General features: G+C 32.1%; 3 protein-coding genes and 1 pseudogene across 3 annotated transcripts; all 4 read right to left on the bottom strand.

Moving 5' to 3' along the window:
• Positions 1-11,844: 11,844 nt before the first annotated feature.
• Positions 11,845-13,347, bottom strand: LOC114740940 (zingipain-1-like; annotated as a pseudogene).
• Positions 13,348-17,054: 3,707 nt separating this feature from the next.
• LOC114740931 (ervatamin-B-like) lies at positions 17,055-29,782 on the bottom strand. The gene is made up of 4 exons (XM_028929187.1): positions 29,302-29,782; positions 17,767-17,996; positions 17,540-17,674; positions 17,055-17,276 (listed from the first exon to the last, which is right to left on the bottom strand). The coding sequence occupies exons 1-4, from the start codon at positions 29,780-29,782 to the stop codon at positions 17,055-17,057; spliced, it is 1,068 nt and encodes a 355-aa protein (XP_028785020.1).
• A 7,210-nt stretch (positions 29,783-36,992) lies between these two features.
• Positions 36,993-38,404, bottom strand: LOC114740920 (ervatamin-B-like). Its single transcript, XM_028929178.1, has 5 exons — positions 38,200-38,404; positions 37,920-38,093; positions 37,600-37,829; positions 37,358-37,501; positions 36,993-37,262 (listed from the first exon to the last, which is right to left on the bottom strand). Exons 1-5 carry the CDS (start codon positions 38,402-38,404, stop codon positions 36,993-36,995), a joined length of 1,023 nt encoding a protein of 340 aa, XP_028785011.1.
• A 16,852-nt stretch (positions 38,405-55,256) lies between these two features.
• On the bottom strand, positions 55,257-57,079 carry LOC114740959 (ervatamin-B-like). The gene is made up of 4 exons (XM_028929217.1): positions 56,572-57,079; positions 56,252-56,481; positions 56,010-56,153; positions 55,257-55,914 (listed from the first exon to the last, which is right to left on the bottom strand). Exons 1-4 carry the CDS (start codon positions 57,056-57,058, stop codon positions 55,645-55,647), a joined length of 1,131 nt encoding a protein of 376 aa, XP_028785050.1. The 5' UTR covers positions 57,059-57,079; the 3' UTR covers positions 55,257-55,644.
• Between the last annotated feature and the right edge of the window lie 15,010 nt (positions 57,080-72,089).

The raw sequence follows: 72,089 nt of genomic DNA, 5'->3' as shown, positions 1-72,089 counted from the left end.
CTATCCTAAGACCTAGGAATTGTTAAACAATTATTGAGTAGGAAATTAAAGCAACTAAAACTCCCCCTTAAAGATCCAAGCTCCTGCCATTATTGTTGAATTGAAGGATCATGAATTAGCCACGGTTTGCCATCAAATTCGCTGCCACCAGCAATTCTCTATTGCAAGCTTCCATGGAGGAGATGACGCCGTCGAGCTTCCTTTGGTCCTCTGATTCTGTCGCAACACGGAGAGGGAAAAGATGATCGCCGTCGCTGGTCTCACTGGTTCTGTTGACGCCGAGAATAACTCACGGAGAAGACAGAGGAAGGTGATGAGGTCGCTCCAGCTCGTGTCTGCTCGTTCAGTCCGCCGCACCTCAGCTCTGTTTTCAGCGCCGCTTGTGTCCTCTCCGTCTCTGTCACTCTCGCCGTCTTCTCTCTGCCACCAGTGAGAAGACGTAGAGAAGATGAATGGAGAGATTGCGGTCAACGGTCTCGCCGCCTGGTTCGCCCTTCTGCTCCCGTCCAGCTCTCTCTCCGTCTCGCGTCTTGCTCTTTTTCCAGGTTCCCTGCGCCGTCTAGCTCCGCCCTCCAGCTCTGTCTCGTCCAAGGAATGGGATTGAAGAACACAGTGACTTCTGTTGAGCTCACGCCGTCGAACACCTCCAGTCCTCACTCTCTCCTCTCTGCCGCCGTCCGTGCTCTGTTGCGTTTCGTGCGCCTCCCTTGCGTGTCTCCCCTCCTCCGCTGAAGAAGATGATTGAATTATAGTATATTAGGTTGGGGGAGCAAAACACAACGTTTTGCTCCCTCTTTTTATTATATTATATATTTATTTTTGAATTATATTTTTTTCTTTTTTATTTTTTTTTATTTTTTATTTTAAATCTTTCAAAAACCCTGAAACAAAATTCAAAAATAAGGTAGCATTAATTGTCCTCAAAAATCAATTAATCACAATTAAACCAAAATATGACAATTTTGCCCTTATAAAATAATAATTCGAAATAAAATAAATTAAATCAATTAAGGCAAAAAGGGACCAATTAAGCTGACAAAACTCATATAAAAGATAGTAAAATATATAAAAATAATTGAGTTTGTCAACTCCCCCACACTTAGCCTTTTGCACTCCTGAGCAAAACAACATTAAAAAAGAATCCAATAGAGACACTCAATGCAAGTAAACATAAAACTAACTAAGTATGAATGTGCAATTAACTCAAGTAACCTTTATTCCTAATCAATCAGCAATCATAGAATACTTCAGTGCAAAGAAATTAACATAAGAAACATAGCAGGATAAAAGAAGAGAAACATAATGGAGCTCACATATGGTACAAGTGTTTCACTCATCTCTCAAATGGGAAAAATTTCACTCAATCCACCTAGATTAGTACCTACCATAAGCTTGTAGAAATTCTAATATCTCCACCACTAACATACCTTAGACTCATGATCAAGGGGACTTAAAGGGTTGTAATGTTGGAAACTATGGCCAAGTGAATGAAATGGACTAACAAGTGAAATGCATGAGTAGTAAATAATCAACTCAAAGTGAGCTAAAGTACAATCATGAAACAACACCAATGTGCAGATTTTAACCTTTTGAGACAGAAATCATTGCTCTTCAAACCACCATGGAATGCCTTATTTCAAATTTATTCTTTTGTTGCAACTTATTTTCTCTCTTTTTTTTTTATAACTTTCTTTCTTTGGCTTTTTCTAAACATTTTCTTCTCTTTCTTGCCTTTTTCTGTCTCTTTTTTTTTTTGCTTTTTTTTTGTTTGGCATCCAAACCCAAGAAGGCAAAGATATAGACATTAGTGATGTACTTTTCAAAATGAAAAACCAAATGTAACTCATGCAAAACATTTGCTAAAAAGCAATGAATAGAATGAAAGTGAAGGCTCAAAGGGGTGAACAAAGGTTAAATGAAGTGGTTTGTGTTTGGGTAAGGGTTTAGAAATGAATGCCCCTATCATCTTCACAAACCCAAGTATTAATGCAGCTTTGAAAAAGAATCTAGACAAGTTCTAGAGGTTAACCAAAACTAGGTGAAAATCACACAAGATGAGAAAGAATACATGGCTCAAAAATCCTTCCATCAAGGCTTTCTCCAAGATGTTTCTTCCTTATGGATCAAGCTATGAAAGAAGATTAATAACACTGCACCAAAGGCATTCTACTATACTAATCAACTAAGAACAAAAACCACTCAAATCAAATGCAATCAAACTCAGCCGTACAACATTCACAAGCATTGTGCAAAAGGATTTTAAAAGAGATGCCCAAGGATTACAAAAGTCAAGTTAACAACAGAGAGAACAGCAACTCGCCCATACAGCAGTGCAGAACACTGAGGCGAATGAAAGCAAGAGGACATAGAAACCACCAGCAAAAATTCCTAAGCAAGAATTACTCTCCAATCATGCGATGCAATTCAGAAATCAACCAATAAGGTAGAGAAGAGAGCAATTATAGCAGCAATACTTAGGAAACATAATCAATTCCAAAGGCAAATTTTTTTGTTTTCAAAACAGCTCAACAACTCAACAATAATCCCTCCCCCACACTTAAATTTTGCATTGTCCTCAATGCAAAATCCAAGGACAAGGTAATGACAAGAGAAAAAGAGGATCAATAAGGGAGTAAACAAAAACAAGGTTACTTTTCTACTAGAATAGCTCCCCCACACTTATCCTCTTCAATAATTCAGTTAAGCACAATTAATCGATGCAAAGTTAAGAGAAAATAAGTGAGGAAAGAGACAACCTTGTGCTTAAAGCGCCTTAGACTCTTAAAAGAGAAATTCTCATCAATAATGAGAAACATGAAACTTAGCAAAAAGAATTGCTCTTGATGATTGCACTTTCTTGGTGGTGGCTCAGGGTCAATTGAAAGAGGTCCAAGAGCATATGGTGGAGTTTGGTGTTGAGGAGATCCCTTCCAATTATGTGCCTGCACAGAAAACAAGCCAGCAGCAGCACCAGATCTAACAATGTAGACCTCGAGATATTTCAAATAAAGTAAAGACATTTTATGATTTAGACTCTTCAAATAGCTACAGCATCCAAGAAAGTCAATGATACTCCCATCAGTAGGAGTCAAACAATCATTTAAAGTTTTGAAACACTTAGGTTCATGTGACGTGGAAACTGAAGAATCCAACTGACAGTTATTGGAGTACAGCACATCACTATCACATTCACAAGAGTTGGGAGGTAAAAACATGAAAGCAGAAGAAGATTCATGCAGAATACTACTATTGACACAGCTAACTAAATCAGGAGACAAATCACAAGACAAAACTTGTTGAAAAGACTCATCTACATGCATAATTTTGTCATTCAAAATTTCAGAGTCTTTCTCAACAACACTAAAAGCCACTAACTCAAAGGAATTATCATGCAATTGGTTCTCAAGGCAATGATCATTCTCACATTTGTCATCAATAATTGCACTCAAACAAGATTTAGCAACCTTAATGTTCTCATACTTATCAATAACAACACTTTCAACACTAGGAAGAGAAACATGGTTGGCATGTGAATCATCACACAAAACAACATCTTCATCCAAATCACTACCACTAAGAGCAACAACATGAGTATTAGCATGTTCAAAAATATGAGGGGATTCACAGACAATTTCTTCATCCACCTCAATATCACTCATATTATCAAAAGCTTCAACAGGAATAGTAGTTATAGCACAAGGGTCAATCTCCTCAAGAAGAGGAGCAATATTACCTGATGTAAGGCACGAGTCCTTGTGAGTTTGTGGATGTTCTTGCTTCATCTCAGTCTCTTGCATAAGTGAATTTGGATACTTTGATTCATCCTTCCCCATCCCAGATTCGATTTGCGCTATATCACTCAAGAACTTTCTCAATGCACTTTGACATTCTTCTAACTCTTCCTCTGATTCCTTAGAAATTCCAGATATTTCTACCTCTTCAAGTAATCCATGGTAATATGAATTTAAGCGGTCGTAAGCTTCTCTTAAAAATTGTATCTGTTCATTCTTAGGAATAGTGAGAAATGGGTCAGGTTCACTGAATTCATGTTCATAAGATTGGGGAAGGGGTTGGTATATGGATTGGGACAAGGGTTGGTGGTGGTATTCATATGGAAAAGGAGGTGGTTCTTGGTGGTGTGCATACGGTGGAGATATATAATTAGAGTATGGTTGGTGAGGTGGGAGTGATAGGTTAGGTGATTGATGTAGAGGATGGTTCATCCAAGAGGTGTCATGAGCATAGATGTGATTAGGTGTTTGAGACTCTAGCTGAGCTTGGAAGGAGTCCAACTGTTGTAACAACTCTTCAATCTCTTGAGAATATGTTGAATTAGAAGGTGCTTCATTCCACGTACTATTTCCTGTAAAAAATTGAGAATGTGAGAGTAGATCATGATTGCTATTAAACCAAGCCATGAAAAACAAAAAACAAAAAACAAATGCAAACTACTAAAAAAAAACTAACAAAAATGAAAACTAAAAAAGCTCAACAAATGAACCCCAATCAAGGCTACTTGACACTTAATTACTAGGGAACCAATTTCTTGGCTCCCCGGCAATGGCGCCACTTGAAGTTGAACTTCCCTTAATTGTCGCTTTGGGGTTACTTCAAAAATTAACCGAATTAATGCAATATAGTGCACAACTCGGGTCGTTTCACTTTGAGGAGCCGAAAACGAAATTAAACCCTAGTAAATGAATGCAAGTAACCTAAACTATAAAAAGAGATTTTTGATTTTGAAAAGCTGTTAATTAAATACTACGAATTAAATTGAAATTAAAATACTTTTTTTTTGTTTTTATATAAAAGTGATTAAAATGAATGGAGATTAAAGAAATGAAAATGAGACACACAAATAACACTGATAAAAATCAATCCTCCAATTCAACAACGCAGGCAATCATCACTCTAAAAGATGTGGGAGTTAAAAACAATGAATTAAGAATTATAATTAAGCTTTTGATCCAACAACCGAGCCACCTCGAGTTGCCACAAAATATTTTCCTAAAATCCCAACTTACTAACTGCAACCAGAATAGTAAAATGGGATTAAGGATGCTAAAAACCAATGCTTAATTAGAACTCTTAAATCCAAAATAACAGAATTAAAGCTAGCAAGAGACTATATGATCCAAAATTCTAAGCCACCTTAGAAAACCACAATATATTAATTCCAAAATCAATACAAATGTCATAACCACAACATTATAATTGAGATCAAAACTATAAACAGCCCAATGTCAAATACTAAGCAATAATTCAGTCACAATAATCCCCAAATAATAAACAGATTAAGCAATACAATTATCCCAATAATCAGAAAAACTATCCTAAGACCTAGGAATTGTTAAACAATTATTGAGTAGGAAATTAAAGCAACTAAAACTCCCCCTTAAAGATCCAAGCTCCTGCCATTATTGTTGAATTGAAGGATCATGAATTAGCCACGGTTTGCCATCAAATTCGCTGCCACCAGCAATTCTCTATTGCAAGCTTCCATGGAGGAGATGACGCCGTCGAGCTTCCTTTGGTCCTCTGATTCTGTCGCAACACGGAGAGGGAAAAGATGATCGCCGTCGCTGGTCTCACTGGTTCTGTTGACGCCGAGAATAACTCACGGAGAAGACAGAGGAAGGTGATGAGGTCGCTCCAGCTCGTGTCTGCTCGTTCAGTCCGCCGCACCTCAGCTCTGTTTTCAGCGCCGCTTGTGTCCTCTCCGTCTCTGTCACTCTCGCCGTCTTCTCTCTGCCACCAGTGAGAAGACGTAGAGAAGATGAATGGAGAGATTGCGGTCAACGGTCTCGCCGCCTGGTTCGCCCTTCTGCTCCCGTCCAGCTCTCTCTCCGTCTCGCGTCTTGCTCTGTTTTTCCAGGTTCCCTGCGCCGTCTAGCTCCGCCCTCCAGCTCTGTCTCGTCCAAGGAATGGGATTGAAGAACACAGTGACTTCTGTTGAGCTCACGCCGTCGAACACCTCCAGTCCTCACTCTCTCCTCTCTGCCGCCGTCCGTGCTCTGTTGCGTTTCGTGCGCCTCCCTTGCGTGTCTCCCCTCCTCCGCTGAAGAAGATGATTGAATTATAGTATATTAGGTTGGGGGAGCAAAACACAACGTTTTGCTCCCTCTTTTTATTATATTATATATTTATTTTTTGAATTATATTTTTTTTCTTTTTTATTTTTTTTTATTTTTTTATTTTTAAATCTTTCAAAAACCCTGAAACAAAATTCAAAAATAAGGTAGCATTAATTGTCCTCAAAAATCAATTAATCACAATTAAACCAAAATATGACAATTTTGCCCTTATAAAATAATAATTCGAAATAAAATAAATTAAATCAATTAAGGCAAAAAGGGACCAATTAAGCTGACAAAACTCATATAAAAGATAGTAAAATATATAAAAATAATTGAGTTTGTCACTGTCTCATGTAAGTAGGTTTTACTGAATTCTTCATAGCTCATATCTGAAAATTTGTTCAAACCTAGACGATACTCGTAGGGTGACTTTCTTTTTGCATTTTCCTCGTTGATATTTTTCAAATTGCTTTTGAAAATATGAAATCTCATCACCTCCTCTTCTAGGGTTCGGTATTCTCGTTCAGTCTCCTCCTTCCACATTTGGAATAGGTGGAAGACTTCTTTTTCAGAATTGAATTTGTCAAGATCTTGGTTCAGAATGGAATAATCATTAGGAACACCAAAAGAGAGACAAATAAGAGAATAGCAGAGAAAGAGAAAGAGAAACAATTTAATAGCCAGTGAACTCATTGTGCACTAGAAGGAGACAGTTATCAAGCATCTGGATTGTGATTCTTGCATAGCATTGTTTCACACACACACACACTGAAGTTAACTTGGCCTTAATTTGTCGCTTTGGGGTTACTCCAAAAATTAACCGAATTAATGCAATATAGTGCACAATCCGGGTCGTATTCACTTTGAGGAGCCGATAATAAAATTAAATCCTAGTAAATAAATGCAAGTAACCTAAACTATAAAAAGGATTTTTAATTTGATAATTGCTAAGTAAACACCTTGAATTAAATTGAAATTAAAATACTTTTTTTTTGTTTTTATATAAAAATGATTAAAATGAATGAAGATTAAAGAAATGAAAACGAGACACACAAGTAACAATGATAATAATTAATCCTCCAATTCAACAACGCAGACAATCCTCCAAAAGATACAGGAGTTAAAATAATGAATTTAGAATTATAATTAAGCTTTTAATCCAACAACCAAGCCACCTCGAATTGCCACAAAATATTTTCCTAAAATCCCAACTTACTAACTGCAACCAGAATAATAAAAAGGAATTAAGGATGCTAAAAACCAATGCCTAATTAGAACTCTTAAATCCAAAACAACAGAATTAAAGCTAGCAAGAGACAATATGATCCAAGATTCCAAACCACCTCAGAAAATCACAATATATTAACTCCAAAATTAATACAAATGTCATAACCACAACATTATAATTGAAATGAAAGTTATAAACAGCCCAATGTCAAATGCTAAGCAATAATTCAGTCACAATAATCTCTAAATATAACTAGATTAAGCAATACAATTATCTCAACAATCAGAAAAACTATCCTAAGACTTAGGAATTGTTAAACAATTATTGAGTAAGAAATTAAAGCAACTAAAACTCCCCTTTGATGATCCGAGCTCTTGCCATTATTGTTGAATTAGAGAATTATGAAGCTAGCCACGGTTTGCCATAAAAAATGCCATATTCAGAACTCTATTACGGTCTACCATGGAGGAGATGATGATGGTGATGGTGTATATGGATTGGGTTGAAGGAAGAAGAGATGGATGATTTCGAATTGATGGAAGTAAATAAATGGAGTCAGACGAATGGGATTGAAGAACACAGTGACTTCCGTTGAGCTCACGCTGTCGAACACCTCCAGTCCTCACTCTCTCCTCTCTGCCACCGTCCGTGCTGGTCCTTGTGTTGCTGTGTTTGTCTCCGTCACACGCCCCCTGCCACCAGGAAGGTTCAACGGAGAAGGAGCTTAATAGAGACAAATTGAGCTCCTCTCCTCATGGTTCACCGCCTCCAGCTCGTGGGTCTCTGCTCTGTTGCGTATTAGCTCTGGTCCCTTGTGTTTTTCAGCCGCCCCAGCTCGTTCTCGCCCTCTCCCCTTCCAGCTGATGATGATGAATGGAATTATTAGGGTGGAGCAAAACGTTGTTATTTTTTTTCTTTTTTTTTTTTAAATTTATTTTTCTTTTCTTTTTCTTTTTCTTTTTTTTTTTAAATCTTCCAAGAACCTGCAAGCAAAATTTAAGGATAAGGTAGCATTAATTGTCCTCAAAAATCAATTAGTTACAATTAAACCAAAATATAACAATTTTGCCCCTATAAAATAATAATTCAAAATAAAACAAATTAAATCAATGAACACTCAATTAAGGCAAAAAGGGACCAATTAAGTTGACAAAACCTATATAAAAGATACCAAAATCAATGACCAATTAAGTTATCAAGCATCTGGATTGTGATTCTTGCATAGCATTGTTTCACACACACACACACACAGAGTCCCCTAGTCATAGTTGACACTATTAAATGCAAATTGAGTTTAATTAATACAAAGAAATAAAAAACCGAACATCCGTATATTGATTGAACGCGTACAACAAATATATATAAAACGTTCATATGTATTATATCCAACATCTTATAGCTAGGTTCTCAAACGTTAGATAAATTACATATCCAGTGTACTCAATCTCTGAATCCAGGGTAGAATGGATATTCCAAGAAATTGGTGGACCCTGAAAAATAATTAATTTTTACTCATGGGATATTAACAATTAAGTATTTTGCCACATGCATTATATTTTTACTTTTTAAGATTGTCCACTTACAAGTCCTAAACCAGCGAACAGTCCACCCGTCAGTTTTTAGGTTTATGGGATTTAGATTCTCTTAATAAATGCTACTCCCTCCGTTCCTTATTATAAGAGACGAATAACTGAATTACGTTGATCAAAAAAGCAGTTAAAAGTAGTTAAGAACAATCAATGTGTAAAAAATATAATTTTTTTTCCAAAAATACCCTCATTAATAAGGAGAGAGAGTATGAGAGAGAACAATTAAATTGTTGAAAGAAAGAGAAATGAGAGGGAGAGAGTGTGTGTATTGGAGACAATAAATATGGGTACAATAGGAAATCAACACAAAAAAGTAGAGACAACTTTTAAGTGTCTCTTATATATAGGAACATGCCATAAACACCAAATGTCTCTTATAATAAGGAACGGAGGGAGTAATTAATTAATTTTCACGATTAGGTTATTCGAGCAACTGCATTCTTGTTCTTGACGAAGAGATCAATGCAAAAAAAATTCTAATTGTTAAAAGCTTCATCGTTACAGATTTAAGAAATCTGTTAGTATTAGTTGAAAGTACTAAATATATAAAAAAATGTATTTTTTTTTTCAAATATGCCCTTGTTGATAAGAAGATAAGCGTGAGAGAGAAATAGTGAAGAAAAAATATGAAAGAGAATGTATGGGAAAAGTATAATGCAAATAATTAAGAGTAAAATTGGTAAAAATATATTTAATATTTAGACAACCGCAAATTGTATCTTATAAAAAAGACTGGACCAATTAAAAAATTTGGATGTTATAAAAAGTAGTGGAGTATAAAACTACGAAATCATGATAAGTAATTAACATTTATTGAGAAAACCCAAATGCCATTAAACGTAAAACAAGCAAACGCGTTCTACACTTCTACTCTAAAGTAATCCCATGCAGTGGACTGTTCCGTCAGTTTTGGACTTTTAAGTCGACAACAATCTTAAAGTAAACATATCAAGCACGTGGAAAATACGTAATTGTTAATATCCAATAAGCGAGTTTTTGTTTAATCCGTAGTGTATTATTGATAGCAAAAAAAAAAAAAGCTAGTTTTTTTTCCTAGTAACTCCTTTTTTTTTGGGTGAACTATTTTGGATCTGTAACTATTATATTTATGATTAAATCGAAAGTCAAACTAGTTTTTATATTAAGGACTGAAAATAGTTTTTTTTTCCATCTTTTATTTGCTCCGGATATAATAATTATGCTATATGCTGTGGACTGATTCCTTGGGTTCGGCGTTCGGACTTATGGGGACCAGATTATTTTATTATCTACTTCCTCTTATCACAATATAAGTCACTTTAATTAATTTATTTTTTTTCCAACCACTTTGTCTAATTTATCAGAATTAATAAATGATAGTTAACTTATTAAATCTATTTCAAATTAATTTTTTTAATTTTATCCATATAAATGAGGTTGTGAAGGAAAGAAAAAAAATATAATGAACATTAATTGCAGAAACAAAATTAACAATTTTTGAAGTGACTTATATTCTGGACCAATCTATTTTTTAGAAGCGACTTGTATTGGGGATGGAAGGGAGTATTAATCTTCAAAGTTTTTTCATGTGGGAAATACATGAAATTAATATCCAACCCGTCACCAAAAGATGCTGTGAACTGGTCCGTCGGTTTGGGACTCTGAGCATTTTATAATTGTTTCCTTACATATTACTTCTTTTTTTTGCCATGAATATTTGTTTGAAAAGGATCTTAATAATTACTACTCCTTCTGTCCTTAATATAAGACCCATTTAACTAATTTGATTAGATTAAGGAAGTAAGGTAAGTTAGTTAATTATAAGGAAAGTGACACATTTTTCCTAAAACACCATAATCATCTTTCTTAATACTCCCTCTCCCTCTTCTACTTGATTATGGTTGAGAGAATATCCATAGGGGTAATTTAGAGAAAATTGATAAATATGAGAAATGGGTCTTATATTTAGGACCAAAATCAACTCAAGAATTGAGTCCTATATTAAAGACCGGAGGAGTATTTCAAGTAACTCATTGAGATTTGTTTGGGCTTTATTAATTTTTACTTTCATGTGTTCTCTTGTACCAATTCATAAATATGATGTTTATTAAGTATTGTTATAACAATAAATGATGTGTGAAACATATCGATGTAGCCCAAATAATCCACCAAACATTTTTTTTTGGTTCATTACTTCACAAAATCCAATAATTGACGATGGACTAGTCCTAAAACCTAAGGAATTATATGAATAAATTCAAAGGGAATGTCTATTGTTGATTTAAGAGCCGCGGGTAGGAAAATTAGAGTACTTATAGGCTATCATTAGGAGCATGATAAAGAGAGGCCATTAATCCTAAACTTAATTGATTTCTAATACTACCTCTGATACTTAACATAAAAGCTAGTTGACTAATTTGAGTAGATTAAAAAAGGTTGTTAAGTTAGCTACTTACAATAAGTGGATGTTATCTTTCTTAAAATATCCTTGTTAATTAAGTGTAATAGCTAGAACTATCATTTGATAAAATTGTTAACATGTGCAACTACTACAAGGACTACTTTCAAAAAAATGAATAAATATGAAAGACAGAGCAGATTGGAGTCTTATATTTATAACCAAATAGAGAGTCAAGCTAGTTCTTATATTAAGAACCAGAGGTAGTATAACTCAAAATGGTGTTTCTCCATAATTTGGTTTGTCACTTTTATTTTTTTTATTTTGATTGATTTCCAGCTCACTTTTGGTTTGCCTTAATTAAGATTAATTATGGCCCCAATTTTGCATTAAGAAAACTATTTCAGTGATAGCTTTCATCCGAATAATACAATATCTTCCATTTTGAAGATAAAAGGTTGAGCCACATAGAAACTTTTATTCATACTAGGGCTTACATAAGTTTCATTTAAAAGAAAATCATTTTCCATTTATTCATGCCCAATCCTTGGCTTTATTTACTACTACGGGTCTTCATATAGGGGATGCAAGCTTCAAAGCTTCTTTACTTGCTTTCATTGGGAAAGAACCAGAGCAATTTATGTTACATACTCCTTGAGTAGTCCCAGTGTTTCTTTTCACCAAGATGTAACCACATTCTCCCCAAGAAGGTCCCCATGAGTTTTTGACAATCCAATAATCTTGATTTGTACCCGATGAACCATATCCCACGATTAATACCGCACGATTATGATAACATGATGAAATGTTCGCGCAATCATCCCCACTAAAAATTCCCTGCCCAAAAAAATTAAGAAATTAAACAACCACTTGTCAAATATATCACAACGAATTAAAGGTCATGCAACACACACACACACACACACACATATATATGTAGCTTGTTTTAATGATTGAGTTTGGGTAATCAGTTCGATGCATAGATAATGTCATAATTAAGATCGATATGTCTAATAACTTACACTGTCGTAAGACATAAAATTTGGACTTGCATATATGGAAACACTAATAGGTTGCTTAAAAACATAACAAAAGAGAGAATCTTCTGAGATAGCTGTCTTCCACCAATAACCATGGCCATCAATAGTGGCAAATGTCATTTGTTCCTGAATTATATAAATAATAAGAAGGAAAAGATGATTAAACCAGAATTAGATCATACAAGACTTTAATTACCCAATCGACACAAGCAAAGAAATCAAAGGAAAGAATAAAAACTAACCAGTGTAGAATTGCATGTGCTATCGCTAGCTGTATAAGGATAATCACTTTCAGTGGTAATGCCCTTATTCATGACATATTCTAATGCCCTAAAGTGCCACCCTCCTTTGCAACCATGGGTTATTCGTATCACAAGACATGAGTTGTTGTTCAGAAATAGATGGAAGATTTTGTGTGATTATTTGAGTTATTCCTTCTATGGCTCCAGTCGCTGAGAACGCCCAACACGAACCTATATATGAATGAATTTTTGATTTACCATTATGCTTTTTACATATGGGTTGTGAGAAAAAAGAGACTTGGTTAATATTTAAACTTACCACGTGAGCCTTGGTCTTTAACATAAGTTACAGCTGCAGACAACCTCTAATCCAAGGAAGAAGGTGCATCGGGACAGTATTCACTGTTTGACACCATTTTGCCTTTGTTACTTTCAATTATGGGCTCTTTCATCTCATGTAAGTGGATTCTGCTAAACTCTTCGTAAGTCGTATCTGAAAACTTGTTCAAACCCAGACTATAATCGGTGGATGACTTTCTTTTTGCATTTCTCTCTTTGATATGCTTCAAGTTGTTTTTGAAAATCTCAAATCTCTTTGCCTCCTCATTTAGGGTTTTGTATTCTCATTCTGTCTCCTACTTCCACTCTTGGAATAGATGGAAGACTTCTTTCTCAGAATTGAATTTATCAAGATCTTGGTTCAAAATGGAATAATCATTAGAAGCACCAGAAGATAGACAAATGAGAGAATACCAGAGAAAGAGAAGGAGCAACCTAGTGATGAGAGAAGCCATTGTTGACTTAAAGGTGATATTAAGCTTTTGGATTGCTCTTCTTCTATAGCATCGTCCCAAAAATATAGAGCCACATTTAGGGGTGGAAATAGGGCAGGCTAGGCCAGGCTTCGCCTTTAACAAGCTAGGCCTGTGTTGAAGCCTGCCGGCCTTAGCCTGGCTTGTGGCGTGTGATAGGCCTTATGTTCAGCCTAAGCCTGGCCTGTACAAAAACCTGGCTTGGCCTGGAGCCTGTTAAAAAGCCTGAAAGTTTTGAAAATTTTAAACATACATAAATTAATTCAAAATTATAATAACTCAATCTAAATATCTAATATTCAAATTATAATAATAGGCTGATTTTAAAACTGGTTTTTTGAGGAGAAGATCCGGTCAAATAAGCCATAGATTCTAGACGAAACAACTTGTAATGGTTAGCTAAAAAAATCAATCAATAATAACATAATCCATTGATGCGTTCTGATCAGTTTGTGAAAAAAATATTTGCGAAACTAGCAAAATGAATTAAGGTAAATCATTTTAAACTTAACAACGTCATTTTATTATTTAAAAGTCACTAATCGTTTTTACAGGCAATTATTTGTCATACTTTTTATCGTATTATAGGATATTTCATGATGCAATTATTGCAAGTAATAATAATATTATTCCATGACCCTAATCAACATAAGATTTTCATTTTTCTATACAACAACGGAGCAACTAGCTAGATTCACAATGATAACAATAGGAGTGCTATAAAATACAACCATTAGAAACTGGGAACTTAATGAGAATTAATTAAGAATTTGTTAAGAGAATCCAAATGTCACGAAACTTAAAAACCTGACAACAAACGCGTAGATGTAATAAACTCTCACACTACTCGGTGGACTATTTCGTTGGTTTCGGACTAGGATTTCCTTAGTAAATTATTTTAATATAAAATAAATTGAAATCTGTCAAAATTTTAACAGATTGGCTATGATAATAAACATGAAAACTAGAAGCTTAAAATTTTGGGAGAATTACAATGAGGTCCCAATCAAGGAAAACAATTAAAAAACAAGTCCCAAAGGTTATCATTCTCACTATAGGACTTGTTATTATAGGCTGCTGGGGTTGTTATTGGGACCTTTCAGTAATTATTTCTCTTCTGTGGGTCTTGGTTGTAATTCCCCCTAAAATTTTTGCCGGGAACTAATTCTCTGCATTGAGACTCTGGACATTTTATACTTGTTATACTATCTCCGCTGCTTAATATAAGAGTTAATTGAGAATTAAATTTGGTCATAAATATAAGACCTCAATTCACTTTGTTTCTCCAAATTTGTAATTTATTCTGTAAAGTTAAAAGGGGTACTGGAGGAAGATTAACTCATATTTGTTACAAATAACTAACTTAACTAATTTTCTTAATCTACTCAAATTAGTTAAGTAGCTCTTATACTAGAGGTAGTGTGTGTGTGTAAAAAAATACATGTGTTTGCTCTAGTTGATTGCATTAAAAAATTTCACTTAAATGACTTTTTATGAGATTATTCAAAAATCTCGGATGTAATCTGGGAGTTATTAGGATAGTATGGAATATGAAACAATGTGTTCGTGGATTAAAAATATAGTGGAATTGAAATAGTACATGGTAGGATCCAGCATTCTGATGTTATTTTTCAGTAATATTTAGTATCATAATATTATTTATGGTACATTCAACACCTTAATGTTATTTTCCTAGTACATCAAGCACCCTCTCATATTGCTTTCTATTTGCATCCAACACCATAATCTTATTTATAGTATATTACATTAGATGCACTATAAATAAAATTAGGATGTTGGATGCAACTGAAAAATAAGATCGAGATGTTGAATGTTATTTTGCCCTATGAAATATGATGGACTGATAAGTTGTGTTTTAATTCATTATTTATGACTTTCCCTAATTTGGGTGTAGAGAAAACAAGGGGAAAAAAAACCGGACCAACCAGTTGAACTAGAAAACCGGTCAATCGGCCAAATGTGCGGTCTTGTTTAGCTTAAAAACTGGCTTCCAATCAAACCGAAACAAACCAGAATGAACTAGTAAAAACCGTGCAAACCGTTCGCTTCGGTGGGGTTGGCCAGTTGTTGTTTTTCACTTCCTTCTTGTTCCTACTGTTTGTCGGACATGGATGACTTGCCGGCTGGAGACCATGAACACTGCAATGGCAGAAGCAGAGGAGATCACAAAGAGGAAGATGAAACTTTGTTTGGAAGTCTGTTGTTTGCCACTCTAAAACATCAAACATGTTTTGCTTGTAGAGGATTAGAAGGGCAGGAGAAAGATAACAGACAGAGTAAGATGGATGAATGAGAAGTGAGGAACACACAAACCGGTTTGATAGAAAACGAAGAGAGTGATGCGCGTTCAAGCTTCAAAGAGATACAAGTCTGCTACTATTGCTCTACTTGTTCATTGTCCAAGGAAGAAAGAGAAAAGAAAAGGCTGCTTTGCGCATTACAAAGAAAGGCTCTTAGTTGGGTCACGTGGGAGAGAAGAAAGAGAGAGCAAAAAAAAGAATAAGAAAATTAAAAGCAAACAAAAAAAAAAGAATTTTTATTCGATTATGGGAGAAAAGAAGGGAAGAAGAAAGGGAAAAAATTCATATATATATATAAAAATTATTTAAAACGTGACTACCAATTCAAAAATTAAATACTCCTCCAGTCCTAAATATAAGACCCATTTTGTAGTGTAATTTACACTACAAAATAGCTACTATATTTAGGACTGGAGGAATGTTATTTGTTATCATTAAAATATGAATATTTGCTCCTATTTTAACTAAATTATATTATTTTAATTACTATCGATCTGACCATAGTTTGATCCTGATCTAACTCATTGATCCCTGAACCAATATCCAAACCAATTCAGTGCTCGATCTGGCTTTTTGTTCCTTGAGAGAAAATGAGGGAGGAAAGAAAATTAGAAAGAAAAAAAGAAAGAAAAGTGAGTTTTTTCTTGTTTGGATAGAAGGTTAAAAAAAAAAAAGAGGAAAGAAAAGTGAGAGAAAAAAATAGGGTTTCAGACTTGTCCTATTTTCTCTCCAACCTTTCTCTCCATGTGTGAAGAGAAAATGAAGCGAAAACTCATTTTACCCTCATGCCCTCCATCTTTTATTTTTATATTATATTTTTAACATTTATTAATAATGTTAAATAATGTATTAATAATTTATTAATAATTTATTTTCTGTTGCTATATCTAATTTTAAAAATTTATCCACTTTTTATTTTGTTTACCTTGAAAAAAAACATTTTTCTCTAAATTATATGGTTTCAAAATGCAGTAACATGAAAATATATATTAGGACTAGTAAGTCCATTAACTATAACAAATATGACATGTTTTTCTAAAATAACCATATGTAACATCAAATTTTACATAAGTTTATAAATTAGATAAATTAATTTGATGAAAAATGATAAATAAGAAAAACAAAATAAACTGAGATATTATAACTAATATATTAGGCACTGAATCGAGTATATAGTTTGTTTTTCACACGATCACTAATTTGGTACAGGAGTCCGTGGACGGAGCTAGTCCACGTGCGTGCAAAGATTTTTACTATAGTAATAATTCATGACTTCTTATTTAAGATTTATAGTGGCCATGAGTTCATAACAACGTGGAATCAGAAGTTTACTATAGATATGCTAGTCAGTGCTCTAGTCTCTATAATCTACATGGTGGGAAAGGAAGCCCAGGAATTAATAGCACACACCCCATTTGGCCAATTTTTATTCCTCTCTATCAGGAAGTATCCATTCTTTCCCCAGTCTCCTCCCCAGGAATTCTTCACAATCCAATAATCTTTTCCATCTTTTGAACCATATCCAACAATCAAAACCGCGTGGTTTGCATAAGTTGAACGCCTCTTACAATTCCCTCCATCGAAAATTCCCTGACAACATAAAAAAAGGAGTAGTTAGGAGAAATTTCAAAACCATATGATCGATATTTGGTAGTTAAAAGAAATATCACATAGTCATAACGTTATGCGGTACTTTTCAAAAAGCTTGAATTGTACACATAACTTTCTGGAGATAAAAATTAAAGAAAGATTTTATATATACTTGAAAGCCCCAGAAGATTAATTCAATAAAATAATAAAGTAGGATAATAAAAACGCATTAAAGATTGGATGAAGACTGAGAAAAGACTTACATCCTCGTAGAATTGAAGATAATTTGCATCGAACGCCACGGTAATTGGCTGCCTAGCAGTGGCACATAAAAGAGCAGCATCTGATTTGGGTACTTTTGCATAGCTATTAATTTTCACGACTCTTCCTCCATTTTTCTTTACAAACACATATAAGAAACCTCAAATTAGACACACATAAAAGATATCATTATTATAGTTTCAGAGAGACAGAGGGGGAGGAAACAAACCTTAGCTTTGCAAACACCATCTCGAGCTGTATAAGGATAATTAGCTTCTTCACTAATGCCCCCATTTTTTATGACCCATTCAAAGGCACTTTCGGTATATCCACCTGAACAACCAACGCTTGCAGAGTCACAATCTACGAGTTCTTGTTCTGAAAGGGAAACAAGTTTTCCTGTGCTTATTGCATTTATTGATTCAATAGCTCCAACGGTTCCAAATGCCCAGCAACTTCCTATGAACCATGAAAATATTAATCCATTAGTCCACTGAGGCTGCAGAAAATTTTGACTAATATACGCGTACGATGTAAATGACAGTAATATGCGTGTACTATGCATGCGTCAAGTATAAAGATTTGGTTGTGGATATATTTAATTCTGGTAAGCGCAATGCTTTAATCCTTGCTAAAGAGGAAGGTTAACATATATAGGAACTCACCTCATGTACTACTGCAAAATTTTTGGGTAAATCACTCACTAGAACGTTGTTCTCTTATAATCGTTAATTCTTTGGTTAATAAGATGGTTTTATATCATTATTGTTTGCATTGCACCAATTAATTTGAACAGAAGCAACTTACCACATTGCTCTTGGTCTTTAACGGAAGTCACCACTCCTTTCTGTCTCCAATCCACAGAAGCAGGTGGTGCGCAATCTTTCTTCTGCACATAACCGGACCTCGCGGCGGCGGCAGAGTTGTTGGTGGTCGGTGTCGGTAGCTGACGGAGGTACACTTTCCTAAACTCACCAGCACTCATATCAGCAAACTTGTTGAGTCCCAAACGATAGCCAGATCTCTTGGAATTCGTCTCAGTAATATACTTGAGATTCTTTCGAAATATCTGGTATCTGGTTTCAGTTGTTTGAGAGTTTGGGTATTTTTTCCCATGCTCCTTCATCCATTGTCGGAATATTCCAAACTCTTGTTCTCCTTTTGAAGGGAGAACGGATTCTTCAGTGGGGAGTCCTGAAGAGAGATATATGAGAATGGAACAAAAGATCAAGAGATGAAGGAACAGTGTTTTAGAAGAAATGGAGAAAGCCATGCTTGTTTTAGAGTTCCAATACTGAGAGATGAAACTTCAAATAAGCTTGCATGGAAGTGAGACCATCGATGAGGTATTTATAGCGTGACTCATGTTAGCTGCGAAGGAAAAAGACAAAATATAGATACCTTTGTATTTCATGTAAATATATCTTCCCAGCAACACCATAGAATTTATTTTGGGTTAATAACATTGGTAGTTCTTATAATTTAATCGAATTTTGATTTTGATCCATGTAGGTTCAAATCGTTGGTTTTGGTCCTTATAAGTTTGTAAAGATTTGGTCTGAATTCAAAATCACAATAATAATATTAACCCATTTGTTTTTGACCGGAATGATTCATATTTTGACCATATATTTTATATTGATAATTTCAGCCAACTGATGCTAAGGCTTGGGAAAAGTGAATTTTGCAACGCGAGAATATTGAAGGCTGGACGACATTTGGGGCTCTAAATTTGAAGTTTGTTTTCCTTCCTCCCTTCACTATCTTCTTGTTCTTCCTTACCAGCTAAACTCTTATTTTTAGGATTATCTTAGACTCCTGCATATATTGAATACGTATTTCCCCTTATATTTATTATTCAAGATATGATCACGTTGATTTTATTTTATAATGCTTCTAGTCTAGCCACCTATTAGTTCTTGTGTTCACTTAATGGATGCTTAAGAAATTTGAGGAACTTACTGTATGTTTAGATGGGGAGAAAATAATACTAGGAGGAAAAACTCTCAAAATTAGTAAAATTTTTTGACTATTTTTGAAAGTTTCCCTTCCTAGTATTTCATCCTCCTATTTTAGTTTTCCCCTCCATCCAAACACAGCCTCGGAGTCAAACCATGTGGCAATTTGAATAATCATATTATTGGGCAGACTATAGCATTATTGATTAGCATAATCCATCACATTGACGAGAAGAATAGACTAATGGAATTGTGTATAGTCTACGACTCATTATTGTGTTTAGACTATCATGCGTTGACAGATAAGAATAATTGTGTCATCCATATAATATCTGTCTTTATTAATATCGCGTTTGGTTAGTTGAATCATAGAAAATGCAATGTCATGTTTGCATATCTTTTTTTGACCGGATGTTTACATTATTTTTTTTGGCATACCATTATGCAAAGGTGATGCGTGTGTATAAAAGTATTTGATTAGATTACAGAGAACGTGTGGATAAATAGAAATAGTAAATAAAACATAAAATTATCCTGTCTATGCACATATATTATGAATTAAAATTGTATAAATTTAAGTGTATTATATTAAATAATTAAGCAGAAGTGTCTTTTGCATTTGATTACAAGAGGTCTGTACCTCTATTTATATGTCTCAAAAATGTAATTCTAATAGCTATTTAACGTGATTAAGCAGCATCACAAAATTAGGATACATGTAATCCTTCTCACGGAATCAATCCAAACAGAAACAATCATTTAAAGCCAGTCTAAAGCGTGAATTCTCTTTAAAGCAGCCCTTTAAAAAATTTTATATAGATTATGACTTATTCTCTCTTATTCTCTTTATAAAATAACTAAGTTATCAAAATTACGGAATTAGTTAAAATTAAAATACAACTTATCATTCAAAAAGAAAATACAACTTAGCTTTAAACAAAAAAGGCAACCTGAGAGAAAGTGAGTGACTGAAAGAGAATGAGCAAATATCAGGTCCCTCTGGTAGCATGGAAAGGGAAGTGGAGCCCAATTCCATGCTTTGAGCTCGTTTCGTAGAATGGAATTCCATTTTCACATCTATCAAAACAGATGGAAACGGCTTCCATGTTGAGATCCCAAGATTTCTAATTTCATGTTTCAGTTTACATTTTCAGCCTCTACCTCTCCCAAGGCTTCTATGCTCAGAAATGGGATGATGATTACAACTGTGACATTTCCATGAATCTTTGACTTCGTCTTCTTCCTAGATTCGTCTTCACTTTATTCTCCATTTTCGTCTTCTTCCACTTAAATTTTGGAAGTATTTTAGTATTTACACATTTTAAACATATATACTAATTAAAAATTAAATTAGATTTTCATACTCATACCAAACACGATTTTAATCACTATTTCCATATTAATTTTCATTTCAATATCCATCTTCCTATTCATTTAATTTCCATCAAAATCAATTCCAACATACCAAATGGGCTGTAAGTGTGATAACTAACATAGCGAATCTAATCAATAATTAATGAAGACAAAAATAAAAAATGATACTAAAACATTTAAACAGACTATTAGTGTCTTTTATAAGTAAAAATAGACCATGCCTAAAAAAATTCCTTATATACAAGACGGGACAGAAGGGATAATAAATAACAATTTAATTGTACTTAATGGTTATCGATTAACTGTGTTTTATGTAGTGCATAAATAAATTATGGCATGAAATTCCTCATAAAAAAACTAACCAATGAAAGAAGTCTCTGTCTCCTTGCAGAGGACACATGCCGCAATTATTGCTTAATGCTTGCCGTATTAAAAAAGAAAAAAGGGGATAAAGAAAGGAAGACTTGAGCTCAAGTGCTCTAAAATGACCTTTACGAGAGCAGAGGCTTGTGGGATCCACATGTCGTGTAAAGCGTGTGTATGTATTTGTGCGGGAAAGTTCAATATAAGGTCCCAGTATTTTTTTAATTATTATCGTATTTTTATGTTGCCCCTTTAATCATATACAGTGAAATAATTTCCCTTGATCGGAACTTTTTTATAAAAGAATGCTTTAGATAAAAATAAGAGGCAAAGTAGATTAAAATTTTATAAATAAGAATTAATTTAACCCCTCAACTAGCTCTCATATTAATAACCAAATATAGTAGTTTTATCTAATTTTTAATCATGTTTCTCTAGATTTTTCATTTTACTATCAAAAACCATAAAGACTTATTAAAAATTAAGTAAAATTATAAGGACTGCATAAAAAGAGAAATAACTATAAGGACTTAATTAAAATCAAGTGACATTATAAGGTTTTGATCAAAAGAAAGAGAAGAAAAAACACGAGCACTTTTCAAACCAGATGAAATTAATAAATTGCTCCTTCCAAGTTCCAGTCATACGCGCGCGCGCGCGCACACTGAATTGAGTTTTAAAAAAAATAAAAAGAAAACTAGATGTTTTTCAAACTATGAAATTCTCTAATTAACCCTGTTGCCTTCTCGTTTGATTTATGAAATTTTTTTTTTTGAAATAGGAATTTAAAGTTGCAACTGCCTGGTCTGTAGATAGTCTTAAATAAAATAATAATCTAAAAAGATTATTTTAAAATATATGTTTAAATTAAAATATAACTGAGTAAACAGAGATACAGACGCTTATATGGGTGTGGAGAAGATTAGATATAAGAAAAACGAGATAGTGTGTTGGGTTGGATAGCATTAAAAATATAGAAAAATTCTTGGCAATTATGAGAACATTCCAAAGCCAACCAAGTTGGACCAACAAATGAGCTCCAGGGATATAGAACCCGCAATTATGTTTGGGTTGACACGCATAGTCAACTCAAGTTTATTGGCATTTCAGTTGGATGAGATGTGTAAGGAATGGGGAGAAACATTCATGGGGAGAAAGCAGATAGAATTCACACCATATCTTACCTCAAAACAATAGAGATATAAATTTATATTACTTCTACTTCTTAATGTCTCACTTAGTTAACTAATTTGAAAAGATTAAAAAAATTATTTAAAAATAGTTATATTTATTGTTTATTTCCAAACTAATTTGCCTAATATATAATCTAATAATGTAGATAAATATTTCAGAAAGATCATGTATCAACTAGGTCTTATACTAAGGATTAGAAGTAGGTAGTATTTAAGCACTTGCATGCGCGGCTTTATCAGTTAAGTTACAATAAAGTTGTTGGCTTATTATACAAAATTTTATATATAATATTCTTTTACACAAATACTTATATATACACATATATATTATTAAAAACTAAAAATAAACTATATGATAATTCTAATCATAACTATTTTTATGTCAAAATAATTTTTAAATATTTATTTTTTAGGAAAATTTAAAATTTTATTTTATTATTCATTTTATAACGTTTTGTTTTTTAAAAATATTTTTAATATAATATTAATTTTCAATGACACAATTTTGAATTTTAAATCATAAATATTTTTTAAATTTAATTTTTTAATTAACATTGATAAGATATATAATTTGATTATATATCTATTATATTGCAATATATTATATTATTTATGTGTGTTTTATATATTTGATGAAACCATTTATAATTAGTAAAAAGGGATCTTGTTATTCAAAAAATAGCTACTAGAATAAAATCTAATGAATTATTCTATATAAAAATTAAATAATTTGAATAAATTATGATATACAACATTTTCCTACTTATATATATATATATTCTATATAATTTGTTTTCTCAAAATCCTTCCTATGTATCATTTGTTTTTGCGTTGAAGACCAAAATCAATCTATATCATAGGTATTAATTGTATCATGATTAAATTTTATTGTCTAATGATTGAAATTCAAAATTTATTTCAACATTAGTTTGATTTATAATTATAAATTGATGTTCATATAAATTCATTTTTAATTTCTATTATATATTATATCTTTGAATATGTTGTTCATATAACATGATTATTTCTTTCTTATATCAATTTGTATAAAAATTTATTAATATTCTTATCATATTTGTTTAATTATTATTAATAATTAAGAGGAATTTATTTTAACAAAATACAAACAAGTTTTCTAAGAAACTGTCTTCCTATCCTCATTACGTATCTTGAGATGTGATGAATGATGATGATACCTTTATTAACACCAATTCTACAAACATATCAATTTATTTTGCAATTGAAAATATAATAAAATCATTATATTCTTAATTATATTATATATAAATTGCTGTAAAATTATAATCTGAAATAATGAAATTTAGACTTAGCGAGAGAATTAATGAAGAAAATTTTTGTGACAAACAATTTAACAATGAAAATTAGTAACAGAATTTTTCCTACACTAATTCCATCACTAAACATTTTATAATTACAACTAGCGACGGAAAAAAATTTTTCCGTAAAAAATTTTTTCGTTAAATATTTATCGACAGATTTTTTAACAGATTAGCGATGGATTATTTTGTCTCTAATCTGTCACTAAATCTAGCGACAAAATTTTCATTGGTTATCCATTAGAAATTAGATCTGGAATAATTTTCCGTCACTAATACCATTAGCAATAAGCTTTTTTTTTTTTTTTGTAGTGAATTGCTATAAAACTGTGTTGTTGTTCACATATTTGCTTTTTAAATATAGTCAATTGCTATTAAAGTATAGTAAACAAGACAGATTTAAAACTTTGAAATTTAAAATTTTTTTTTTCAGATTTTTCCTATTCAAAAACACCACTTTGAAACGTACAAGAAAACCAATTGGCTAGCTTAGATAGACTTGCATGCTTTACTAACTCAAACAAACTCTAACATAACTCAGTTGGAATTCCTTAAATCAAAAATCTCAGTGCGAGTAGGATGAGCTACATTACGAGGACATGATAATAAATTCAAACGTGATACAAGTTTTTGGATGCATTAATTATTTCAGGAAAAACCCACTTAAAAATTTTTTCAAAGCCACAATTGATGGATACATTTATTTCCGAAAACTCCACTTACGAAAGTTCGAACCCACACAATGAAGCGAAGGCCACTAATAATGAAGTAGTCCCTACATGATCTCATACGTGAGAGGTGGGCGACGACCCTAAACTCCACTTAAAAAGGGTCGAAACCACACAGGTTGATTTTGGTTTTTTTAACTGTTCTTAGTTTTAAGAGTAAAATACTCTGACATTCCTTATATTTTATCTTAATTATACAAACTTTTCTTGTATTTTGAAAACATACACTTAAGTTCAAACCGTTAGTTCCGTTGAGAATATTCTAAAAAGATGTTTTTTTTTAAAATTAAAATTTATGTTGAAATACTCTTGATTTACTAATTTACCCTTCACAATACTAAATCCCCAAATTTTGGCCAAAACTATCTTGAAGAATTTAAGATTTTTTCCTTTACCTTAATTTTATTTTTTATTTTTACAAATCATTGTTTATCTAATGTTTTTATCATATTGGACCAGAAAATTAAGTAATTTAGTTAATGTAAACATAAAAAAAATATTAAATAAGAATTTGATTAATTCTTTAAATAAATATATAATTGATAAAATTAGATAAGTTATAAATGTTTGCAACAATTTTTTTCAAGAAAATTTAAATTATAAATTTAAATGATTTATATAATTTTCTAAAAATACATAATTTATATTATATGATGAAAAAAATAAGCATTCGAAATATTCTCTAGCCATTTAAAAGAAACCTTAAGTTTCAATATTTCATGAAGAATTAAAATTGTATAATTCTATAACATAATCAAAATTAAAAATTTTATAACATATTGAAAATTTTGAAAATACATGTATTATAATTATTTTTTGTTGCATAAAAATTATTTTTATATATGTATATAAATGTTTAAATAACGTTTATGTTAAAATTTACATATATTACTACTTATTTTTTAATAAAGATAAACTCAGAGAGTCTATCATTTGAGTTCACGCGATGCAAGTGTACAAATTTAATATAAAATATTACCTCATGTCCTTAATATATGACCTAGTTGACTATAATTTGAGGAGATTAAAAAAGTTATTTAAGTTAGTTATTTCTAATAAATAAATGTTGTATTTCTTAAAATGCCCTTACTAATCATAAATGTTTGAATTACAAATTGATAATAACTCTGTAACATATAAAACTATTGTAGGGATTACTTGAGAAAAAATGGATAAGTATTAAAAACAAAGTGGATTGTAATCTTATATTTAAAATCAAATTAAAAGTTAAACTAGATCTTATATTAAGGATCGGATGTAGTATTAGTTTACTTTGACTCCTTAGTTTCACGACTGATTGCACTTAGTTTTATATCTGTCATGGGGATCATAGAAATATGGTATTTATTTTATTAAATAATTATATTTATTGTTTGGAATTACCAGTTTGCCCTCACCTCAAAGATCGCAACCCCACCCACAAGTCGTAACTGCCTAACCCACCTTTGCCGTGATCACACCAGAACTCATGCTGCGGTTCTATTAAATCATTTTTCATTTTTCTTGAAGAAAATCAATGTTCATTTTTATGCAAACAAAGAACAGGCACTAGGGTGAAATTGAGACCAAAGGGAAAAAAATAACCAGAAAGACCAAAATTAAAAGATCTTGGTCATCAAGGAATTAGGAAACTTGAAAAAAAAAAAATTCCCTGAACAGTGAACGCCATCCTCATCGATGATCAAAGAACCGAGATCAATGAATCAAGAAAAGAAACCAACGGCTCAAATCAAACGACCCAAGATCAATGGAGGTTCAAGTGACTTGGCATCACAGATCTGAGTACTCCTCCATCATTCGCCTTCATTCTTCATTTGAGTTGAACAAGGCTGAATACTTCTCCATTATGTCGTTCCCTTCGCCGTCATCCTCTGCCGTCAGCCTTCATCGTCGTCCTCCGTCATCTTCATTTCCCTAGGGAGGGGGAGGGGGGTCATGGGTAACATGGTAAAAGAATGGAGTTCCATAGAAGTGGAACCCAGTTCCCTGGGGGCTGTGGAACCTAGTTCCATCATTTTTTTATGGAACTCAATTCCTCAGAGTTGCCTTCAGCCATACCGAACAAACAAATTTTGGATTCTAGTTGCACTTCCACTTCCCACCTTCCCCAATTCCATGCTACTAAATGGGCATTACTTTTGTTTCCCACCTTCTTCCACCTCCTCCACCCATGTCTATGGCGGACGTGATACTGCTGTCTAGAGTTTCCTCCATGACTGTGCGTGGTTGAGTTTATCATCTCTTGATGATAGGCGGTGGTTGAGCAATGATCTTTTACTAGAAGAGTTTCTAGTTCCATTTATGTTTTGTTCTCTAGTATATTTTCATATTTTCCTTGTCATGAATGTGTCTATATATATTTTTGAAACTGCGCAGTAAACTTCATTTGTGCTGTTGAACTAACTTTCATCTATTTGGATTATTGTAGTTAAGTATTATAATATGTTAATGCACTATTTCAGTTGAGTTAATCTGTATTGAGTTATTTACTATTTAGCATGTTATTATGAAATAATTCTATGAATTTTGCTTGCTCGAAAATGGGTATTCATACATATTTCATTAATTAAGATCATTAAAAGATGAGGATGTGGCATATTAATGTTAGGTGTGTTCCATTAATTAGCGCTTAATTAAAAGGAAAGTGTATTAATCCAATCCTAGCTGGCACGCAAGTTTTCATTTCATTTTATATCATGTGAGCTTATGTTGCCATAATCTATATTATTAGATGATGCGAACATCTTTGATGCCTTTTCTTATCATCCTTAAAGATTAGGCTTTACTGAGTTTTAAAAGCAGCATGCAAGTGTACATGGAAATCTCATAATTCGAGCGGTAACATAAGCTCACCTAGTGATTTTGCTCCAACGTATACCATTATTTATTACGAGTGAAAGTGGTTTTATTGATTTTCTTGCAATTAAATTGTTACATGCATGTTTCTTCCAGGTCCGCTCCCACTTTTCCTTTCTTTGCCACCTCACATTAGACAAAGAGAAGATATCAATTATGTACTAATACTTAACATATATCATAAAGAGAATATAATTACAGACCATGTTGGCTTTTTCCCCCCTTGTTTTGGTAGGGGGAACCCTCCACATGATATCTAGTGCCTTTTCCAATCCTAAACTTTTAATATGTGTCATTTGTCCGTAAAATAGAAGATTGAATAGACTATGGTGCAGAGGGGTAACAATTAAACAAATTATTTTTGAAAAACCAATATTTATTTTTTAAAAAAATAACTAAACTAATTTTATCAATATTTATAAACTATTTGTTTAGCTTCTATACATTTTCAACAAAACAGAATAATCGTTTTCTGTGATTGAAATGAATTGATGTCGAGCCAACCCGCATATACTTGCATTACACTTTGTGGTCATGCGCAGAATGCTAATCCCACTAATTAATGGTATTTGATCCAGTGGAGTCAATGTTCAATGATAGGATCACTAACCGGATGCAAATCTAAATTGACTATAACTATTATAGTTGTGCTAATAAATCTAAATAACAGTAACATATTTCTATAGTTAATAATTCATGACTTTTTATTTAATCTTTATAATGGACTTGAGTTCATCGTAACATAAAACTGGGAGAATGACTATAGATTTGCTAGCTATTGATAGAACAAACTCCACTTGGTGAATCTGTATTCCTCTTCATCCAGAAGTATCCGTCCATTCCCCAATTTTCACGCCATGAATTCTTCACAATCCAATAATCTTTTCCACCTTTTGAACCATATCCAACAATCAAAACTGCATGATTTGTGTAAGTTAAATCCTTATTGCAATTCCCTCCATCGAAAACTCCCTAACAAAATACAAAAATTTAATTGGGAAGAAAAATTCAAAATCATGATTGATATTTTATAGTGGACTTAAATTATACCTGCAAATATTTGGAGACAAATTAAAAAATATATATTACCTCATGTCTTTAATATAAAATCCAATTGGTTTGGATAAATTAAGAAAGTTACTGAATTACTTTAAAATATTTATATTTTTTGTTTTTCTCGAAACTAATTTACCTCACTTATAGATGAACATACAATCTAATGAGACACATAATTATCTTAGAAAGATAATATAATATATATTATAATTATATAATTTCGTAACTTTTTTAATCTTCCCAAATTAGTTAACAGGGAGCATATATTAGAAAGCCCCAAAAGATCAATTCAATAAAATAATCAAGTAGAATAATAAAACCAAACAGGATAACATTTAACACGGCCTGGAAATTGGATGAGGAGAGAGAAAGAAAGACATACATCCCGATAGTGTTGACGATATGTTGCATCCAACGACACCGTAACGGGCTGCTGAGCAGCGGCACATAAGAGAGCCGCATCTGATTTTGGCACTTTTCCATAGCTATTAATTTTCACCACTCTGCCTCCATTTTGCTTAACAAACACAAAAAAGAAACCTCAAATTAGAGAGAGAGAGAGAGAGTAAACGAACCTCCTTGGCTTTGCAAATACCATTTCGTGCTGTATAAGTATAATCATCTCCTTCACTAATGCCACCATTTTTTCTAACCCATTCAAAGGCACTTCTGGTGTATCCGCCTGAACAACCATAGCTTACAGAGTCGCAACTACGAGTCCTAGTTCTGAGAGAGAAACAAGTTTCCCTGTGCGTATTGCATTTATTGACTCAATTGCTCCGATGGTTCCAAACGCCCAGCAACTTCCTATGAACCATCAAATGTTAATCCATTATTGGTCCATTCAGGTTCCAGAGAAAATTAATTGTGATCAATTAAATTGAACTAAGGCAACTCACCACATCTCTTTCGGTTTTTAACTGGAGTCACCACTCCTTTCTGTCTCCCATCCACAGAAGCAGGTGGTGTACAGGAGTCCAGTTGCAGTACAAAGTCGGACCTCGTGGCAGCGGCGGCTGCGGCAGCAGAGTCGTTGGTGGTCGGTGTCGGTAGATGACGGAGGTATGCTCTCTTAAACTCCTCAGAACTCATATCAGCAAAAAGGTTGAGTCCCAAACGATACCCAGATCTCTTGGCATTTGTCTCTGTGATATACTTGAGATTCTTTCGGAATATCTGGTACCTGGTTTCTGTGGTTTCAGAGTTTGGGTATTTTTTCCCATGCTCCTTCATCCATTGTCGGAATATTCCAAACTCTTGTTCTCCTTTTGAAGGGAGAACGGATTCTTCAGTGGGGAATCCTGAAGAGAGACATATGAGAGTGGAACACCAGATCAAGAGATGAAGGAACAGTGTTTTAGAAGAAACGGACAAAGTCATGCGTGTTTTAGAGTTTCAGATAATCAGAGATGAAACTTCAAATAAGCTTGCATGGAAGTGAGACCAGCAACGAGATATTTATAGTGTGATTCAATTTACCTGTGGAGAAAAAAAGACAAAATGTAAATAACAGTGTGTTTCATATAAATATATTTTTCCAGCAATACCGTAGAATTTAATTTATTTTCCTTATAAAAAAAGAGAATGTTATTTATTCTTGATCGGAATGATTCATATTTTGACCATATATTTTATATTGATACTTTTCAGCCCACTACCAAGGCTTGGGAGAAAAGTTTGATGCAAGATTTTATATTGAACTTAAAATTTTATATTGAACTTGAGTCAAACCATGCGGGAGCTTAAAATTTGCAATTTGAATTGGTGATTTTGTTAATGATGTCGTGATACACTTATTAACTTCAAAAAGTCATGTTATTGGGCAGACTTTAGTGTTCTTTATTAACATTATCCGTCAATGGCAAGAAGAATACTAACGGAATTGTGTATAGTCTACATCTCATTATTATGCTTAGACTATTACGTGTTGACTGGTAAGACAATATGAGAGCACATTCCATACCCATCACAATAAGTATGGAGTACTCATCTTAATTTGAATTGTCCAACTTAATTTTGAATGTTTCAGATTGGATTTCAATTTTTTTGTATTTTTTAATTAACTTTTTATTTTAATAGATACATAATTCAAAATAAAGATAATTTTATAACTAACACTTCTTGAAAAGATAAATTTATTATTGACAAAATTGCATACCACTTCCGGTCCTTAATATAAGAGCTTGTTTGACTTTTATTTTGGTTCTAGATATAAGACCCCAATCCACTTTGTCTCTTATATTTATCCATTTTTTTCTAAGATAATCCTTATAATAATGGTAGTTTTAGCTAATACATTTGATTAGCAAGGATATTTTAGGAAAAACAATACCTAATTATTACAAATAACTAACTCAACAAACTTTCTTAATATACTCATATTAGTCAATTAACTCTTATATTAAGGACCGGAGGTAGTATTAAAAATTTTAAATATGAACCACATCCATATCCGGATGAAGACCCTGTAATGCAATATATAATGATGTTTATATGATTTTATTTGGTATATCGTTATAAAATTATGATGCGTAGGTATAATATTGATTTGTTAGTTTTTTAAAAAAAAAGTGGAAATAGATAGAAATAATAAATAAAAAAATAAAATTATCCTCTCTATATTACTATGCGCACACACGCTTACATATATGTAGTATAAGGAACTAAAGTTGTGTCTGCATATTATACAGGCAGTAGTGTCTTTTCCATCTAATTACAAGAGAACTATATCCCATTTCTCATGTCCAATAATGTAATTATAATCCAGCTATTTAAGGTAATTAAGGAGTATTACACAATGTTAGTCTTTTTTTTTTTTAATTACAAAAGCCCACCCAAACGTTTAAATCCGCCACTATTTGATGGTTATTGATAAACCATGTTTTATCAAACAAGTGAGACTTTGTCAGTTTACTTTCCTATGATAGTATGAAATTGCTCGTAAACTAACCCATGATAGAAATCTCTGTCTCCTTGCAAGTGACAAGCTTCATTGGCAAGAAAAGAAAAAATAAATCGAACTCTTCAACTTACATAATAAAGATCCAAAGACCTCAACGAGAAAGGAGAAATGTGGGGTCCAAATATAGTAGTTTTCATTTGATTACTAATTGAGTTCCAATAATTTTTTATCATATAGTTATAGTTTCATCTGATTTTAGTTAGATCTCTGTAGTTTTTTGTCATCAAATTCTTACAGTTTCACTTTTTTTACCACCTAAAACTGTAGAAATTTGATTAAAAATCAAGTAAAACGGTTAGCATGCACTTGATAAACAGGAAAACAACTATAGCAACCTAATTACGACCCTAATCCTGAATATAAGATCTAGTTGACTAATTTAAAAAACATAATGAAGTTAAACATTATTATCTCTACTCCTAAATATAAACCTAGTTTGCAGTGTGAATTGCACTACATACTAGGTCTTACATTTAGGACCAAAGGTAGTACTTAATTATAGCATATGTTAATAATATTTTTAAAATACTTATATGTATTATTAGATTATATATCAGCTTATAAGCTGAGTAAATTAAATTAGTTTGAAGAAAAATGATAAATATAATACTTTAAAATAATTTATATAACTTTTTAAAGCTTTCCAAATTAGTTAATTGGGTCATATGTTAAGGATTAGGTGTAGTATAACACACACATATATGTACACTAAATTGAGTTTGTAAAAAACTCTGATATTATTTTCTTGCTATATTCAACACTCTAATCTTATTTATAATCCATCCAGCATACTAATATTATTTTTTTGGTGGTTCCAATATCTTATCTTATTTAAAGTGCAATGTGCATCCTAAATTATAAAATAAGATTAGAGTGACGATGTAACTGAAAAATAATATTAGGATGATGGATGCACCAGTAAAATAATATCAGGTTGCTAAATATACTATAAATAAAATTAAAATATTAGATACACTGAAAATAATACCAAAGTATTGGATGCTACTTTGCCCAAAAAAACAAAACTAGATGTCTTTTAAGCTATGAAATTCTCCAACTTTTTGTCTTGCTTGATCTATGAAAATTTTAATTTTCAACATAATTACAAAAAGGAATTTGGAGTATCAACTTGCATGCATGGTCCGGAGTAGTATTAACTTGCATATTAAACTAAACAATTATTTTCAAAATATATATTTTAATTAAAATATAACTTTAAAAGAAAACAGAGATACATACACTTATATGGGTATGTAGAAGGATTTGATATGAAAAACCAAAATGTATATAGTGTGTTGGGTTGGATAGCATTAAAAATATAGAAAAATTCTCCGCATAATTTCCTAAGCAACTTGGCCAGATTAATCCTCCAATTACCATGCCTTTTTTCTAATAAGAAAGACATTTGAGAACATTCAAAAGGCAACCAAGTTTGACCCACAAATTAATGAGGTCCAAGTATATTATTTATGTAGAACCCCCAATTATGTCTGAGTTGACTCGATCGTATAGCCAACCAAGTTTGCTTTTGAATTGGATGAGATAGGTAAGGAATTGGAGAGCTATCCCACGAAACACGTTCGTGGGAAGAAAATAAATAGAGAATGAATAATTAAATAGACATCATGTCTCAACTTCAAATTTTAAAATTTAAATTTAGAAGTATTTTATCATATTATATATTTATTATTAAATTCAATCCATCTGATTGAGACTTTTAATATATCAATTCCCATTGATTAGGAAATAGATATATACGTCCTAACAAGTTGTTTCATAAGGAAAATGTGTATCCAAAAACTCCACTTAAAAAACGCGAGTTGGTTGTTGACTCAACCAAATCCACATTCTTGGGTATAAGAAACAAGCTGACTAGCTTTTAGACTTGTCCTCCTCAGGCTCTTAATGTAAAACTAAATTACACTATACTATAAAATGAGTCTTATATTTAAAATTAAATGAGTATATGCTTTAGCAGAGACTTAACTTGGTTTTGGAGTAGCTTAAATCAAAATTCTTAGTGCGAGTAGGATGAGTTACATTATGAGGGCACAATAAGAAATTCAAACATGATCAAAGTTGATGGTTGCATTTATTAATTATTTTAAAAAAACACTTAAAAAGGTTCAAACCCACGACGATTGATGGATGCATTCATTTCCAAAATCTCCACTTAACACGTGATTCATAGAAGCAAAAGGCCACTAACGCCCATATGCTCTCATATGTAAGAGGTGGCCGACCATAAATTCCAATCAAGTGAAAGTTCGAAATCACGCAGGTTGATTCTAATTTTTTTTTCTATTCTTATTTTTTAATAAAAAATAATAATTAAGTTTTACATGAAGTTAAAATGTGCTGTTGTGTTGAAACAAAAAAAAAAACAAAAAAAGAAGGAAAGAGTTTCAGATTTTGGAGTTTGCAACATAAGAGGCAAGTTTCCTAATTTGAAAGAGCTTCCATTGCAAGTCACAATTAATTTCCTAAATTTTTATACTTGGGTGGTAAGACTCCTACTTTCCTATTTCTACTTTCCTTTTTTTTTTTATCTAGTTTTCTATTTTTTTTTCCTTTTCATATTACTTTCCTATTTTCTTTCTTCAAGTTTCCTTCTTTTGTTTCCTATTCCTTTTCCTTCCTTTTCATACTACTTGCCTAATTTCAGTTCTTTTGTTGCAAGGTACTCACTTTCCTAAAGTTTTCTCAAGGAAGTACCTTTCCTAATTACTTTGTTTCCTATTTTCCTTTACTTTCACAACCTTATTTTCATTTTGCAATTCCTGCCTCCCATTTCCACCTTTTTTTTTCTATCCTTTTTTTTTCATCATAAACTTCTTCTCTCCTCAATTTTTCTCTTCCTTTCCTTCCATCCTCACATTTTGCCTATCCTTCTTCTTTCATCTCTTATCTTTTCCCCTTTCACATAGTTGCTGGCTCTTACAATTTCTGGTTGTGAAGGTTACAACTTTCTAATATTGTCTCTTGGTTTTTGTTGAGTTTCAATCAAGAATACTATAGGAGACAAGCTCGAGTGGTAAAAGACAAGAGTGTTTTACTTTAATATAAAAGCCAAAGTTGAGAGAAACATGAGTGGCACCAAATTGATTAAGTGGAACACACGAGCAGAGTGATGAGGTCCATTATTTCTATTTCTTTTTTCTCTTTGCTTCAACTAACATCTCAGGTTGAAGATGAGCAGGAAAGAATCCAATAATGAAGAATTCAACACAGATATCAAAGTATTCATGAGGGCTATGAGAGATGAGTTTCTCAAACTCAAGATGGAAATGGAAGAGTTAAAGATATCCAAAACAGATAGTAGTGATGACGAGGTGATTAGATATGGCTCATCAACTTCAAACAGCAAGAGCAAACATTCCAAAAATGACATGGCCATAATCGATCCAAAGATCAAGTATCCTACTTTCAAGGGTAATACCAATCCAGATAAATATCTTGATTGGGAGATGAAGTTCGAGCAGATTTTCAAATTGAATGAGTGGCTTGAAGAAAAAAAGGTAAAATTAGCTTCATTTCAGTTTTCTGACTATGCTACTATTTGGTGGGAAGATTTGCAGCTTAAGAGACGCCTTAAGGGCAAAGGTCCCCCTCGTACGTGAGAGAAGCTAAAGAAATTCATGCACAAGAAGTATGTTCCTAGTTTCTACTATCGAGAGCTTAATAGAAAGTTGCGATTGTTTAGCCAAGACTCTATGACAGTAGAAGAGTATGTACATGAGCTTGATCTTCTTAAGATGCATGCTGGAGTGCAAGAAGATGAAGAATCAAGCATGAGCAGAATTATTGATGGTCTGAGACCTGAAATTAGAGACAAAGTTGAGATGTACACTTTTGTTGATAAGGAGGAGTTGGTGCACAAAGCCATCAAGGTTGAAAAACAGTTTAAAGAGAAACACTCCAAATCCTCATCCTTTGGTTGGAGGGACTCTAAACTAACCTCCAAGTGTAAGGATTCCAAGGCTAAGGATGCAGCAAGATTCACCCCTAAAGCCAAGGAGGAATTAAAGCCTAAGGGTAATGGTGGTGAGAAACTTGACTCTAAAACTTCTTCTACTGATAAAACCTCTTCTCTTTAATGTTTTAGATGTCATGGAAAGGGGCATATTACTTCCAAATATCCCAATAAGAGAGCCATCATTATCAAAGACAATGGTGAGTATGACAGTGAACATTCTAGTGATAAAAGTGATGATGATATGCCCTCTTTGGTGACTGACTCTGAATTAGAGATTGATGAAGCTGAACCTGTTACGGGAGAAGCATTGGTGGCTAGAAGAGCCCTAAATATTCATGTAAAGGAAGATGATGAGAAAGAGCAGCGAGAGCTTATCTTCCACACTAGGTATTTCATAAAGAATAAGGTATGCAGCATGGTTATTGATAGTGGTAGTGTTACCAATGTTACTAGTACCTTATTGGTTGAAAAGCGAGACTTGCCTACTATGAATGAAATAAAGGATTTTTCATCTTAACAAAGTGCGATGCCAATCCATAGGCCCAACAAGTGTATAAAGGATATATTTTACTTAATATTTTTTTTCAATGACAAGCGGTTTGACATAAAAATGAAAAAATAAATTAAATATTCAAATATCCCCAAATGTAACTTATAATAATAAAAAGACCACATCTATTCAAGAAATTAAAGTTTATAAAAAGAACTGGAGGGAGGATTCTCTTTGAAGTAAATTACTCCCCCTTTTTTGAAGTAAATTCTCTTTGAAGTAATTTGCTGCTCTGGCTGAACTTCTGTACAGAGAGAAAAATTATTTTTGAACGTCCCCTGACTCCACCCATGGAGTAAGGAAAAAGGGAAGGAGATTCTTGTCAAATTCGTTGTTGGTTTTGTCTCTTGATCAATTGTATAAGAAATTATGAATTATTTCGAAGGAAATGATTACTAAACATTAGTGATTCACAAGATGCTTTGTAGGAAAGAGTCTCAGGGACTGTTTGGAAGAAAAACAAATATAATTTTAAAAATAATTTTATGATATATGAAATAAATGTGTAAGAAAAGTTTTGTCTCAGTAAAAACACTTTTTAAAAGGTACTTTTTTTTTTATTACCAAACACCCGGCTACTATTAAGAGCAAGGCAAAAAGAGGAAATCAATTTCATTTGAAATACTTGGAAAAAAATCAGGATCCTAAACTTTTCGCATCATAATATATAAAACATCTCAAGTTTATTCTGTCATTTGTATGTCTTTACTTCAATTTGATCTCAAACTCACTTGCGTTGGGCTAGTTAAGATTTATTTGGGTTACAATTTTAATACTCAGAAATTATTAATCCACGTAAAAACAACAAGTTTTCATAACAGATTACTTACTCACCTTCATGTTTTATCAGCATGCTCTAATTCAATATGGAGATCAGAAGAAGTAAATATATACAGAGGGAGAGCTTTCGTTCTTAATTAAACATACATAAGCTTTATTCCACGGCACACATAACTGTATATCGCCACCAGGCTTATTTATTCCACGGCAAATCATTTGCCATTTATTTATACCCAATACAAGCATGGTACAGCACCTAACTGGTGTCCTTCACACAGCTTTACAATGCCTGGCTTCATATATTATTCCTGGAGGGCGTGCTTCATATGGAAGTAGCAATCTTCAAAGCAGGCACTTCTTTCTTCCCTTTGGTTGGGTATGCGCCAGAACAGTTTATGTTACATACTCCCTGAGTAGCACCGATGTTTCTTTTGATGAATATGTAACCACTTTGTCCCCAGGTGGATCCCCATGAGTTTTTAACAATCCAATAATCTTGACCATCGCCTGATGAACCATATCCTACAATTAATACAGCATGATTATGCTTGCATGAACCGATGCCCGAGCAATCGTCGCCAGCAAAGATTCCCTGTCACCGTTAAGCAAACAACTATTAATTACTTTTCAAATGTGTCTTCTTGGATGATAGAGATCTGATGATGAGGAAACGAAAATATGACTTACACTTTTGTAGGACTTAAAATGTGGGCTTGCATATATGGAAACACTAACAGGTTGCTTGTAAACATAACAACGGAGAGAACTTTCAGATATAGGTTTCTGAGACCAATAATTATAGCCATCGATAGTAGCAATTGTGTTTCCAGCCTGCATCAAAGTAAAATAAGAATAAGAGTAAAACCATAATTAAGAAAATTACATATATTTAAACTACCCAATTAGTTCACACAGGTCTAAACACTAACCGCTGCAGAATTGCAAGCACTATCGTCAGCTGTATATGGATAAGCCTTTTCTGAGGCAATTCCACCATTTTTGATGACATATTTAAATCCATTAACGTACCACCCTCCTTCGCAGCCTTTACTTGTAGAGCAAGATATGAGTTGTTGTTCAGAAAGTTCCAGAAGCTGTTGAGAGACTATCTGATTTATACCTTCCATAGCTCCGGTCGCAGAGAATGCCCAACAACCACCTCCAAAAATGAATTTGATTCGCTGTTATATGCTTCTATTATATGCGGCAATTAGATTATAACAGAAGAACGAAGCAAATTTGAACTTACCACATTTGCCTTGGTTTTTAACATACGTTACAGCTCCTTTGGTCCTCCAATCCCAGGAAGAGGGTGCATCTGGACATGATGCGTCGTTCAATATCATTTTGCTATTGTTGATTTCCATTATGGGTTCCTCTGTCTCATGCAAGTACATTTTGCTGAACTCTTCGTACGTCATATCTGAGAATTCGTTCAAACCCAAGCTGTAGTCACTGGCTGACTTCCTTTCTGCATTTTTCTCTCTGATTTCCTTCAAATTGCTTTTAAAGATTTGAAATCTTATTGCCTCCTCTCCCAAGGTTTGGTATTCTCGTCCAGTCTCCTTCTTCCAGATTTGGAATAGATGGAACACTTTTTTGGTCAGAAACGAGTTTGTCTAGATCCAGGTTCGAAAAGGAATACTCATCAGGCACACTGGAAGAAGAGGTAAGAGAAATGGAAGCATACCAAACCAGGAAAAGGAGGAAGATTTTAGCAGCAGGCGAACTCATTGTGCACTAGAAGGTGATAGATATTGAGCCAAGCGCTTGGATTGTGCATGGTTCTTCCATAGCACTATTGTTCCATATATATAGAGGCCGCTGCGCACAGTCCCCTCATCACAGCTCACTTTTATAAATAATTATCTAATCCTTAATGTAAAACATAATTGAAGAGTTGATGTTGACCTTTTATGTAAAACCTATTTATCATATTTGTTAATTTTTTTTCTAAATTAACTCTATTGATTATTCTTTCAAAAATAATCAAGTAAGAGAAGGAAAGAGGAGTACTACATGATTGATTGAGGGGGAAAGTAATTAAGGACGAGGAAATTAAATGCGAAACACGAGTGGTTTTGGCAGATTCTGCAAATGTGATAGGTATAGTGTGCCCACTTCCGCAATAATTTCCATAACGCCAAGCTTCTTTTGCTTCCACCTGTCGAAAATGGAGATAGCAGGCTCTCAAATGTGTTTAAAATTAAATTGCATACATATGTCAGAGCAAATCTGAAGATTTGTAAACAAAAATATGGCTGACCCAAAAGAATTGGAGGGAGTATATTCGTAATTTTTCCTTTATGCTTACCAATGGTATAGTGATTTGAATAAAATGACAAATATGTATAGTGAGATAAGAGAAGATAACATGTACGTTGTCTGCTCGCGTGATAATATATTGGGTTTTTAATCCTAAACAAAGTGTCACGCGAATCCAACTCAACAAAAGCATAAAGGATATGTTGTTCTTTGCTTCTTTTTTTTTTTCCTTTTAGAAAAATGATAAGATGCTTGACTCACACACACACATATCATTAATAATGTAAAAAATTAATAATATTATAATTACACAAAAATTTAAAAAAGCAAAAAAAGAATATATATATATATATATATATATATAAAAGCGCCTAAACAACCAGTCCTTGGCCCTGCCCTCTTCCGAGTTCAAATAAATTCTAAATCATTATCATTATCCCAATTAAAATTCTCCTAAAATATCTTATGCCACTAGAACAAATGGTCCCGTTTAGTACATCATTAAAAATAAGGGATAAGGATTGATATTAGAATTGAGAAAAACCATTAAAGAGTATTTAGCATGATCAATAATTTCTTATTACATGGAATTAAATTCCAAGTAAGTGGGATTGGGAAATACCACCTCTCTCATAGTGTTTCCTAATCCTACATATATGGGTTTGTCCAATCCTAAGTATTCAGCAATTACTCATACTAAACATTCTTTTAACAGGATCTTTTAATCTCAATCTCAATCCTTACCCCTTATTTTCAATATTTTGTATGAAACGCGACCAATAGTCTTCGGGAAAACCCAGGATATCTCTACTGTATTCATTCTTTACTCTTACTTTACTCAAATAAGTGGGAGCACGGGGAACATGGGGGACTGGTTAGAAAATAATGGGAAGCCAACAAATATAGGGAGAGGAATAAGAATAGAGGGGGGGGGGGGGAAGGAGAATAGCGACGGGGGGAAGGCCAAACTTTTCCGTGCGGCGACTACGACCGCCTATCCAGTTGTGAGCTAAAGAAAATAAATAAATAAATAAAATAATTGAAAGGGCGATGTGTCCAAACCATTATTATATACTATCTCTCTGGTCCTAATTATAAGGTAGTAATAAAAAAACAAGGATGGCGCTTCATTATATATAAAATGACAGCTTCCTTTCCATCACATCTTATAAATATAATGGTTTTCGTACATGCACGTTTATGAGCAAAAACTTTTTAAAAAAATACTTTGTGAATTTCAAAAACCAAAATAGAATATCCCAAACTTCAAAATTCCAAATACTACCTTCAGTCCTAATTATCTAGAGGTAGTAAATACTTATGACTAAAATGAAAATTTGCAATATTGCTAAATTATAATAGGGAGAATTATCAAGATGTTTTAAGAAAGAAATTTAATTACTATACATCTCAATGACAAATGCTCAACCTAAACCTGTTTTTATTTCTGACTTTGAAACTTGTCATTACTTACTTTTCACTTGTCAATAAACTTCAAGGTAATTAAATATATCACTTTCTTATGACTTGATTGTAATTATGTCATTATAATATGACCCTTGTAATGAGTTTAACAACTTGATCAACGTCATTTACAATTTACAAACTCAACATTTGGAAAAATACAAGTAAAGAGGCGTTGTTATAAATCATTTACTACATTACTAATGACATTTATAACATTTCTTTATAGACTTTCACCACTTCACCAATATTATTTATAACACCTCTTTTGCACCATGACCCTCTTATTATTTTTTTTTTTGGGGTTGAAATTGTGAAAATAATTGTTGTAAATAGTGTTGATAAAGTGATCAAATAAAGTGCTATTAAAACTGTTGGTAGTATAATAAATGGTGGAAATCATGACCTTCCTGCATTTTTCCAAAATGTTAAAATTATTTTTAAAAAAAAAAGAATTGTTATATGTAGAGTTATCACTTATGACAACGTACCCCCAAAGCCACGGGCGACCTCTAGGAAACATCAAACATGATAGGAGACTCCGACGATGAAAAGTGGGGAGCACATGCTCAAAACAGTGATTTCAAGCTTTCCAACACCACACACCCAGCGACCGCGGAGCACGCACCGCCGGACAGGGACAATGACTGAAAGTGCCACGCGCACAAACGATTATTATGCACCAAAAAAGCATTCCATCACATGCTATAGCCCTACATCTAAAAAGTAAAATAACATCCTTTCATCTAACAACCTTGGTACATCTAGCATTTTAATATGCTTTAATATCTTAATTTTATTTATTTCGTATCTAATATCATGAATCATAAATAAAATTAAAATATTAAATATAATTAAAAAATAATATTAGGATACTGAATGTGTTATAAAAATAATTTACGAGTATTATATCTTACTTGATCCTGTATATAATGATTTTGTAAAGACATGTTTATCATTAGGTTACCACAGTGTTTGGTCATTATAATTTATATTACTCTTATTTTGGTTTGATATTTATGAATTCAAATAATAGCTTTTCAGTTTCTCAATAAATAACATAATCTAAATCTTAATTAAAATATAAGAATTAATTTTTTAGACTGATAGTACTTAGGAACCAAAATTTATAATTTGAAACTATAAATAACAAAATCAAAATAAAGACCAACTATAGCAATGAAACATTATATTATTTTATTATCATACATATTGTTATTGTATTACAACATACTAGTATTTTAAAACAAGATTTTAGATATGATTTTGCGGAGTGCGAGATAAATATATCTGTAATAATTTAGCTAAAAATATTTTTTAACCAAATACCCCTTAACCCTTTAGTCGTTATACCAACTCAATTATTGTAGCTCAATATTGTATAATAAATCATTTCCTGAAAAAACATTGCCCCGGGGACCGGAGTTGAAAGTATCTCGTGGACAAATAATAATTATATAGATGAAAAAAGATTCCATCTCGATTTGATGGTTTTCGTACATACATTGGAGGATTTATTATTTTACATAGAGTTGTTACCCCAATTACGTACATAATTTGGGCTAGGCTTCTGCTTTTTTCCGAGGACAATGATTAAAAAAAAAAGCTAAAATTTTATAAATACCAAATAAAAAATGTCCACAAAAATTTGTTATCATTTACAAATTCAGATTTATTAATATCAAATAAAATTGTATTACCAAACTTGATTTGGAGTTTGTAATTTATAGTTTTTTTCCCTGTCATTCTCTTTTTTTCTTTTTCCATTCTGGGGCGGTCCTCTGTCCTCTTTTATTTTTTTTATTTTATTTTTTCAACTTTCAACTAAGCCTTGTCACGTTGCCTCTTTCTTTGTTTTTCGTCTTATCTTAAGGGACTATTTGGATGGAACTCAAACTATAATTTCAAAAATAATTTTATAGTATACAAAATAAATATGTGAAATAATTTGCCTCGATTTATATAAAAGTGCTTTTTAAGAGCACTTTTTTCAAATACCAAACACTCCCCAAGCATCTCATCCATGCTCCAACGACAATATAACGAAACCCAAAAAAAAGAAAAGAAAAGAAAAGGTAGACACACAAGCGTATCTTATTTCTATTATCCTGATATAATTGATTTTATCGTTTTTTTAACCAAAAATTGATTTTATTGTTAACTCTTATCAGCTTTTCTCAATCATAAATATTAGTCCCTATTATTATTTATTTGAATTTAATTTTTATATTTTAGTAAAAATTTGTAAAAATTTATATTTTTATTCAAATATTTAACGAAATAATAAGTATATTATATATTTTTATTTTTATTTTTTATAATATTTTTATTTTTTAATTTTTATATAATATAATATTTAAAAATTATGATATATTATATTTTTATTTTAATAATATGTTTTAAAAATAATTATTATATATTTATATTATATTTTTTGTGACAGATTAGTGACGGAATTGTGATGAAAACTAGTGATGGAAAAATTTCGTTACTAATTCAATCACAATGTTTTGTGATAGGAGTTTGTGACTGAATTTTTCTGTCACTAATCGTTTAAAATAGAATCAATGACGGACTTGTGATAGAATTTAGTGACGGAATAAATTTTGTCACTAATTTAGAGACAGAAATTTTTCATCACTAAATTTCGTCACTAATCTCCTATTTTTTTGTAGTGCCCATTATCTTAAAAATTTGATAATTGTTGAAAAAAGAAAAAAAACACAAATTCTAAAATGTTCTTATTTATTGTGTTCAACCTCTTATAACTATGTTCTTTAAATCCTAGGGAGGATGGATATTTTGAGTGAGTCTAATTTTTTCTGATATGATGAGCAGAGAGAGCAATTAATGCAACGCGTGGCCACGTGCTTTACAAATAACAAAGGCATTAATCAGCGAATGAAAATTGAAGAATTTTCTTATTTTGCATTCCTCCTTATTCAGATATTCAATTGATAAAAACTGAACGAAAAATAATTGTCTGATTATTTATTTTAATTTTATGGGAATCTGATTATAATGCAGAAAGCCGTGAAAAGCTGGGGGACTATGTAAGGGCTAGAAAGCGTGGAACACGTATGGTTCTGGCAGATTCTGCGCATGCGTTAGTGTCCCCACTTCCACAATAATTGCTCCGACGACAAAAATCACGTCGGGTGTTGCAATATGAGAAAGGCACGTGGGGCGTTATAATTAATCTCAAATTTATTTGAGGAAATTCTGAGTTAGACCAAAAGAAATACTACCTCCAATCCTAATTATAAAAGTTAGTTAACTAATTTAAAGAGATTAAAAAAAAGTTAAGTTAGTCATTTGTAATAAATAGATAGTTTTTTTTCTAAAATATCCTTACTAATCAAGTATATTGGCTAGAATTATCATTGTTAGAAGGATTACCTTGAGAAAAAATACATAAATATAAAAAATAAAGTGGATTGGAGTCTTATATTTAGGATCAAAATAAAATTTAAACAAGTTCTTATATTAAGGATCGAAAGTAGTATTAAATACCACCTCCAGTAATATAAAATTTAAATAATTAATTTGGAGGAATCAGATTTTTTTAAAATTATCTTTATTTAATCATGTATATTAGACCTACACATAAGTAAAAATACCTTACAATTAATAAGAATATTTTTTAAAACACATTATAAATTTAAGAGACAAAATAAATTAAAATTTTATATTTAAGATCATTAACTAATTTTTATATTTAGAATCACTGGTGGTATTAGTGTTTGCCAAATATCGTTAACTTAAAAAATTCCCGGTCCAATGCCAGAGCCCCCTACTGCCACCCACCATCGCCAGCCGGCAGGCCTCCCAAGCCATCACTGCCAACGAAGGAGCCAACAGGTGGCAGGCTAAGCCCGTGGTTCTCCAAAATATATTTTAACAAAAATTACATGATCCTGAAATTGTTCTCGTATAGAACGAGTTGTGTGCTACATCAAAGTTGTTTCAATAGGGAATGATTTTATCTATGGTATTTAGTCAATAATTTGTGACAAGACTATATACTTATTCCTTTAATTTTATATAAGATATTAATTTGATTTTTTAACCTTATACAGTGTTAGTATTTACTTTCTAAAATAAAGGACTAAATTAGAATGTTATATAAAGTTACAAAATTAAATGTATACTTTGGTCATAATTTATATAACGTAATGTCTTGGTAATTTTTTTAATTACTACCTCTGATCCATAATATACACTCAGTTAACTAATTTAGAAAGATTAAAAAAGTTACTAAATTATTTAACTATAATATATATTAAACAATCTTAGTAAATATTTATTTGTATTATTATATTATATATTAATTTACAAGTGAAATAAAGTAGTTTGAAAAAATAATAAATAAAAATATTTTAAACTAATTTAGTAACTTTATTAATTTATTTAAATTACTTAAATAACTCTTATATTAAAAGTTAGAGATACTATTTTATAGTGTTTTGCTCAAAAAGCCTAACAAAGTGTGCAGGGAATCAACTCAAAAAATCATTGTTCGTAAAATATGACTGGAATAGACTATTTAGACCTGAAACTAACAAGCCGGTTACTTGTTTGCTTTAGTTTAATACCTAAACTAGAGGAAAAACAACCCAGTATAACTCGGATTGAACCGACGCATAGTGAAACACTAAGAAATATTTTTAAAAAGGATTTTTCTGAAAAACATGCTAATCTCTTTTATATATTTATTTCGTATGTTATAAAAGTACTTTTAAAAAATTTGGTTTTTACCCACGTACCTTTTACAACAAAGCTTCTTATTTGAAAAGAAGAAAGTAAATTTTAAATTTATTTTACCTAGTGATACGTGAAGGTTGACAAGACAAGATTTTTAATATTTTTAAATCAGATAATTTATTTATAAATATACACACTTTTTTTCGTTTTTCATTTCTTATTTTTATATTATTAATTCATTGTCATATAAAATTTGTTTATATATTTTTATATAAAATAATGGTTTATCAAAATATGAAATGGTTAATATAAAGTTAAATGCATATGTATAATTAGACTATTTAATTTTCTTATATTTTTTAATAATTTGATATTTTATTTCTTGCATATATATTATTATAGATATATAATATTATTTTTAAGGTAGTTATTATGTTACCGGTCCAATTGAACAGTCTGACCGATCCAACTGTTTGAGTCAAGTCCAGTCCAACTTTTAAAATATTAATGGATATCTTATTCTTATATTTTTTTTTAAAAAAAACATGATAAGCTGTTCGCCATAAAATAATTTCAGATGTGTCTCTACCGTATGCATAACGGTATAGAAGTGCACAGCATCCGTCTTGCTACTTGAGCTGTCTTCGGAAATTAGGATAATAATAAGGGATAATTACAATAAGATCCTATCCAAGGAAATTAAATACAAAAAAGTCCATTAAAATCATCAATTGCAATAAATTTTATTTGTTTAATTACTAAATTGTCCTTGTTTTTTAAGTTTGTATTGATAACTAAAAGAGTAATTGTCAACAATTTAAGGTGTAAGAATTAACAACTATCGTGACAGGTATTGGCAACTCATACATTACACTTTGTGATGTGCTGAGAAAATGTGTTGTCAATACCTGCTGTGATAGTTGTTAATCTTTACACCTTAAATTATCAACGAATGCTCTTTCAGTTGTCAATGCAAATAAAAAAAAAAACCTTATTAAACAAATAAAATTTATTATAATGAGATCTCTTAGAACTTGAGAATAATTTAATGATTTTAAGAGACCTTTTTGTATTTAATTCCCTTAAATGAGACCTTATTGCAATTTTTCTTAATAATAATTGTTTGTGGGAATCTTCAATCTCTGTTGAATTTAGGATTTTATTATTAGAATATGATTTAAATTATTATTTGATGATTACTATGATTCATTGTTGTTTTATTATTTTAAGACTTTGACTATGATTAGTATTTTATTATTATTAATTGTTTTGATAAGTAGTGCTAGGATTGTTAGTTACAAAAAGAATTAAGATTTCATATTGGAACATTGATCTTTTCTCTCAGCTTTATCTATCCAGTCTCTCTTCTCTTTTCTCTCTGAATTCTCCCTTTCTCCCTACTTTTGTGCCTTTCCACCCGTTCTCCATAATAAAATATTTTAAAAAGCCTTTAGTACATATGTAAACTCTTGAAATTAAATTTAGTAGTTTGTATTTTATTATTTATTTATTTTTATAATTTCACATTTTAATGATAATTTTAAAAAAATTAAAATATTTGAACCGTTGAAATATTAGAAAAAGAAAAGGAGGGAAACTCATGGAAAAGGAAGATAGGCCTGTCCAGGAAAAAGCTTCCATTTTGGCTGTTTATGACAAAGAATCTCCAATTATTTCACGGAAAAATTACACACAGTCCCATAGAAGACAATTAATTATGAAAAAGTCCATGAAAATCCCCAAATGCTTCCTAAGTCCCCAGGGACCTCAGAGCAAAAAATTAAAATTGTTAAATTACCTACTTGCCCTCATTGATTGAAAAGGAAAAAAAAAAGACAGAGAAAAGCTTATTGGTGTCAGTTAATGAGCTAGGTTTTTTAGCATACACAAGGAAGAGAAGCTTCTAAAAGAAGAAACGGAAGTCTAAGCTGGTGCTCTATTATTGTAGGCAAGTTATATTTTTTCTTCATCATCTTTGTAAGTCTCATCATTAACAACATTTCTCTTCTTCATGCACAACAATCTTAAATTTAATGTTGATTTGAAAAGTTAATTAGCTGTGGGTGTGTGGGTATTAAGGATGTGACTCAACTCACTACAACTATCAAGGGAGGCTCATATGTGGTTTTAATCATCTTAGGTGTGGTTTTGTTATGTGTGGCTAGGGTTATAAAACAATGCTGTGTTTTTCAGTCATTGATGTTGTGTTGCTGATGAAAATGAATGGAAAATAACAGATTTTTATTGTTGTAACCCTTGTAATGCAATGGTTAAATGTCTTGTTAAAGATATATCAAAGGTTGCTAATATATTGTATGACTTGTTATTAACGAGTGATTGTGATAGGTTGATACGAAGGATGGCAACTTCAAGTAGGAAGCATTTGTTTTGTTACCTCCATATAGGAGTACAATTTATTAATAGTGTGGAAGGTGAAACGCAGTATGTTGGAGGTGGTGTGAGAATAAGAATGATAAAGGAAGACACATCATATGAAGAATTTAGAACAATGGTAGCATCAATTGTGGGAAAAGAAAGTAATTAAATGGTTATGAAATTCACAGTAACCTTTGATGAGTGTACATTTATGTACCTAGTAGATGATGAAAGAGTGGAACATTTGATTAACTTCAATGGTGACAGTAGTCATGTATATATAGAAGAAAATAGAGATCAAAATTCACAACTAACAAAGGATGTTCCCATGGAAGAGCAACATGTATAAGTTGTATTATTTAAATTTCGAAGTAATGTTGGCTATTGTCAATTGTTGTGCATAAGTTGTTATTATAGTGATCGAAGGTTATCATTAACGACCCCATGATCTGTCCTGTTATGTAGGATGGAAGACTTATTCGGAGGTTTAGATGCATTGTCCATATCTCTACCCAATATGGTTAGTGAAGACCCATTATCATTGCTATATGGTTCAGAAATGATGCCAACTCTAATTTTGGAAATGAATTCAACAAAGTGGAAGGGTTTGGTTATTGGAGAAGAACAAATTTGTCTTAATACAGTGGCCTTTAGGCAAGCACTATGTAGGTATAATATTGTTGAGAAGTTTTCATATAAATTTGTAAAGAACAATCAACAAAAGATCAATGTGAGCGGAGGGATGCCCATGGTACATAGGTGCATACTCAATGGGATAAAGACAAGATTCTGAGTTCTTAATAATAAAAATATTAAGAAGTGAGCATGTGCATTATGCGCAGGACAACTTGGTTGTATCTCACTTTGGAAGGTCAAACTTAACATCATCAATCATGATAGATTCTTTAAGGTGTAATATAGACAAGAATGCTAATGAAATTAGAAGAGATTTGTACAAAGAATATGGGGTGTGACTAAATTATAGTCAAGCATACAGGGGTAGAGAAAGAACATTGAGAGAAATACAAGGTCGTGCGCAGGATTCATACATGGTGATTCCCTGGATTTGTGAAAGGCTTATTGAAACTGATCCAACCACAATTGCTCGATGGGAAAGGTTAGATAGTAACATATTTGAGAGGGTGTTCATTGCTTATGGATACTCAATTAATGAATTTTTAGAAGGGTGTCGAAATATACTCTATATAGACGGATGTCATCTAAGTAGTCTTTATAGGGGGACATTGATTTTAGCTAATGCATATGATGCGGACAATAAACTATTTCTATTAGCATATGCTATAGTCAGTAGGGAGACATACGATGATTGGGCTTGGTTTCTCCAGAATGTCAAAGACATCACAAGATCAGTAGAGACAACGATAGTTTTAGATCGGAATAATGCCATTATAAGTGCTGTGCAGACAGTATTTGGTGGCGAGAGACATGCTTTTTACTACAGATCAATGAGATTCAAATATTTCTTCTTAGAACGTATTGATTTGACCCTATAAGTAGGACCACCACCCCATAGCATGTTGCCTCCAGAAACAAATGCACATTATTTAAAAACTAACTGAGACAGGGGACGGGTTTCAGGTACTTCAAAGGAGGTTACATTGAAAATACTGGATGGAATCACCTACGTAAGGATTGAGAATGAATATATTGCTGCAATGGGAAAATTTAGGTCATTTGTCCACAATTAGCTGATTGGGTTGAGATTCAAGGAGATGTAGATTGATAGGCTTTAAGTAAATTTTTGTTTAAACAATAGGATAACATCGCCACTAATGTTGCGAAGTCGTTTAATGCTTGGATTTTAAAGGAGAGGAAGCACAATGTTTCAGTTCTCATACATGAGCATATGGAGAAATTAGCGAAGATGGTTGTAAGCAAAATAGCAATAGAAAATTGGACAAATTGCTTTGGGCCAAATATTGAGTCCAAGTTGCAAGAAAAAAAGTAGCAAGAGCGAAGAATATGCATAGTGTATATTATGAGATAACCGAGTTCAAGTTCATACTACATCTCCTACTAGAATAATTTGTGTCACTGTTGATCTCACAACACACAAATGCACTTGCTTAGCATCGCAAATAAGCGGAGTACCTTGTGTTCATGCATGTGTAGTGATAAAGTTAATTCACGGTAGTGTCTATGAATTTGTAGATGATTGCGATAAGCTGTCACCCCAAGAGAAGATATATGCAAGTAGTACGAGGCTAGTTGAGACACATGATTGTCCACATCCTGAAGCTCTCACCATTACGCGGATGATGATAGGAACATTTTTATAGTCACCAATCACTAGAAGACCCTCAGGAAGGCTAAAGAAAAGAAGAATTGAATCTCAATTTTGAAACAAAAAAACGTTACCACTGTGGAAGATGCCATGAGCTAGGCCATACTGTGAAGACTTGCCAGAACCCCAATCCAAATTGAACTTTCTTGGTAGCTTGTTTATATTCCTTTTTGTGAATGCTTATGACAGAATTCTTTTGTAAATATCATAACCTACACCTTAAGTTGTTTGTCATTATCCACACATGCAACCCGTATGCTTTTTTTGAAGGGGTTGTCAATTTGGTGTAGTTATATTGTTCATACATATATCAAGTGGTAAATGATATTTGGTTGTAATCTGATATAAGATCATATGTGTATTTTGATGTAGTTGTGAATATGTTGTAATGGACTAGTTACCAGATTCCATGGAGGTTGTCATTGGTAGTCTGAACTATGTTACTGATATAAAGTTGTCAGGGGCGTTGCCCAGGTTGTTAACCACTTGTGTTCAAGTTGTGAACAATCCCTGTTGAGGTTGTAAATGAACTTATGCAGTTAAAGTCTGGTGTAATCCCATTGCCAACAATTAAAACTGTTAATGACTTCAAAATGCTCCAATTTTTTTTTGTTAAGGTCGTTATATGTGTTAACAATACAATCTATTTAGAAATTGTGGTACCTCACATAGTGAGTTGTCAGGGACACTGTCCAGGTTGTTAACTACTTGTGTTCGGGTTATGAACAACCCCTGTTGAGGTTGTAAGTGAACTTATATAGTAAAAATCTAGTGTAATCCTATTACCGACAATTAAAGCTGTTAATGACTTCAAAATGCTCCCAATTTTTTTTGTTGAGGTCGTTATATGTGCTGACAATACAATCTATTTAGAAGCTATGATACCCCACTGAGTGAGTTGTCAGGGGCACTACCTAGGTTGTTAACCCCTTCTGCTCGAGTTGTCAGCAACCCCCATTGAGGTTGTAAATGGATGTGGCAGAGAGGAATTTCCTGTCTTGTCAAAACACATGAATGCCATTACAAAAACTTCATAACCAATAAAGGATGTTAATACACATTAATATATTTTAATATCCAGCTGTCATTATATGGTCAAATAACGAAACAAAATCAAAACGACCAGCATAGATTGTTTTTTTTTTTTTAGTTGACCTGTGAGTTATGAGCCACCACAAGCACCCAACCTTCAACTCATGGATTTCTTGAGGGGAGTACTTAGGTATTGTGTAATTGTCATCACCATGCTTTGTGCCATCCCATGTTTGTAGCCAGCTCAAAACATAAACCCCACAAGAGTCCCTGCAAAGGAAAAACCAATACTTTAGTCAATAAACATTAGTTCCCAAAAGTTCAAACACGCAAACTTGCAATGTACAACAACCACTCACATGTCAGATTGCACATTAACTTTTGCCCATGTGACATCCTTGTCAATTTTTTTGTCTTCCTCAAATAGTGCCGGCTTTACTACACGAAACACTTGGTAGAAACAATCTTTCTGCAAAAAAGAAAGAATAAAGAAACAGGTTTGACAGTAGTGAATGACAAGTTATGAGGAAGTATTAACAACCTTAATAGTAGCCAATGACAAGTAATCAGTAGGCATTAACAATCAGGACAGTTACGCAGACAAGCAACCATAACACATTAGCAAGTAATAGAATGAATGAAAAGTTGTGCATACAATCTCTATTGCCATGAATTGCTTAGGATCTATCTGTCTTTTCCTAAACCCTTGCTTCCTCTTTAGTTTCTTCCCCATTTTGATTACATCTTCTTCCTCTCTTTGTATTCTCAATATAGTCAAATTATCGACCAATGAATCAAGGGTATAGAAATGCATGGTTCTCACATCTGACACATAACAGAACCAATAGTAATTAAAAAGGGTGGGGCCAAGTATGAAGTCACAATCTCCAATGTTATATCTTAAGTACTCTGGCAAGATTTCATGTTCATGGTTCTCCACGCTCCACCTAAGAGGATTAGTGGCCATTATTTATATCAACTTGGGTGAAAATATATGCCTAATGACACGACCATAGTTCTCTTTCTCATCTCCCACTAAAATTCTCGCTACCATAGACATGAACTATATCACAAACACAAACAATTAGTCATAATCATAATGAAATTGCTAACTTCTCTATCTATGTAAACAACAGTCTTACCTTGTCATTCATCCATTTCCTGTCTTGTAGGCAACAAAGCTCAGCACGTGTCAGGAAGTACCTATACATCTCTACAATGTACCTACACCAAAAGAAACAATCAGCAATTTAGTTGTATGTCTAAAATTATTGTCGGTTAGTTGTCCCAATTAAATCGGTCCCAACACTTACTTGCTACCTTCATCTTCATCACATCTTGTTGTCAACATCCAGAATAATTCCTCTTTCTCATCAAATTTTCTCTTGCCACGAGTTTCTTTTCACCTCCTCTAATCATGGAGATTTGATTGCATGGCTTCTCACCTGTGTTGATCTTCTTACTTCCATTTCCTATTGTGCTTCCTTGTTCATTTCATCCTTTCCCTCCTCATCATTGCCTTCCCCCTTATCCTCTTCTACTGCTGTATCACTAGACTTATCCTCAATTTGTTCTTCTCCATCATCTGCTGATGCAGAGTCACTCCCTTTTCCTTTCTCTTTATGTTGAGATTAACTCTCTTCTTCAGGTGGAGCACTTTTCTCCTCTTCTTTATCATCTTTTTCTGGTTCATTCCCTTCTCCTTTCTCTTCATGTTGAGATTTGTTTTCTTCTTCAAGCGGACCACTTTTTTCTCTTCCTTATCATCTTTTTCGGGTTTACTCTATTCTTCCTCATGTATTGAATCTTTTGGTCTTCCTTTACCATCTCCACCAGTTTCTTCATCTTCACTTGAGTTCTCTTCATCATCTTCGCTACTACTGCTTCCACCCACATCTTCCTTGTCACTCTCATCCATTAACCTCAACTGCAGGGAAACCAGCTCTTCTCCAATTATCATCACCAACCTTTCATATGTTCTCTTTATTTCCTGCAAAATAAAAGTAATTAAAGTAATTATTACTCTAAATTGTACACAACACCACAATCAGCTAGACATTATTTACTTACCAGATGGGTTAGCTTTATTTTTGTATTGGATGCACCAGATTAAGCCCCACTGACGTTGGTAACACCACGTAGTAAGCCTCTGTCACAACTTTTTTCTGATTTTACTTTTGCTTTCACCTTTTCCTCATCCCAATAGATAATGATATTCTCATTTTTGAAACCTTTTCTTTTCCTAAAGGAAACTGTTGTAAGCAATAAATCTACATATCAAGTAAATGATAATTTAGTTATACAATAATCACAACATGCAGAGAGCCCACTGACAACATACACACCGACCAATCGCAATCTACACAGCAGCTAATGACAACTTACATTTCTGTCATTCACAACATGCATAGATGCCAATCACAAACCACACCTAACCAATGACAACATGCTACACATACAGTCACACCCTACACATCAGCCAATCACAACTTACATTTGAGCCATTCACAACATGCACAGAAGCCAATCACAACCCACACTCATTTTTATTTTATATTTTTGTTAACACATATTTTTAAATAACATTTTCCTTCTATTTTTTGCCACACAAAAATTGCTATTTTAATTAATAAACAATTGGTGAAATCTTAATAAGTTTATTAATATTACAAAATAAGACCATAACATTGTAAAAATTTTACACTAAAAGTAATGAGTTGGTTTTGATAAACATTAAATAGGAAAAAAAAATGGAAGGGGGTTTAGTATTAAAATGTCAGAAAAGTTATGTGCAACTAGCTTACAGTTCAGGAGAGTTTTATAAAATTAACTTGGATGGGATTTCATGTAAGATACCATGTAGGATACAATGTGTCTTATGTTGATCTGATGTCGCAAATTCCATTAAAAAGATAACGGTGTCCTAACAGTAAGGTCTCTATACTAAAATAATAAAAAATTATGGGCGTTGAATTTAAACTTTAAAATGTGAGGAAAGTTATATGCAACTGACTTATAGTTTTGGGAGTATTGTATAATTTAGCCTAGTTTTTTCAATGAAATCTATGATTTAATTACTAAGCAACGAAGATTGTCATACCGTCTCATTTGGCAAAATGAATTGAAATTTATTTTTGGTCGCTTCAGGCCATAAAAATGGTTGGCAAATTTTTATTTGACCTGTTTGTCGCCCCTCCTCTCCACTTTGCCTTACTCCTCGACTTCTTTTATGAGCTTTAAATAATTAAATTTTGTAAATCAAATGTTAAAATTAGTTGAATACAAATATATAAAAAACACAACTTATTTTTCTTAAAACATCCTCATTTGTTGGGGTGTGAGTGGGAGGGAGAATGATTAACAAATGATACGAGAGAGAATGAGGGGGGAAAAAACAAAAGGAGAGAGCCATATAATTAATTAGAAGTAAAAGTAAAAAAATACATTAAATATTCAAACATCTTCCAACTGTAGCTTATAAAAAAGACCCGATTCATTCAAAAAGTTAAAGTTTATAAAAAGAACGGGAGGGATTATTCTTTTTTAAGTAAATTACTTTCGTTTCTCACCCAAAAAAAAAAATTACTTTCCCTTTTTGCTGGTCTGGCCGAAGTTCATAGAGAGAGAAATTATTTTTGAAAGGCCCCCTTGACTCCACTCATGGAATAAGGAAAAAGAGAAGGAGACTCTCGTCAAATTCATTGTTGGTTATGTCTCTTGATCAATTGTTTATGAAATTATGAATTAACTCAAAGGAAATTGTTACTAAACATTAATGATTCACGGGAAGGAGTCTTAGATAGCTACTATTGAGAGCAAGTCAAAACGAGGAAATTTACTTCATTTGAAATACCAGGAAAAAATCAGCATCCCAAACTTTTTGCATCATAATATGTAAAAAATGTCACTCAAACTCATTGTCATTTTTATGTCTTTAGTTCAATTTGATCCCAAACTCACTTGCGTTGGGCTAGTTGAGATTTATTTGGGTTACAATTTTAGTACTTAGAAACTATTAATCCACATGAAAACAACACTCAAGTTTTCATAACTGATTACTTGCTTCCCTTCACATTTTAACAGCGCGCTCCAATTCAATATGAATATCAGAAGGTGAAGTAAATACTACCTCCGGTCATTAATTAAGAACTAAATAATTAATTTGAAAATATTAAGAAAATTAATCAAATTAGTTAAATATAACAAATTAAATGTGTTGACTTCTCTAACTTGTCCTATTTAATCATATGCAATGGAACTATTTCTCAGTGATAACCCCCTACAATCAATAAGGGTATTTTAGATAAAACATTATAGATTTGAGAGATAAAGTTGATTGAGCTCTTATATTTAGAACAAAATTTAATTTTCACTTAGCTCTTATATTAAGAACCGGAGGTAGTATATATGTGGATATATATATAGAGAGAGCTTTCATTCTTAATTAAACATACATAAGCTTTATTCCTCAGCAAATTGTTTGCCATTTATTTATTCTCGATACATGCATAGTACAACACAAAAGTAGTGTACTTCACACAACTATGGGCCCGTTTGGAACAACTTATAAGTAACTTTTTGATAGTGATTTACAGAATACAATGTAAATATGTGATAGAAATTTTACATCAACTTACGTGAAATGTGCTTATAAGTGATTTTTATCATGATAACAAACAGGGCCTATATATCGCCTGGCTTATTTATTCCGCGGCAAATCATTTGCCATTTATTTATACCCAATACAAGCATGGTACAACACCTAACTGGTGTCCTTCACACAGCTTTATATTGCCTGGCTTAATTTATTATTCCCGGAGGGCGTGCTTCACATGGAAGTTGCAAGCCTCAAGGCAGGTGCTTCTTTCTTCCCTTTGGTTGGGTATGAACCAGAACAGTTTATGTTACATACTCCCTCCGTAGCACCGGTGTTTCTTTTGATGAATATGTAACCACTTCGTCCCCAGTTGGATCCCCATGAGTTCTTAACAATCCAATAATCTTGACCATCCCCTGATGAACCATATCCTACGATTAATACAGCATGATTATGTTTGCATGAAACGATGCCCGAGCAATCATCTCCATTAAAGACTCCCTGTCACAGTTAAGCAAACAACTATTAATTACTTTTCAAATGTGTCTTGCTGGATGGTAGAGATATGATGATGAGGTAAAGAAGATATGATTTACACTTTTGTAGGACTTCAAATGCGGGCTTGCATATATGGAAACACTAATAGGTTGCTTGTAAACATAACAGCGGAGAGAATTTTCAGATACAGGACTGTGAGCCCAATAATTATAGCCATCGATAGTAGCGATTGTGTTTGCAGCCTGCAACAAAGTAAAATAAGAATAAGAATAAAACCATAATTAAAAAAATTACATAAATTTAAACTACCCAATTAGTTCACACAAGTCTAAACACTAACCTTCGAGATATCGCAAGCACTATCTTGAGCTACATAGGGATAAGTTTCTTCTGAGGCAATACCATGATTGTCAATGACATATTTAAATGCGTTGACGTACCACCCTCCCTTGCAGCCTTGACTTGCAGCGCAAGATACAAGCTGTTGCTCAGATACTTCTGGAAGCGATTGAGAGACTATCTGATTTATTCCTTCTATAGCCCCGGTCGCAGAGAATGCCCAACAAGAACCTACAACATGAATTTGATTTGCTATTATGCTTCTATTATAGTATGCTACAATTAGGTTATAACAAAAGATCGAAGCAAATTTAAACTTACCACAGCTTTCCTGGTCTTTAACATGAGTTACAGCTCCTTTGGTCCTCCAATCCCAAGAAGAGGGTGCATTTGCACATGATGCGTCATTGAACATCATTTTGCTATTGTTGATTTCCATTACGGGTTCCTCTGTCTCGTGCAAGTACAGTTTGCTGAACTCTTCGTATGTCATGTCTGAGAATTTGTTCAAACCCAAGCTATAGTCACTGGGTGACCTCCTTGCTGCATTTTTCTCTCTGATCTCTTTCAAGTTGCTTTTGAAGATTTGAAATCTTACCGCCTCCTCTCCGAGGGTTTGGTATTCTCGTCCAGTCTCCTTCTTCCAGATTTGGAATAGATGGAACACTTGCTTGTCGGAAATGAATTTGTCCAGATCTAGGTCCGAAAAGGTATACTCATCAGGCACACTGGAAGAAGAGGTAAGAGAAATTGAAGCATACCAGACCAAGAAAAGGAGGAAGAACTTAGATATAGCAAGTGAACTCATTGTGCACTCGAAGGCGATAGATATTGAGCTAAGCGTTTGGATTGTGCATGGTTCTTGCATAGCATTATTGTTCCCTATATATAGAGGCAGCTAGGTACAGTGCCTTCATCACAGCTGACTTTTATTAAGTGCTGCATGATTGAGGAGGAAAGTAAGGACGACCAAACATGAGACACGAGTGCCAATGCTCATCACAATGATGAGCATAGAGTACTCATCACAATTTAGAACATCCAAATTGATTTTAAATGATTCAGATTGAATTTAAATTTTTTATATATTTTAATCAACTTTTTATTTTAATAGATATAAAATTTAAAATAAATATAATATCATAACTAACATATCTTTAAAAAATAAATTTATTATTAAAAAAATTGTATATTAAAAATTTTAAATCAGAACCATCCATATTAGATTTTGGATGGTTTAGATTGTATTATATTAATCAGCACTGTTGTGATGAGCACTGAATGAAGACCCGATTCTGCAAATGCGATCGGTATTGTGTCCCCATTTCCACAGTAATTTCCATAAAGCCAAGCTACGTGTTCTTGTGCTTTCTCCTGCCGAAAATGATGGAGATTGCAACCTCTGAAATGTTTAAAATTTAATTACTTGTATGTCAGGCCAATCTGAGGATTGGGAAACAAAAAATATGGCTCCCCAGGAAAAATTGGAGGGAGTATATTCGTAATTTTCATTTTGCTCACCAATTCTATGGTGATAAGAAATTAAGAATAAAATGACAGATATGTACAGTGATAAGAAAAGATGACAAATACGTTGTCTGCTCTCGTGATATTATAGTGGATTTTTAATATTAAACAAAGTGTGATGCGAATCCAACTCAACAAAAGCACAAAGGATGTCTTATTCTTAGCTGTTTTTATAAAAAAAGTTGATAAGAAGTTTGACACACACACTCATCTAGTTCTACTTATAAGACAGAAGAAATTTTTTGGTTCACAAAATGAGAAACTTTTTATATGAACGTATAATTCTACTATTCATTTATTGTTATGTTAACTTTGTTCTCATAGGGTATAATGTGTATTAAATAAGGATAAAGTCAAAAAGTTGTTAAATTTTAACTGAGAGTTAATAAAGTTTAACATTTTTCTTAGCGTGCATAAAACATGTTGAAAATAACTTATAAATAGGATCAAAGGAGCATATATATATGTGGAACCAGTTTTAATGCTCATCACAACGATGAGAACTATAAACCATTGAATTGTTCTGTATGCAATTGTAATTTTAGATGTCTTCTTGTCTTACGCGCAGTAGTAGGCAGATGGCAATGGGAAATGAGTTTCGTTACTCATCAAAATGATGAGCATCCCAAACTCATCATATTTGAACCATCTAGATTTGATTTGGGTCATCCAGATTTAATTTCTTTTATTTTTATTTTGTTAAAATAATTATTTTAATGGGTATATAATGTAAAATAAAGATAATATCTTAATTACCATTTTTAAAAATAATTTAAAAATAAATATTAAAAAATAAATTAAATCTATGGACCATCCAAATCATACTTGATTGTTTAAATATAATGAGTTTGGGGTGTTTATCACTCTGACGAGCACCAAAAATCATTCCAATGGCATAGCTTTGCTATATTCATATCTCTACTCGTACTTATTTACTTTCAGCATTGTCTAGCTATATATAGTTGCTCAAACACACTTTTACGAGATATAATGGAATGAGGGTTACTGATCATGAACTAATCATATAAGAAAAGAAAAGTTAGAAAATGCTCCTCCGGTCCTTAATATATAATATAATTATTGTTAATCTTAATCTTAAATATAAAGCTTATTTCACATATTTATCAAATTATCTCTATTAATATTTCCTCAATCATAATTAAGTAGCTCGAGGGATTGAGAATATTAAGAAAAATGATTATAGTATTTTTAAAAAATATGTCATACTTCTTATAATTAATTAACTTATCTAACTTTCTTAATTTAATTAAATTAGTTAAATAAATCTTATATTAAGAACATGAGGAGTATTTAGAAATACAGGGAAAGAAAGAAGAATGTAGACAAGTTACCTGAGACGAACAGCTTGGGCCGAGGAGAATATCTACAGAGGGAAGGCCAAGCTTTCCATGCAGCGACCACGACCGCCCATACAGTTGTGAACTAAAGAAAATAAATACATACATACTACCTATGATCCTAATTAAAAAAACTAGTTGACTAATTTGAGGAGATTAAGGAAGTAAGTTGAGTTAGTTACTTGTTCTAAATAGGTGTTGTCTTTCCTAAAATATCCTTGCTAATCAAGTGTATTGACTAGAACTATCATTGTTAGAAAGACTACTTTGAAAAAAAATGTATAAATATGAGAGACAAAGTGAATTGGGGTCTTATATTTGGAACTAAAATAAAAGTCAAACAATATCTTATATTAAATACCGGAGGTAGTATAATAATTCAAAGTGCAGCCGGTACAAACAATTATATATAAAAAAACAAAGATTGCGCTTCATTATATATAAAATGACAAAGATTTCATCACATCTTATACATATAATGGTTTTCTTACATGCATATTTATTATAAAAAACTTTTTTTAAAAAAATACTCTTGGAATTTCAAAAAACAATATAGAATATCTCAAACTTCAAAATTCCAAATAAATACTTATGACCGAAATAAAAATTTGAAATGTTGCTAAATTTATAATATGATCCTTTATTTTAAAAAAAAAAAACTCAAGTGACCTAATCTTAGGACTCATTTTGTCTTTAGAGTTGAAGAATCACTTTTCCTTTTCATTTATTTCTAATTTTGAAAATAATTTTTCTTTATTCTTGATATATTTGTGCAACTCAAATTAGGTAAAAGTGTGATAATCAATACTTGACCTGGCTTTATACCCAAATCTTCATAGGAACAATATTTTGCTCATCACTTTATTACCTGTCATGACTCGTACACTTGTAGTGGGAACACCTAGCTTACAAAAGGTTTGATAACCATTGTGCCACCAAATACAAAATAACATATAAGGCAAATATCAAAGCAAAAAGCCCTGTTAAAAATCATTTATCACAATTCCAACGGCAATAACAACATTTATAACGAGTTTCACCACTCTATAAACGCCATTTAGAACAATTTTTTTAAATCATTTCAACACTTGAAAAAATACAAGTAAAAGCGCCTCGTTATAAATCATTCACTACACTGCTAATGGCATTCATAACATTTTTGTGGAGTTTCAACAATTCACCAATATCATTTACAACACCTTTTTTAACAACGTGACCTTATTATTTGTATTTATTTTCAAACGTTGAAATTGTAAAAAAAAAAATTGTTGTAATTAGTGTTGAAAAGTGACATTAAGGCTGTTAGTAGCATAGTAAATTATTTAAAACATGATTGTCTTGCCTTTTTTTTTTTTAAATGTTAAAATTATATGAAAAAAAGTTGTTATATATAGAGTTGTTACAACATGCCCCAAGACGCGGGTTCCTCCTTAGATGGATGACTAAAAGTGGAAGATAATAATGGAAGCGCAGCGCTGGAAAGAGGACGACAGGTTCAAATACTCAAATCGGTGATTTTAATAGAAGGGTTTGGGTACTAAAATAGGCACCTAGTGGAAAGAAGCTTTCCACGCGCCCAGCGACTACGTGCCACCCGTACAATGGAAAACAAAAAGAAAACCAAAATGAACAAAGACAATGACTGAAAGTGCCACGCGTACAAACGATTGTATATTTAAAAAAACTTTTCCATCACATGCTATAGCCTTAAATATACGTATATACATACATATATATATAAATGTTAAATAACATCCCCATCCTAATGTTATCTCTGACAGGGATAAAATACTTTAATTTTATTAAGATATATTTAGCATCCTAATTTTTTTATGTTTTCAATATCTTAATTTTATTTACGACAATACTTACAAAGTTTCTGATGTTATATATATTAACAGTTAATACTACATTCGATCTTAATTATAATAGTTGACTAATTTGAGGAGACTAACGAAATAAGTTAAATTAGTTATTTCTAATAAATAGATGTTTTCTTTCCTAAAATATCCTTGCTAATCAAGTGTGTTGATTAAAATTATCATTATTAAAAGGATTATCTTGGAAAAAATGCACAAATATTAGAGACAAAGTGGATTGGGGTCTTATATTTAGGACCAAAATAAAAGTCAAATGAGATCTTATATTAAGGACTGAAGGTAGTAGTATTTAGTTATGAATTCACATAAAAATAAACAAAAACACAGGACCAACATATGATTGGAGAATTTTGTTTAAAAAAAATGATTGGAGAATTGATGTAATGTGTATAAGAAACTTAACCTAAATCTTTTTTTTTTTCTTCGGTTTATTGATAGTGTATTTAGAGCCATAAACCATAAATAAGATTAAGGTGTTGGATGTAACTAAAAAAATAATATCAGCATGATGAATGCATCTAAAACATAACATATGGGTGGTAAATGCTACTTTACCCCGTATATAACATTTTAATTCCTCAATATGTAAAATAGTTCAGATTTTTATTAAAATATAGAAATTAACATTTTAAACTGATAAATGACGCCAAAAAAAAATTAAACTGATCTAAATTTGAAGATGTTTGAAATTATAAAGAATAAAATTAAAATAAAGATAAATTATAAGACCTAATTAACTAATTTGAATAAATTAAGGATGTTCATTAACTTAGTTAATATAGCATTTTTTTTAAAAACACCTTAAGCATCTTTCTTAATTTTTCTCTCACTCTCTTACTTAATTATTGTTGGGGAAGATCTATAGAGTTAATTTGAAAAAAAACTGATAAATATGTGAGATAGGTCTTACATATAGAATCAATATTAACTTGCCAATTAGGTCTTATATTAAGAAAGTGAAGAATATTATTTAATTCAGATTCAGACTTACTGACAAAATAAGGACTTTGAAAAAATGGGTTGTGGATATATATATATATATATATATAAACAAATTTCTACGCTCAGCATAGAGATATGAAGGCATTTTAACTGCATCCGGTGATCATTGATTATAAAAAGAACCAGTTTCAATACCCATCATCATGATAAGTACCGTAAACTTCTCAGATTTGAACCATCTATATCTGATTTGAACGGTTCAGATTTAAAATCTTTAATTAATTATTTTTAAATAGAAAAAAATTATTTTTTTAAAAAATGACAATTAAGATATTATTTTTATTTTAGATTATATACATATTAAAATAATTATTTTAAACAAATAAAAGTAAAAAAAATCAAATTCAAGCTATGCAAAATGAGATATGAATGGCTTAGATTCAATTAGTTTAGGAAGTGTATCCAAACTTGTTTCGATTATAAAATCGTGCTTTAGCTTCTGATACGACCATGGGCTAGGAGAAGCCGCGTGGATCTAAAGCCGAGCGGCAACACATCAAATAAAGAGATGTTTTCCCCTTCTCCAATGATCTGAAGTCTGAACCATAGGAAGCTCCGATGACCATTGACACTTCTTCTGGGCAGCGAAAACTGGTCTGAGTGGCTGAGAGATGAGAGAGAGGAGGTTTTTAGGGAAAAAAAAAATTTTCAGTGCCATGTCACAACTCATTAACGGTGTTTGGAGAATTTCTAGCGGAAGGACCTACCCATGTAACGTAGTCGTAGTTATAAACTACCAACTTATTACTCATTCCTGTTTTTATTATAAACATAAAATAAATAATTCATAAAAATCGAGTAATTAGCTGAAATTAATTTAAAATAATAAATAGATTCAAAATATATTTTTTTTTTCAAACAAAAAAAATATGATACAAGAAAAATAACTAGGGACAACATTAAAAAATACATGATATTAATTAAATTTAAGACAAATCCAAATTAAAGCTTATAAATGGACCATACCTCTTTTCAAATTTAAAGCTTATAAATAGGATTGGAGGGAGTATTTGTCACTTTTAGTAGTTTTTCACATACCAAGGAGAGTACTAAATAGATTAAATCTTTCACTTTTGCCCCCATCATAGAGAGTATTAAATACTAGCATATTTTTTCTCATTCATTCCCTCTTTCTTGACCTTTACTATAACTAGTAGGGGTAGAATTAAAAATAAAGCATTAAAAAAAGGATACAAATGACAAATAAAAAAAATCAAAATCTTTTCCTATAAGTGACACAATAATAAGGATGAGAGTTGTATAAGGATTTAATAATAAAAAGGAAACAAAATTGGAAGGACTCGATTCAAAATCTGACAAAACTATAACTACTAAATTAGTTTTCCCATGTTATTCCAACATACTTCAAGATAAGGTTTAATCGTGATCCCAAATCAATTATTTTAGCTCGATATTATATAATAAATCATTTACTGAAAAAACTTTCCACGCAGCGACCAGAATTGAAAGTACCACGTGGACCAATAATGATTATACTACATTCGGTCCTAATTATAAGAGCTAATTGACTAATTTGAGGAGATTAAAAAAATAAGTTAAGTTAGTTATTTGTAATAAATATGTGTTGTCTTTCCTAAAATACTCTTGCTAATCAAATGTATTGGTTGGAACTACCATTATTAGAAGGACTGCATTGGGGAAAAATGCATAAATATGAGAGACAAAGTAGATTGAGGTCTTATATTTATGACCAAAATAAAAGTCAAACAAGGTCTTATATTAAGGACCGGAGGTAGTTTGTGTCTATAATATATATATATATATATATATATATATATATATATAAAGATTCCATCCATCTCGTGCGATAAATATGATGGTTTTCTCACACAAATGGAAAACAGGACATAAGAAAGATGAATGCTAGCCAATAATCTATTTAGAGGAGTCACAGACAAACAAACAAAAAAAAAAAGAAGTCATAAATGCAATAAACCCATTAAACAATTCCTTAGCTTAACAACAGAAGCTAATTTGCAACACTGAGTAACATTTTCCAAAAGGAAGAAGTTCTCACGAAGAAAGCTCCACAAATCACAATCTTACTGTGCATAAAAAGGATAAAAGACTAGAAGCTTTTATCCTCTAGATTTCAGCTTATCTTCACAGCCTCAACAGTCACTTATCACTCGATTCTTAGAATTAAACGAACACGCAAAGGCATATAGGTGGCACCCATCGTAAACCATCTTTGATTTCCAGCATGGTTCTTCTTATTACCACAGTAAGATTTGACTTTCCACAAAACTTGAATCACGGGGGAGAATTTTGGCTCTCACGGCGAAGAGAGTTAATTTTCCGTGGACCCTGGTCAACTTGAAAACACAGTAATCGTGCTTTCACTAGGCTCTATTTTGTCACCAACAGATCAAGCTCAAATGAAATTATTAATAAATAGTTGCATATGTTTGGCCAGAAAAAGATATAGTTCCTTAAGTTTTCTGCTCGTGTGATGGTCCACAATAAGTACAATTCATTGGGGTTACAATTTTAGTATTTAGAAACTAGACTACCCCTCAGTACAGCGACTAGCCCTAATTCATTCTGTAGATCAAAGGGCATAGAGTACGTACAGAGCTTTTGTTAATAATAAAAAAACTCTTTATTTCAAAGGCAAATCATTTGCCATTTCTTTACACCAAACACATACATTAAAATTGTACAAGACTTGCAAACGTCCAACATATGATCCTTCGCTTTATTTATAATGCCTTATTACGTGAGTTACAGCTCCTTAAGAAGGGGGTGCATCTGTCTCATGCAAGTAAGTTTTGCTGAACTCTTCATAACTCATATCTGAAAATTGGTTCAAACCCAACTTGCAGTCATTGGGTGACTCTCTTTTTGCATTTTTCTCCTTGATATACTTCAAATTACTTTTGAAAACCTCAAACTTTTGTGACTCCTCTTCTTGGGTTTGATATTCTCGTTTCATCTCCTTCTTCCACATTTGAAATAGATGGGAGACTTCTTCTTCAAAAGTAAACTTGTCCAGATCTAGATTCAAAATGGAATACTCATTAGGCTCATCATCAGTCACACTAGCCCTTGAGGACCCTGGCAACCAAAAGGACAAATGGACCTGAGAGTGAGAGAAATTGAAGCATACCAAACCAAAAGAAATGAGGGAGACCACCAACTCACTTTTTTTTAAGAAAAGAAAAGAAAAGAAAAGTTTTTTAATATATCTAAAAAAAATTCAAGTACAGAACAAGTCTTAAAGTTCAACAACACATATGTTATTCATCGAAGCTTCTTACAACTGAAGCTCAAAAATATATATGGCCAGAAGCAGGCGTAAACGACAGCCATATAACAAGATAAAAGAAGATTTTAAAGATGAAAAATTTCTAATTCAAATCCTCAAAACTATTATCCACTAAAGCCGCAGCCAATTAGATTTTCCCTCAAGATATATCAACGACAGATACTTTAGTCCCATTCAGTACTCACTATTTGAGAAAATAAATATATAAATTGAAAGAAAAACAAGCTGATGCAAAGAAGATGAACAAAAACCTGCGGGACTATTTCCTTTTCCGGCGTTAAAACTCATGGCGATTGAGGGTGTGTTTGGGATCACGTTAGTAACGTGACCCCAAAAGTAACTTCCACACCGCAAAAGCCAACTTCTGATCATTTCTCTTGTTTGGATCCATGATTGTCTAAGAAGCTCTTTTCTCTTCTATCGCACGGTAGAGCAAAAGCCACAAAAAATAGCTTTTCTAGTGCATCACGGTGCGGCAACATCATGAGCTCCTTAATTTTGTTACCTACCCAAGTTGCCCTTCTATCCAAAGACAAGATGAAAATTAACAAACCTTTTTCTGCAAATCATTATGAGATGCTCTGTTTTTCTTCGCCGGAGAAGAAGCAAAAGAATCTCTCATTACCCTCTGCTTCTGCTTCTACTGAAAGCTCTCCCAGAACTTCTCCTGACAGGTAAGCATTTCACTCACCTTATTCCTTCACTTTCATCGCTGTTTTGGAGTGCCATTGATTTAAGGGAATCCAGCAACTTTGACTATATTTTGGGTTTGCTTATTTTATTACGTCAACGTAGCTTGTTTCAATTGAGTGTTGGGTTTCACCAATTCGCCTCATGATTCAATGGTTGAAAAATTTTCGTTCCCTTTAAACAGTTGAATATGCATTTAATTGATAAAAATTGAACTGGAGAAAATGGCTAATCAGAGATACAGTGGTGGGTCTGTGAATGATTATGAGATGCTGAGGTGGGGATAGGGATTTTGAGAAGCTGAGGTTTGAGAGGAATTTTGAGACGTTGAGGTGGGGAGAGGCTGTGAATGATTATTGTTGCTGCCATCAGGGACGAATTGACAGAGGCAAGGTTGGGGAGGGGTGGAGAAGGTAGGCGGTGGAGTGAGGAGAATTGATTAGAGATTTTGGGGCTAAAAAATAAAGGCCAGAACTTTTTTTATTTTCTGTTAAGATATCTTTTTGTTTGTTATTTTATTATCTAAAATTTTATACACAGATAAGTTAGCCCAAATATCTCTAATCTCAAAGGATTATTCAAATATATTTGCATCTTTTTATGGTATTTATTTTTATTATTTAAAATTTATGTACATTTTTTATCTATTAAACATATCTAATTAAGTACTTTAGAACTATTTTTATTTTTATAATTTGTTAATTTTAATATTTCTCTTAAAATTTTCACATTATGTACATAATATATATGTCATTTAATAAAATTTATGTCCTTTTCAGTCATTTTATATCTAAACTTACTTTTTCATTACTCATCTAAACAAGTTTTAACTGCTTAAACTGACTTCTTTATAAAAGCCAATCCAAATATAAATTACATTATACTATCTAACTTTTACCTGACTTCTGTAAAAGTCAGATTGCAAAAAAAATTACTTCTCTACCGCTAATCCAAACACTCCCTAAATCAGTGACCACAGCTAGAAACCAAAACCCACTAACTCAATCAAATTTCTACCATCAGAAAAACCAAAGCCAGGAAGCAGTGGCCCGATCGGATGGAATTGAAGATGGATTTCACCAGAAGCTGAGAAAAATCGTACGGAAAAGTTGAGAATTATCGAAAGGAGGAATTTGGGAGGAGAACGATGGAAGCAGAGGGAGTTTGGGGCAGCGACTGCGATGTTGTGAGCTCTGTCGCTCCGAGTGTCTGACGCGACGGAGGGAGGGGCAGAGGGAGGCTCTGGGCTGTGACAGCGCCCTCCGGAGGAGACGACAGTCGCCGATTGAGTCCACGAGATCGATGTCAAGCGTCTGGATTGGGTTCTTGCTTAGCATTGTTCCATATATATATAGAGGGGGGGGGGGAGGGAGAGAGAGAGAGCCACAATTCCGTTATCATGCATGATGCATGGTTAACATTATTGGGATGCTTGCCTCTCATGCAATGAAAATAAAAATAAATAAAAATATTTTAATATTTCTTGCTTTTTATCTTAATTATGCCTCCTCATATTTTCAAATCATGTACTTAGATCCATGCCGTTATCTTGGTTAGCCAATTAATTTATCAAAAAATTTGGTAACCAATTACTCTACAACAATATTTCTTAATTAAAATTTATATCGTAATAAGTTTAATTTACTAATATACCCTCCATCATTCTAAATCTTTAATTTTGGCTAAAATTATTTTGAAAATTTTAAGATTTTTATTTTTTATTTGATTTTATTTTTCTTTTTGAAAATAATTATTGATTTATTTTTTTGGCCATCATATCTATTATTATTTCTAGGAAAATTATTTTGGCCATCATATTTTTTTCAATTTTTAATTTGGTATCTATACGTTTTATTTCTCTTGATTAAATTTTTTAATCTTATTTTGTTACTTTGTTAATGTAGTTGCCGTTTAGCGTTAGAATAGGAGCTAACAGCACCAACACAATAAAGTTATAAAAATAATACTACTAATAGCGCAACGTTATAGAATTTACTTAAAAGATAAAAAAAGTGCAGATATCAAAATAAAAATTCAAAGAAAGTATTAGTATTTATAAAACGATTTTTCTTTATTTTTATTACATTAAAACAGACATTCAAGTAATTTGATTTAAATTTAATTTTTAAAATATATAAAAAATCCCAAAATTAAAATAAAATAAGAAAAAAATTTCAAAAAAATAGTTCTAAAATTTCAAAATCTTAAATCAGAAATGATTATAAAAATTTGTTGTCATTTGCTTTTTAAATGTTGTCAATTATTATTAAAATATACTACTTCTGATCTTTAATATAATATCCAGTTGATTAATTTGAGGGGATTACGAAAATTATGTAAGTTAATTATTTGTAATAAATAGGTATTTTATTTGCTAAAATACCCTCGCTAATCATGTGTATTAGCTAAAACTTTATTTTTATGAAATTTTTAATATACACAACTACTACAAGAATTACTTTTAAAAAAATTAAATAAATATAAGAGATAGAATGGATTAGAACTTCTATTTAGGATCAAATTAAATATACACTAGTATATTAAAGACAGAAAATAATAGTAAACAAGAATGATTTAGAATTTTAAAATTAAAAGATTATTTGTGAGTAGTGATTGAGAGAGGATAAAATGACTGATGTTCTGGCCAGATAGGCTCTATCCACACGAAATAGGAGGGAGATGGGCCAATCACAATGTGAACACACACACACATATATGATGACCTCGATCCCTTAAATCATAAAGAAATAAAAATAAAATCTTATCAGATTAATTACATGCAAATTCTCAATGATTTAATCAAATAATCAGAAGAAATAAAGATTTCTGGCAAAAAATCAAAATAAATAATAATAAAGGTAACAAGCAAAATTTGTCTCTTTATTATTGAATTGCAAGTTTACTGTTTTGACAGATTTAAGTGCCAGAAATATTTTGTTATAGATTATAAAATACTTAATTTTTTGATGCCAAAAAAAGGCTTAATTTTTTATTTTCCATTATTAGAGAATTGATTGTTAAGTATAACATTTCTTATCATCTAATTGTTTACTGTCTCTAACTCCAATTTTAAAAATGTTATACTTAAAGCTAATCATATGCGGTCGCCTGCTCGTTGGTTTAGGACCTGAATTGAGAGTATACATGGAGAAGGAGAAAAGTATTAGAGTATATCACTCTAGTTTTAATATACCAGTCTAAAATCTAATAGGTTCTTACATCATAAAAAAATAATAATACTTTCGGTTCTTATGGCAATTTGATAACTATTTGATTATTTATTTTAATCTTATGGCAATTTGATACAAATTTGGGGACTAAAGGACGGGAAAACCTGAAACACGGTTAGTTCTGGCTGCTTCTGCACAGAAGCTAGTGTCCCCACTTCCCCAATAATGCTCTATCACTCACCTTCCTCTTCACTCATTATATCTATCATTGGATTATTATTTAATGTGATTGGATTTAATTTTTTTATTAAATAAAATCTCTATAAATAAAGTTAAATATTTAACATTGAATTCGAACAATTCAGATTTACATAGGATAAAAAGTAAAAAAAATATTATAATAAAAATTTACCCTTGTGAAAAAATTTCAAATTTATTTATTTATTGCAATTTTAAACTATTCAAATCAATTTTTTAAATATTTGAATTTTTTTATATATAATTTGTATTTAGTATTATAATAATATTTTTATAGCATATTAAATCTAATTATTGAGAGTTGATCTAATGGTGAAGATAATAAGTGAAGAGGAAGTGGAGAGAAAAGTTAGTAGAAATATTCCTCTCTTGTGTTCTCCCGCTTTCACACACCAAAAATGGAGATTGCAATGCCTCAAATGTCTAAAATTTACATATATCAGGGCCGATGTGAAAATTTGGCCAAAAAGGGAGAATTATAATGAGATCATAAGTAAGGAAGGTAATTACTATAAAGTCCTAATAACAACCTAAGCAACCTGTAATGACAAAATTTCAGAGTAGATATAATAACTTTTAGGACTTATTTTGTAATAATTTTTTTCTTAGAAATTTATCGTAATTCTTCCAAAAAAAATTGCTGCCAAGGGAGTAATTTTTCCTCAAACAAGCTGGGAATACAAATAGAGTTGAAAAAGTAGGAAAATGCCAAAAAATTGACATTTGAATTTTAAAAATCCCAAAAGTGTACTCGAATTTGCAAAATTGCAAATAAGCCAGCAAGGCTAAAATGAAATGTTAAAATGTTGGTAATTTATAATGTAACCTTTTATTTAAAAAGCAAACTCAAGTCACTCTCATCGGCAATCGCACCGGCTAGCCACACGGCTACTAGTGATTTTATTAGTTTAGTTTTATTTTTTGATAAAACATGTAAGAAATATGAAAAATGATTTTTTTTTTTAAAATGGGCTAAAAGCCTGTGGGTCGGCCTTGAGCTCGTCTGCTTAAGGCTTGAGCCTAGCAAATCAGGTATTTTTAAAAATTTGGCCTCGTAGGGCCGACTCTTTTAACCCACTAGCCCTGCAGGGCCGGCTCAGCTTGTTTTCCCAGCTCTATATATATTGAGTTGATGTTTTGCTATCGAGATTCCACTGAATCTCACCTCGTTTTCTCCCATTTATCAATAGTAAGAGCAAGTTCCCCAAAGGAAAGGCAGGCTTATAGGGAAGATCTAAAGGGAGAGACTCCAAAGAAGTTTTTAGCTGTTATTATATAAATGTTATTTTGTTGTTTTATACTTATAGTATTTGGTAGCCATGTATGGCTATAATTTTGTATATAAATATATGTAATTATGTAAAGAGAATGCGGGCTGTGAAGAGGAAAGTAATGGCTATTGTAGCCAGCAGGTGAGTGCTATCTGCTCTAATGGTTGTATGGTGGTAAAGAAGACATAATAATAGCTAATTATATTTACTTATCTTATTATGCAAGGGCAAGTGCATGCATAGTGCCCAGGGATATAGAGAAGTTGCTTAGGTAGAAGAATTTTTGTGTTGACTTCTTTGCTAAGTATGGGGCTTTGACAATGTTAGAGCTTGGGTCTTGAGATAATTTTACCAGTTTTATAGAAAGGTTAAATTAAGTACTTGAACTACTAGATAGGCTTCACCGAAAGCAACTTTAAAAAGTTTGAATTTTTTTTCAGAAAATCTGATTTCTTAAACAAGATTGAACCATGTGTTTGGAAAATGTTTTCAAAAGAAAAAGAATTCCTAGGATGAAACCTGGCTTTTAATGGTTCGAAGTTATTCAGAATAACCCTATTATCATGGAAAGATAAGGTGTTACAGAGTCAAAACGTAGGGACTGTATTACAAATGAATCAAAATTATGGGGATCCGATGATTAAGTTTCCCTTTAATTTGTCATGAAATTTCCCCTTTCCTATTTTCTTCTATTATTTTCGGGTTAAATAATTTGGCTAGCCTTTTATATGCTGAAAAAACTTTTTTGAGAGTAGAAGTTTATTTTTATGGCTTCGAACACTCACAAAAATGGTTGACAAATCTTCATTTCACCCATTTTTCGCCCCACCCTTCCCCTTTGCCTATATATTCTCTCTGAAATAAATTACTTCCCTCTTTTACTGGCGTGGCTGAAGTTCATATATAGGGAGAAGGCCAAAAAAAAAAAAAAAATTGAAAGTTCCCTTGATGCCACTACTCATGGAGTAAGAAAAAGGGAAGGAAACTCTAGTCAAATTCTTCTATGAAACCTTTTCAAAAGCTTAAATCCCTTTCAGAAAATCTCTCCATGCAAGCCATGAAACATCTCAGGTGCAAATTAATGGGAGTGGTCTATATATAAAACCTAAATGCTTGAATTGTATAAGACACATATTTATAATAATCTGAGTCGATTTTAATAACATATCTTTTTTTAAAAATATTTATATATAAAGATTCCGTCCCATGCTATAAACGTAAACTAAGCTAGTTTCAGTGATGAGTACTATAATACTTGGGGGCAAGGAATAACCTTCCCAACACTTATTTTACAATTTGAACTTGTGTGTTTTTTTTTTTAAGGGGGTGAGGTCGCTACTACCTTAACCAACAATTTGTTGGTCTTTTGTAAGCATATTTATCATTACAACATA

The sequence above is a fragment of the Neltuma alba genome, unplaced genomic scaffold (genome assembly GCF_004799145.2).
Source record: "Neltuma alba isolate B1F8T4 unplaced genomic scaffold, ASM479914v2 tig00000578_pilon, whole genome shotgun sequence".
Classification (NCBI taxonomy): Eukaryota; Viridiplantae; Streptophyta; class Magnoliopsida; order Fabales; family Fabaceae; genus Neltuma; species Neltuma alba.
This window is presented reverse-complemented; position numbering and strand designations above follow the sequence as displayed.

Bases quoted from the DNA above. Each gene is read 5' to 3' on its own strand.
- LOC114740931 (XM_028929187.1), bottom strand. From the start codon at position 29,782: ATGACTTTGTCCGTTTCTTCTAAAACACTGTTCCTTCATCTCTTGATC. The intron at 17,675-17,766 runs GTTTGTTTCCTC...GTGTTTGTAAAG, and splicing joins ATGGTGTTTGCAAAGCTAAG to AAAAATGGAGGAAGAGTCGT. The intron at 17,277-17,539 runs GTAAGTCTTTTC...TTATGTTGTCAG, and splicing joins ATCTTCAATTCTACGAGGAT to GGAATTTTCGATGGAGGGAA.
- LOC114740920 (XM_028929178.1), bottom strand. From the start codon at position 38,404: ATGAGTTCGCCTGCTGCTAAAATCTTCCTCCTTTTCCTGGTTTGGTAT. The intron at 37,830-37,919 runs GTAAGTTCAAAT...TCATTTTTGGAG, and splicing joins TAAAAACCAAGGCAAATGTG to GTGGTTGTTGGGCATTCTCT. The intron at 37,263-37,357 runs GTAAGTCATATT...TAACGGTGACAG, and splicing joins ATTTTAAGTCCTACAAAAGT to GGAATCTTTGCTGGCGACGA.
- LOC114740959 (XM_028929217.1), bottom strand. From the start codon at position 57,058: ATGAGTTCACTTGCTATATCTAAGTTCTTCCTCCTTTTCTTGGTCTGG. The intron at 56,154-56,251 runs GTTAGTGTTTAG...ACTTTGTTGCAG, and splicing joins GTGCTTGCGATATCTCGAAG to GCTGCAAACACAATCGCTAC. The intron at 55,915-56,009 runs GTAAATCATATC...TAACTGTGACAG, and splicing joins ATTTGAAGTCCTACAAAAGT to GGAGTCTTTAATGGAGATGA.